The sequence below is a fragment of the Zonotrichia leucophrys genome, chromosome 3, assembly GCF_028769735.1.
Source record: "Zonotrichia leucophrys gambelii isolate GWCS_2022_RI chromosome 3, RI_Zleu_2.0, whole genome shotgun sequence".
NCBI lineage: Eukaryota > Metazoa > Chordata > Aves > Passeriformes > Passerellidae > Zonotrichia > Zonotrichia leucophrys.
This window is the reverse complement of record NC_088172.1, coordinates 34781549-34853637: the sequence shown is the minus strand read 5'-3', so window position 1 is coordinate 34853637 and position 72089 is coordinate 34781549. Positions and strand designations below refer to the sequence as shown.

General features: G+C 37.5%; 1 long non-coding RNA gene across 1 annotated transcript; it reads right to left on the bottom strand.

The window, feature by feature from the left end:
* Nucleotides 1-58038: 58038 nt before the first annotated feature.
* LOC135444808 (uncharacterized) lies at nt 58039-61905 on the bottom strand. Its single transcript, XR_010439280.1, has 3 exons — nt 61766-61905; nt 58717-58806; nt 58039-58572 (listed from the first exon to the last, which is right to left on the bottom strand). It is a non-coding gene; the product is annotated as an uncharacterized LOC135444808 (long non-coding RNA).
* Nucleotides 61906-72089: the final 10184 nt, after the last annotated feature.

Genomic DNA, 72089 nt, shown 5'->3' with positions numbered 1-72089 from the left:
TCCTCAGGGCACACCTTAGAGCATGGGATCTGGCCTTAGGCCTTTACAGGGTATTTAAAGGATAATTTTTTAGGGAGAAAAATTCCTTCAGTATTATCCTGTTTCCCCCTTCTTCTCTGCCTCCTGATATTAAAGCCATGGGTTGGCACCAAACCCACAACAATTAGCCTCAATTTGTAGACTGTGGGGCAAATGGTAAAAGGTATTGTAAATCTGGTCTTAGGACCAAGGCAGTTTAAGATTGCTTCAAATCCTCATCTTCTTCTTCCCAGGACATTGACCTATTGCTTTGTGTGCTAGGCCAGCTTCCCCACAATTAGAAGCTGGTCTCTTTAAATGTCTCCTTGCTCATTGGAGAAAGATTAAACTCCTTCAGAGATGCTCAAAAAATAAAAAGGCTCTAATGAGGTGTGTCTTGGAAGAACCAGAAGGACATAAATAAGTACATAAAATACAGAGCAAAATAAAAATATTTCTAAAGCATGATACTAAGACTACAAAAATATTTCTTTATCAGTTTGATATAAAAAAAAATCTATTCCAATTAAGTGTGAAACAGTACTGTCAGAAAAACTGAACCAAGCACTATTACTAGAAATGAAAAATGATTTCCAGTTCCTACAGTTCTGTATATCACTGGAGAGATGCTGGGACCATGCAAGTGAACTAACTGATATTTGTGGTAGGAATGGAAAGAAGCCTGGGGAGCTTCAGAAAAGCTTTATTCTTAAATGGTAACACTGAAAAGCTGCATTATGGTGGGATGGTTTTTTTCCTTAAATGAGTATGACAATATTTTGGACATCCGTTTGCTGTCCTCATTTTGTCTACAAGTTGGATATGAGTTCTTAGTGGCAAGACATATTCAGGATATTTGATTTCACACTGGATCCTGTCAGGCTGGATTGACTAAAACCAGGCATTTCATCACTCCCTTTGGAAAGCAGCAGATTAAGAGAAATCTTTTAGAGGCTTCCTGTGCAAAAGAGATACTCTACATAAAGTGGTAAGAATACTAGGAAGAGTGTTTTAATACCTGGCACTGCCAGCGAAGAGCATAACTATAACTGAATAGAGGAGTAGGAAACACAGCCTAAATCTGAATCAGTGCTAAATATAAATCACTGAAGATGGGGAGAATAAAACTGGTGACAGATATGCTTTGGATAAGTGAAAGTGCCAATGCTATATAAAGACATGGACCTGCTAGAAAGAGCTAGAAAATGCATCAGAACTGGTGAACTTTTTTTAGCTGATGACCAGAGTTGGTAGAAAGCCCATTGATTCTGTAAAAGCAACATTATAAAGAGAAAATAATGAGTGCTATGTCTAGGTGCCCTTTACCTTGAAAACTGAAGATTGGAAAACAGATCAGAAAAAAATAGTATTGAAGAAAATGAATTTTTTTATAGCTTCTTCTGAATGTCAATAGTATAGACAGTACCTAGAGGTTCCACTAACACAACCAAAAAGGGTCTAAACATTTACATGGCCCTTTGGACAAGGTTTTACTTTTGCCACATCTGCAGTGATCACTAAAATTTTCAATAATCCACTTGAAAACAGCGCTTGTTTGATTTCTTCTTCATCTGTGCAATTTTGAGAAGGACAGGATTGGCAGAAAGATTTGAAGGGAGAGAAACTTTTCCCCATACTATTTATCCATCAGTGAAGAGGAACTATGACAATTGGTGAGGAGAAAAGTAAGCTCTGACATGACTTTTTAAAAAAAAATTATAACATCAAAAAATTCTTTACAATACTGTTTTCTCTTTCATATGAGAGATTTTTGAAATGAGAAGAGTTTGCTATGAAGAGTTGACTCGTCATAAAAGAGAAGAAAACAATTTTAAAATCAAGAGTCTGAAGTCTAGAAAAATATTAATGACAACAATAATATGGAAAAGATGAGTAAGAGAAAAGTTCAAAAGAGCTGCATTTGGGAGGGAAGATCTTGTATTTATCTATTCTGGAGTTGGACGGCATCTGTGGAAAAAAATGCAAAGATGGAGCCAAGCTTGTCACATTGCAGCATGATATGAGGATGGGAGAGAACAAACATAACTCTAAGAAGCCCAAATTTGATATAAGAACTTTTTTATATTATCTGCCTTTTTTACCTCTTTTAATCACTGTCCTGTAGTGGGGCAGGTTGCCCAGAGAGGCTGTGCAGAGTTTGCCCTTGTGGGTTTTCAATACAAAACCCAAACCAATTTGTTCTGAGCTAAGAGTTGCTGTCCAGAATGCCTCTTCCAAGCCTAATTGTCCTGTGAATCCTTGATTTTGTTACTGCAGTATACCTTAATGCAGAAGAATGAATGCTGGCTTTTATATTTCTACTTCCTTTATTGAGACAAATAAAGGAGTAGTATTGGAGTAGTATTAAGTATTGGATTAATGTAAAATCGGTTCTGTATACATCCTAGCAAATATGTGCTCAGCTGAAGTACAGAAAGCAGGAAATTTTCTGAGAAGCTCTGTTAATCAAAGGCAATTCTGTGTAGGTTTCCTTTACAGGAGACAGTCCAAACTGAGGCCATGGAAGAAACTGCTCAGGTAGTTTAACTCTCCCTGACCTGCTTGAAACTAACAAAATATTGGATAGCAATGTTTTGATCCCACTGGACTTGCTGGTGTTAAATCAGGCAAATCCTCTGCCATGCTCTGCATGCCACGATAAACACAGTAAATGAGAGGAAAATGTAATGAGGGATTGTTTGGCAAAGCTTAGCAGAGATGTTACATCATCATTACACTCGCTGTGTTCTAAAATCACAGTTCTCTCTCTCCAAGAGCTGCACTATCTTCTGGATTAGATAAGGAAAATACAGACTATTTTGAAACAGTCTTCAGGTTTGTGGCCTGGAAAATTCTTACTTCTCTTTCTGTAGTTAATGGAGGTAACTGGGGTAAGAGGCATTCTGTCGCATAGTTTTTCATTATGAAAATATTTGGTGTATGTTAACTGTGCTACCAAAAACAAGGACAGGGAAGGCAACAGAAAAGCACAAAGGGAAAGCTTAGCAGTAGAGGAAAATAAACAGTGAGTAAGGAAAAAGGAGAGAGGGGGGAAGGGAGGTCCCAAGGATATTGTGCGACACAAGGAAATAGGGACAATGAGCTAAAAGGAGAGAGAAGATGCCCAGTGAACAACAGGGTTAAATGGCCCCAAATAAATAATATATTACAGAATCCCAAACAGATTCACAGACCTTCCACTGTCACACCTGTGCAGAAAGTGAGTGTGGCAGCAGATATTTCTGTATTTCTGCTAGATGTAATTACTGCTGTAAGCCTGCAGCAGTGTTATACAAAAGAGAAAAGTTAAAATTGCTCAGGCTAGCATTTTAGGCAACTTTCTTTGAGACACATTTCTAAGCAATGCCACAAACCTGAGGGCAAGCTAAGTAATACCAGACCAAAGTTTGCTTGTGATTCACTGCTGACTTAAGTCTGGTAAAGTAGCATGCCAAAGGCAGTCTAAAATATGGCCAGCCACAAACATGGGTTAAGTTAATGTAGTTCAGCTAAAATGTAGTGTGTGAAATAAGAGCCAGTCTAGCCAGTGTATGAAAATATAAACTTTTATGACTTCACGTTACTGAACCTGACTATAACTGAAGTGAGGAACCTCCGATACATTTTTAAAGCCCTGAGAAATGTGACATAAGGGTGATGCTTAGGCTTTAGCTGTATTCTTCCTGCCATCACTTTTAAAATGCAAATACTGTAACTTTTGGCTAGTACTATTTGACTGTGAAGAAAGTGGGAGAGGTATCCCTCCTCCTCCTGGGCATCATTTACATTCCCACGCTGAGCATGGCCAGCACAGTGGGAGTGCATCAGATCTCATAGAACAGGCAGATTCCTTGTTGGTTGTGCTGCAGAGTTCCACATACAGCACTGACCAACTTGTGTGAGGTGCAGCATGACCTCAGGAGTGCAAATACACCACTGGGATCTGCAAACTTGGCTGGAGCACACCACCATGGAGAGGTTTCAAGTAAGGACAGACTCCAAGTTAGCTTTGGGAAAGTGTCTCTCCTTCTGACACCCTCCTGACAAACCTTTGAGGAAGATGTCCATATGATCTCCACAAGCACAGAGTGGTGATTTTTGCTTTCCCAACAGGCTGCAAATCCTACTTCTAGGGCAGCAGGAAACCACTGCTGAAATTGCAAAGAAATTCCAACATTAAGAAACAAAGTGGGTAGAGGGCTGAAAAGTAGCTGGCGTTTATTCCTCCAGGGAGAGCAAAAGTGATCAGAGGCTTTAAATCCACAATTATTAATGGAGTGATTATGTAATGGTGCGGTGTGTTACAAAAGGCAGAGCTACAATTTCACGTAAAGATCGAACTTCAGAACCAAGGAGAAAGCAGCAGACTATGACAAAGGAAGGACTGAAATGAAAACCACTTGTTCCATGAACTCCAATTTTACAGTGCTCCAAAACTCACTGATCTGTACCAACTGGCATATCATCAAAACTGGGAATAACATAAAACTGCCCACCCTTGAAGCATGACATGAGGAAATTTTGCAATTATGGAATACTGAATATATTCCAACTAAACAAAGTGCCAGGCAGTTCATCTCCACCTACTTCCCATGCTCAGAATATAAATGGTAAAGGGAGCATCAGCAAAACCTGTGCTTGGATCCTTTGTTGCTGAAGGCTTTTTAAGCAACTGGAGATTAATCATCCTTTTAATCAGAAGAAGATTGAGAACTAAGGACTTATCATGAAACAACTTACTTGGGTAAATTACTCAAAGCACCTAATTAAATTGATGTACTCTCTTACCAGGATGTAAACTTTAAAATCTGAAACCCTGTAAACAGTACAAAGGTGCTTACCCATTATCCATGATTCATTTCTCTGTTGGTGGAATGGATAACAATAACTTTCTGAGAGCACCATAAAAATTAATTTAAAGAGTGTAGTAGCCACATAAAGACCCTTTTCCTTCTCTCTTTACATCATAAATTGCCAGATAAGGCACAGGGATTTTTATTAGATATGAAATGGTAAACTAACAGCAATATTTACAGCTTTGTACATCATCTAAAAGACATGCCTTGAGGTGTTTGAAGCTTTGTTATACAGTTATTGTGGCTGAAAAAATAATTGCATCTGCTCCAAAGTTTGCTCAGTTCTATAAAAGAATTAGAAGGTGATTAAGAACAAGATCTGAGTTCAAGTCATGTTACTTTATTCTATTCCCTGAGTTATCTTTTTAGAAAGTCTAATCATGATGGTTTTCTTTGCTGCTAATGGATAGCAACTGGTTCCAGATAAATCTTGTTCACTACAGAACAGAATTCAGAATCCTCAATCACGACTTTCAGTGAGCAAGTAAATTTGGGATAGACGTCTTGAATATGAAATCTTAGGTCAGATTGTGAAATTAATACTTTTTTCCATCTTTCTTTGAGAAGGGATCAAACATCTGTTCCTGAAACAGATGTCTGATCAGAACATAATCAATATTAGCTTCCTTTGAACAGGACCATAAATATACTAAAATATGTAATAAGCAGCCTTGTCTGGTGGAAGGTGTCTGTGCCTATGGCACAGGGGGACTGGAATTACATTATCTTTAGGGTCCCTTCCCACTTTAGGGTCCCTTCCCACTCAAAACATTCTGTGATTTTATAAGCATTTTGTAGCAGTGTGATGTCACAGACAGTCAGATACAACATGTAAACATTTTGCATAACCGTTTAAGTAGAAATAGCCAAGGCAAGTGAAGATGAATGCAGCTTCTGACAGGAATCATTCAAACAATGATAATTTGCTAGACAAAGAAGAAGGAAAGCTCAAATAATAGCAAGCTGATAATCCTACTGAATACAGGGAAGATGACTGGCAATACCAAAAACCAAGATAAGCAGTCAGGAGCAGATAAGACAGATGAGACTGCTTCTTTTGGGAGGGGGCCAATAGCAGCCATGTCACAGGGTAAAAGAAGATAAATCTGACTCAATCCTGCCTTCTCTAAGCAAGTGGCTCTGGAGTCTGATCTCAGCTGCCACACCCGTCGGTGGCTGTAGCCATGGTGTACAGCTGTGGTGGGGTGCACTCATCTCTGATTTAGGATATGGGTACCAAAGGCTAATAGCTCTGTGTGGTGTTAGTGATTAACAGTGTGTAAGGACTAACCATTAGCATCTGTGCTCTTAAGGAATAAATTAATTCAGCAAAGGTTTGATTTACACTGGATTGATATATCAGTCTTCCAAGTGCTCCCAACTTAGCCACCTCTAATTCCCTAATGGATATATACTTATATACATTCATTGCCACACTTGTTTTGCCAGAATTCCCCTATGTTATCTCTACCTCTAGCGAATAGCAGGGAATGTCCCAAGGGGAAATCTTGCTGTACTTCCTGTATGCCAGCATATAATCCAAACAAAACTGTCAGAATATCTCACTCATACTGATAGTGTTATAGAAATAATAAATATCAACAGCTATTCATAGTTCTAATTTATACTTATCCAGCCAGACATAAACAGAAGAAAGACAACTGTGACCAGACAAGCAGAGCTGAGTTGTATGAATTTCAGAAAGTGAATAAAAAGTCTTGTGTTTATAACTAGCATGTTTGATTTTGTTTTTCACTTATTTGCTTTCATATTTGAAAGGAAAAAAAAGGAAAAAAAGAAACATAATGGACTAAATTCAACATCAACAAGAACAACACAAATAGGAATATCTACTCTAGCAATGAAAACTTACTGAAGTTCATTTTTTGGAAAAATATCCCATTGAGAAAAAGAAAAAAAAATTTCCTGGCTGTGATATATCCTGGGCTAATTATAGATCCCCTAACAGAAATCACACATAGTCAATAGCTTTTTACAACTGGATTGGAAAATGTACTGGACAAAATATTACAGGAAAAGTTTGTCTTGGGAGAATGCTTTAGTAGGTTTATTCCATTCCTATCTTGTAAAATACCTGTAGTGGTTTAGTCTAGCTAAAAACTAAGAACTACATTACTGCTTGCTTAATCCTCTCCCAGCCTTGGATGGGGAGGATGACTTGAAAAAACAAAGGAAAACCTTGTGGATTGAGAGAAGAGCAGCTTATTAGTTGAAATAAAGTATTATTATTATTATTATTATTATTATTATTAGTAGTAGTAGTAGTAGTAGTAGTAGTAGTATTAATTTTATTTTATTTCTTATATTTTAATATAATAATATTTTAATTAATTTCACATTTTATAGTTAATGACTATTTTAATATTTTATATAATAATAGTTTAATATTAATAATACTATAACATGAATAGATAATAATAATAATAATAATAATAATAATAATAATAATAATAATAATAATAATAATAATAATAATAATAATAATCTTTATCATTGTAAAGAAAAGAAGAGAGATAAAACCCAAGGGAAACAAACAAGTGATGCTCAGTACAATTTCTCCCCACACATTGACCAATGCCCAGCCCATCCCTGAGCAGTGATTGGCAGCTCCCAGCCATCTCCCCACAGTTTATGCACCAGGCATGAGGTTCCTTGGTATGGAATATCCCTTTGGCCAGTTTGGGACAGCTGTCCTGGCCATGCTCCCTCACAGGCTCCTGTGAACCTCCTCACTGGCAGAGCACGGGAAACTGAAAAGTCCTCGGCATTGGGTGAGCACTATTTAGCAAAATCTACATCAATGTGTTGTCAAACTTATTCTCGTACTAAATCCCAAAATACAGCACCATAACACCTACTGAGAAGAAAATTAACTATCCCAGCTGAAACCAGGACAACACTGGATTAACACAAAACTTGGTGACTTCATTCTTATATCTTTAATTTCTTATGGTCGATTTTTGAATTTTGATGATTTTATGAGTGTGATCTTTAGCTACAGAGACAGATTCTGTTTTTTTTATCATTACACAAACTTTTGTGTATTTTAAACCATGTTAAACTAACTTGAAACAGCTGAGAGGGTGCTATGCATCCTTTATGATTTGTTGCTCTCACCTGGGGAAGGGAGAAAGCAATATTTATGAGGGAGGAAGAAGACACATGGGCCTGTTGACAAATAAGTACTTTTCTGCACAGAGGCAAATTGCTATGATTGTAAATTAACTCATGGTCATTGTCTTGATAGCTTGTAAATACAACTTATTCCATTTCTGCTTTTATTTTTGTTTGTTTTAATATATAAAATGTGATAATATTGTAGAAAATGTAGAGCCTGAAAAAGCCAATGAAAGAGTCAAGAGATCTCCCAAAGTGTGTTTACTTTGGCATAGGAAAGACAAAATTAAGTGTAAAGATTTCTGACTCTAATCATAATACACCGGTACCTGTCCAGACCACTGACTTATTCGGTTCAGAAAATGGGATCTGCAGCAAATTCATATTGTTCTGTTTGTGACCTTGCACTCTGTTAGAGCCAATCGTCATTATGAAGCTGAAAATTCAAGCTCAAAGATTCAATTCATGTCCTGACTGCAGGATAGCTGGCAAAAGAAGATGTGAGTACAGAAGACCTGGAAAAAAGAGGAACAGATTGTTTTTCTGGAGCTTTTTCAGGGTAGCCCTTCAAGAAAAGCTGCATTAATTTCAATAGACGAAAAGCAAAGACTGACCTAATTTAATTTAGGGTTAGTTTAGATAGAATGGAGAAAGATGTAAGGTGCAGAAAATGTCCAATGGAACTATGGTGAAAACTGATCTGTTTTTCAAGTCTTACACTAATGGAAGAAAATAGTTTGGTTTACATCAGATGATATTAAGAGGGAAAACCTGCTAAACCAAACAAAATCTTTGCCAGGTTAGGAGGTAGTTGCACTCTTCTAAAAAAGGCACACACCTTTTTTTCTTTTTTTTTTCAATAAATGAACACCAAAAATCAAAACTGATCTCACCTATGATTGCAATCTTCCAGGATACAAGGAAAATGCAAGGACTGTGTTACTAAGAAGGAGACAAGATTCAGCTTTCAAAAAAAAAAAAAAACTTGTGAATTACCTGCAACAAATCCAATGTAATAAGATGCTTTGAATAACTTTTCCCATTTCTGAAAATATATCACAAAATTAAAACCTTTGAGCTTTAATGACAGACTCTCCTCTTGCTTGAAAAAAGAAACAACTAAAATACCTACGTATATGCACTAACAAAAGAAAGTGTTAAAGCAATAGGCCAGTTTATCACTTGTTATTTTTTCTACATAATGAATGTAGATTCCCTGCTCACCTAAAAAAACCCAGCCTGTTTATTGTTTTAATGATGAGCTGCTACCCAAAAGAAACAGAATGGCATTCTGTTGACACCATATGGTGGCTGGAAAATGGATTCCATAGTATTCTATTTGTTAGAATGTCTTCTGAGTTTCTGTATCCATAATTTATGTTGGGGACTTCTCTGATTGCCAAAATATTCAAACGGCTTTCTCTTCACAGGGTAGCCTGCGTGGGGGGAAGAAGGTTTTCAAAACAGCAGGACCCGAACAATCTCCTACTGCTCAGAGGAGAAATCATTTCCAAGCTTCTGTCCTTCTGGCTGCTTTCATTGTAATAATAATTTACATCCTGTGTGAGGACACTGTTTGCATTCAGAAGAAACCTAAAATAATAAATAAAAAGAAGGGAAAAAGAAACCCAACATTTTATGTTCTTGCATGCTAATACAAGAATTTGTGAATATTAAGCATCAATTTAAAGTTGCATTGACTCCTAGACTCTGACGTAAGTAGATAGCTTAGGCTTTCATATCTTAATGGAAAGAGATATGCAGAGGTTATTGAACAGTGCAGTTTCCAAATGATTGCCTCTGCAGCTGGCACAGAGAGATCCAGAGTGGTTATGGATGAGCTAAAATAATTAAGACATATTTCTCCTGGTGTCTGCTTGGTTATTACTCACTTTTTAAGAGGCCATAATTTAGGCAAAGATTTAAGTATGACTGTGAATTACAAACAGATATTTCATATGGTCTTAATATGGTGTATGAGGCCACTTGCATTATGCAGTAGGATATGTGTGCTGCAAGCAGCAGGGATCCTGGAATCACATTAAAAGACTGAGCCAGTCCCTCCTTTCTCACCTTTCTCTTCTCGTCGATCTATCACAGTTTAGTGCTTTCTGCTGTTTGACCTGCTCTGTTTCCCTCTTGCCTCTGGGATGTTGGCAGGAGCACACAGGATGATGAATGGACACCTGAATGTGGGGGGAACTAAAACCAGCTGCAGCAGGATTATTAATGCCTAGCAGAACAGGATTATAGGAGAAGGAGACCACCTGTTGTAGGGATCTTCTTAAGAATTAGATTAGACCTGTTTGACCCCAAGGTACCCTGGTCTCAGAAGATTATTTATCCTCAGGAGTAAAATGGAGTTATATGGAGGTTTTATTTCATTCCTCAGACTTGGGAAGCATTCCTTCATTCTTGACCCTCTGGCTATCCTGGGCATACAGCTGAGGTACTCCAGTTGAGGTCTGAAAAAGTAATTTAGCCAGCAGCAAACTTGGATACCATGAAATTGAAGTTTTTATAAAGAAATAGGATGGAAGCTGGATATTCTTCCAGAGCATCTGGCAAAATGCTGCTGACAGCTTTGCTTATTCTGAAGGAGTGCTGGTTTAAAAAATGTCTTCACTGTAATGGAGATTTACTGATGTGAATACATATTTCTTGTATTAGTCTGTATAATGACAGTGTCTTAGAAGTTCAGTCAATATTTAAATCTGATATATTCTCTTCCAAATCAAAAGGAAGAACATATTCTCCTATAGGAAATGAAAGTAGAAAACCTGTGACCAAATTCAATTAAATTTTTAGAGAAGTATTATATGTGGAGGAAAGCTTGAAATACTAAAAGTAACAGTGTTTAATCTGGGGAGAAAAAAAGGGAAATTTCATTCAAGAATTGCTTCTACATATGTATTAGAAAAAGTTTCTGGAAAAAATAAAGGATGGGTCAAAAGTTTTAGCAACAGCAATAAGAGACCTAAATTGTAAATTCCTTTGCAACTGATTTAAGACAGCTCTCTAGAAAGAGTTATCCTGGCCTACAGAGCAATTATCCAGATAACCTGAATGTAGGATATCAGATAAATTTTCCTCACGTGAGCAGCTCAGTTCATTATTTATGCTAGGGAAAAGATTGAGTCCCCAGTTTTCACCTGGACTAGTGACCTTACTAAATGAATTTCCTTTATTTAAGGTTCTGTTTACCTTTCAGGCATATTGTCTTTTATATCATAATTACTAATCTGTATGTCTGTTTTTGTATATAACTGCAGTTGAGCTCAAGCCAAGTTGACTCTCAATTTGAAGACAGAATCATTACTGGAGAGCAAGGTGAGAAGACAGTCTGAAACTGTTTTTTTCCCAAGGTGATACTTGTAAAAATCTACCACACAAACCTCCAGAAGCATTAAGATTCAGCTTCAGAATAATTTTGCTGTTCACAGTGTTGGTGTTTAGATGTAATCTCTTTGTCTAAGGCTCCAGTGTAGTTATTGGTGTTCTCAGGTGGTTTCTGTTACCTAATATGGATCTCTGCTGCTGGTTGGGCTGTGAGCATTTGAGATTTCTATACAGGACTTACAGAAGCTAGGAGAGCTCTTTATTCTTCTGACACAACACTTGGAGGCCAGAGAAAATGTGAGCACAGGATCCCATTCCAGGAAAATAATGTCAATGGAGGATAAAGAGTTGGTTATCACCGCTTTAGAGCAGAGACACAAATTTTACCAGCTAACAGCTCTCTAGGATCCATGGACTGCACTGAGGAGCTCTCTCAATGGGAGCTGGGACATGTGACATGTGGGGGAAACTTAGGTCTTGTTCAGCTGCCTGAAAATAGTTTACTGTCATTTGAGATCCAGAAAGGTTCCTAGAGTGTGGAAGTACTGCTGGCTGTGTATAATGTCTGAAATAGCACCAGGTACCTCTGTTTACAAAATCTGTTTGAGTTCACGTAGTATAATATAAGAGTTTACATGTAAACACTTGCTGTTTGGATTTTGAAGCTGAATCCTCCATGACAGCAGATGTCAGTACAGAAGTTCTAGGAGTACACTTTTTTTCCTCCATTGGTGTGCACATTTTTTGTCTTTTCCAGTCATCAGGACTGTACCTGCTTACAGATATTTGCCCTGTCAACAAAATTTCAACAGAGCACATTTTGGTTCAGGTAATTGCAGCTGTGTTTTACTCTCAACCCATAGATAGATTAATTGCTGGAGAGAAGATTCAAGGCAAACAAAAAGAAGTGATAAGTTTTATCACTAAGTTATGTTTGTGTCTCCTCAATCGAACTTACAGAACTTTTCTCATATACAATATTGATGCTTTTGTTCCCTAGAAAAGCTGCAATAATTTGTTATGAAGGTGTCACAGCACTTCTAATTTTGTTTCTTCATTTTCTGTTCTCCTCTTTAATTCCTTTTGCATGCTGCACTGAGAATAGATGATGAGATGAGCTGTAACTCCTTGCAAAACTTTCTTCTTGTATGCAGAGCTGTTTCTTTTTTTTTTTCAGAGCAGGACTATGAGCTCAAGCTCTAGGTTTCTTCCTCCTTTCTCTTTCTTAGCTTTCAAGGTCATGTGTTTGAGTATTTCAGTTGCAAGTATCAGAAGTGCTACTTGATTGAGACAGAATTTTCCTTCCTTCTTGTCTCTTCCAAAAACACACTGTGATTTCAGGTATTAACGGATTAAGAAATGTAAGTGTTCTTGATTAGGGATTATAGAGATGACAATGGCAATACCCATGCAGCCTAACAATACATTCTGATCTTGGTATATTGATAAGAGAAGACTTGTAGGACTGAATTTACAAGCTGCATATGAGAATGCTAGTATTCTAATTTGGATTCAGTTTAAGACTGGAATGATGCAGGGAGGAGATGTCTATTCCTAAATACTGGGTTTCCTACCAAGCTGAGAACACAGAAAGGGACCAAGAAAATATTGATATAGTCCTCCTTAAAAAATTGATTCATGCTTGTAAGGGGCTTTGAAAGTGAAATGTTGTGATCAGATGAACTGATATTGGTGTGGGGAAAAGACCTGTCTCTCTGGCTATAAAGCCTTCTGTTAATTTGGCTCAGGAAATTTCATAGGACCCACCTTCTTAGGTCTGCGGGTAGGTTAAACACCAGGCCCTGATTTTCTTATCCTTTTTTCATCCATATCTGTTAGCTTGGTTGAGGTAATCACTGCCTCTCCCGTGCACCTCCACAAAAAAGCGTGGAGCAAGTCAAGGTGAGAGATGCGCATACAGACTTTGCCTCTAAATGTTATAATTTCAATAATACCTAGACCTGAATAGTTCCTGACCTGAGATACTATACAAGAAACTCCAACCCATGATATCTGTATTATTTTTTCTATCATGAAAACTTTATATCAGCCTACAAAACTTGACTTGATTATGTCTGTAGGCTATTATATCCACAACAGCACTGTGTTAGAAAATGGGAAATGCCCAGTGAAGGTTACATTTTACTCTTGGTAGAATACGACAACAAACAGGTTTTTCAGGTCAAATAGCACTGCTTAAAAGAAAAATCACTGAGAGGATTATGTGGGTATTCAACAACTAGATTCTGAGCAAAACTAAAGAGGATGTCTATTGTCAGGAGGGTCAGTGATAAAGCTGCAATATAATTAAAATTCTGGGATTTTTAAGTTTTTTTTTTTCAAAGGACTTGATTCTGCATTTCACTACATGATTTTAATGCCAAGGTACTTGTCTTTAATCCAGTGGAGATCCACTGATGTTATGAAGACTTATTTCCAATATTATTAATTTCTTTTATCTCTTCCTTTTTTGTTATCTGGGAAGATTAGGAAACAAAATTATAATTAATTTATAATGACGTTGATCCAGTACACAAAGATATGCTTTCAATATAGTTTGTAATGTATTTTGAAAATAATCAGTTTATTAACCATTATTAAGAACTCTAATTTTTATGCAAAAAGACCATTACTTGTGAAATCCTGCCCCCTGACAGCAAAATTGTCATTTGCTTGAGCAGAGGCAAAATCTGCTGTCACTATCTTAACTTCAAAATAGTTATTTTTCACTATTCAAAGAGAGGGAAAGTCTTGAGCCATAAAAGACCTTCAATAAACCATTTACCAATAGGGAATACAAGTTAAGGCCACATTCTCCTTTTCAAGGAGGATAAGAAATCATGCATGCTTCAAGGACATCTGAAACTGACCTAAAACATTGTGTTTAGACTCCACTTCAGAGAAATGCTGGGAACAGGAGGACCCAGTGTTGTCTTCTCCAGTCTGGAGTGATGCTACAGACATTGCACCAAGGACAACAGTGATGAGTGGAGCTTTCATTGGTTTCTGCTTCTTTCAAACCAGTTTGAGTGCTGCAAATGCTGCATGCAGAGCAAGAGAACTTGTTTGTGAAACATTTCTAGACAAATGTTTCCATTTTAAGAAGTTCATTTGTTGGACGAATTTCAGATATATATCCAAGCTCTTAGGTGTGTACCCAAAGCACCAAACTCATCTGTCACTCTGGCAAAGCAATGATGGTTTTAAGTATAATCACTTATAATCAAGTATAAACACTCTCAGTGTTAGCAGCAGAATACTGTACTTACAGACTTGACAGTGTGCCTAGTATGTTGTGCTTTGTGAGAAAAGGTAACTATTATTACCTGTAATTACCCAGGGACCAGAAGAGTTCCAATGATTTGTCCATAGAAACATAACTTTTCATTAGTAATCACTAACTGATCTGTTAATGAATGAAACATATGAACTGGGCTCATCTGCTTTGAAAAGAGCAAGGATTACCTCTGTAATTTGACACTTGATTTTCTTCATTTTTGTAAGAGTTACCCTATTCTTTTTCAACACCAATATCACAGCCCTTCATTTTGTGAATGCAAAATCAATGTGTTCTGAAGACAACACGCCAAAAGACAGGCTCATAAAAATTTAGGACTTTTATTCAGGTGCTTAACTGCAAAGTCTACATACGCTAAATAATTACCAGTAATCAACAGAGAGATATATGTATGGAGGCAATATTTCTGATCTGAGGTCTACTGTAAAAAAGGAGGCAGGAACTGATGCAAAACCAAAGCTGAAATGCTTCATGTTGATCTTAGCAGCTTTCTGAATTTATGAGTGAAACAGGACTGGAAGAGGAGTGTCACTCCAAAAGATCTGGGCTTATTTGGTCTCAGACTAGAGGAAATAATTCTGTTTATGATCTTAACTGTTTTAGATCAGTAATTTATGTATGATCTGCAAAACTTCTATCTTCAATGTCTCAGCCAAACAGTTGCACTTTGAGGGGGGAGAGCAGGGAGGAGAAAGAAGGGTGTTGAATATAACCTTTGTTAATGATTTAGTTTATTGCCAATAATTTTGTGTTGATGTTGCCTTTTCCTTATCTAGTTTTCACACATTTCCTTCATTGATATTCCCGCATCATTCTCAGCTGTTCTCTTTTTATTTATTTTTTAAGAAGCTCTCCAAAGTCTGATTTTCTTAATCATGGTTGCTGTGTTTACTGAAACCAAGGGGGTTAAAAGCCTTACATTTTTTCATTTATTTGAATTCTTATTTCACTAATTTTTATGTTGTACATTTGCAGGTTGCTTCTTTAGAACCTTTTCACATTAAGATTAACATTCAGATTCTTTGTAGTATTGTCAAGTACTCCATGCCTGACACTAATTATCAATGCTGTGGGAATGAGTGGCAGCATCATATAAAGAAGTTAAGGACAGAATTCTCAACAGAAAATAATAGTCTTACATTTAATAAAAAGAACAAAAAAAGATAGAAGGTATGCAGATGAACATCCTTGGCTGGTTAAAATAAAACTCTTGAAGACAATAGCATCAAATGAGTTTACACTTGCTGAATATATGGTTTGAGGTGTCTGTATGCTGTATGCCAAGGATAGAGAGTGTTGGGATGCTAAAAGCAGAGTGATTCCCCCAGTGATACCAAAAGGTCTTGAAGAGGAGGCCCATCGTGTGAGACTGCAGCATCTTTCCAAATGGGACTCCCAGATTCTGTTGCTGGGGCACTGTTAATGCCCTTGTCTAGGGAAAAAAAAAAAAAAAAAAAAGTTTTAAACTGATCATTCAGGCCTTAATCACAAATACAAGTTCCATGTTTACTAAGATTAGAACTACAGCAATGCATGCCATGGTTTTATTTTGAAACTGAATGGATTTTCGTTTTCTGACTGATTTGTTTCAAGCCAAACTGTCAGAGCTATATAACACAGGTTGTCATCTGTGTTCCACTATCCCTTAAAGTCTGTTGGTCATGATGAATTTTTTTCTTCTTCATCATTCTGGTTTGAGAGAAGCATCAAGTATTCTAAAGAAAAAAAGAATTACTTCAAAGGATGCTAACTGCTACAAAGCATGAAAATACCATGTAACTCAGGAATCTAAATTCTCCTAAAAATAATTTGCAAATGTTAACCCTAATCATCAGACTGATGATGATAGCCTGATGATAGCTATCATATCCCAATGTTGTGATCAAGCTAATCAAAATATTTCTCCTGAAAAAAAATAAAAATAGCGACTGTACTTATTAAAGTAGGTTTATGAGTTGTCAGCTATTTTGACCATGTGATAATGAACAATAAAACTGGGGAATAAACCATAACCTATTAGATGGCCAAGTCTTCATGTTAATGAGTAGCTTTAGAAGACTACTTCTTAATGATGTATTTAAGCTCTAGAATAAACAGTTTTATTCCTTTTAATCACCATGCAATGCATGGCATTGATTGTCAGTATAAAGATATGTCAGGCCTCAGGCCATCCTTGTATATCTATTGCCATGAATTCTGCTGAAAACATCAGTCATGAAACATTAACTTCCTAAAACAAAAATCAGACTTCACAGGCATCACAGCAGATGTGTGAACAAAGGAAATCAACAGCTGGATTTGTTAAGGTAAACCCATATGAATACATACAGAGCAGTGACTCATTCTCTTTTTTCTTTTATTTTCTTATCACTCACCATCCTGTCCTCAAAATTTTATTCTTTCATTCTTCTTCTCCATGTTTCTTTTGGTTGTTAACCTTAGCAGTTCTACATGCTCCAAACTTTTTCAGGTAAAAGGAGAAAAACTATTTTTTACTGAAGGAAGTTCTATAATTTCTGACTACCATAAAATGAGAGGTGCTATAAATGAATCATACCCAAAGGAGGAGACAGAGAAACCCCCCCTTCTCTTTGCTCTAGCCTCCAGAGACACTGTTGGGTACACACAGTGAATTTCTCATACCTGAAAGGTCCTTCTTTCTCAGATTATGCACTGCAAGTTACAGGATTTCCCTTCAGATCCACAGGGAAAGTAAAATCACCATTCTTTTCTAGAGGCACTCCCGTGCTCAGACAGAAGAAAAGTTGTCCCCAGTTTTCCAGGTTTCAGACACTAGCACTTGTGTTGGTATGCAGTGTATGTATGTTTGTAGTCTGTCTAAACCTTGGCCTGGATTAAGCAGGTAAGGGGCAGATTGATGACTATTCTGCTACCATATTGATTTCAGCTGAAGTTTGTTGAGCTTGCTGCACTTCAGTATCTGTCAGAAGAGTGCCTTTCAGATAAACCTTCAGTTATCTCATTCCAGGAACAGTATGATAATAATAAATCTTAGACATTCTTCAGTTTGTGTATGTGTCAGCTTTATACCTAATGGCTTGGATGTTCACCTGAAGTTTACCAGTATTAAAATTGCTTTGGGAGTGTTGTGCTGCCTGAGGGTGTTAAGGGATTCCCAGAACAACTGTTATCAATGCTGGAAGGGAGACTATTCCTGCCAGTTTTGGTGACAAGCCTCTTATAAAAAAGACAAATATTTTATAGAAAAAAAGCAGATGTCATGGATATTTTGACATGTCTAATAAACATCCACTTGAATTCTATTCTAGCACTGAACAGAAATTCCTGTTTTGTTCAATGAACCTGGAAGAAAAGACACATGGACAGTATGGAAACAAGGGCTGATAGGAGCAATATTTGGACGCCTCGAGGGGAATACTTGTCTTATTTATTTGCAGGTCAAAATGTGTGCCTTTAGCCCAGAATTTGAAAGTATTGATGTCAATTTAGTGTAGATTTCATCTCTCTGTTTTGTAAGAGGGTCATATTTACAAACAAATAGGGAAAAAAAGTAAATTTAAGGTCAGTTCTGATGGACAAATGGAACAGATGACAATCAGAAGTAGCTGGAATGATTCAATGTCCCAAACCTATATAGCTTATAGTTTTCTATACTTTCATGTTTTCATTCCACTCACTTGACTTTTCTCACATTGCTATGAAGCATGTTTGAATTGAAAGACTCCAAAGGAAATACACCTGGAACAATTTTAAGGAGGTAATGATAACAATGTGGTCTGAATTTGGGGTTTTTCTTCTTTCATTTTATATATGCAGTAGGATTACCAAAGTGAAATCAGATATGCAGCAGTTTAGAGAATTATACATTCAAGAACAGAAGCATCTTCAAAGTAGCATCTCTCTTTAGACTTCTGCAGTTGCATCACAAAAAAAATAACAGCATCTTCTCACTCCATTTGCTGGCACTACATTTCTGTTTTATAGCCTTTCCAATGGTAGATGTGTGTCCAGTCAGTGTGTCTCATGTTATTGGAATATTATAGTCACTATGTATTTTAAATCTTTTCAGTAGAATTGGATCAAGAAACAACACAACTGAGGCTATAAAGCTTTTGCAGGAACGTACTGTAATGTATTAATGCTTGTCCTAAAGAGACACAACCTGACCATTGATATTTAGCCAGTGTGTGGAGCAAACCCAGGAGGTTTCAGGGGATGGAGAGGGCAGCATAACAAACTTGTACATGGTAGGTTGCTAAATTTAACTATGCCACAAAAAAGATAAGGACAATTGACTTTTAAAGAGACTACGATATCTTTGTAAAGGAGGATCAGGACAAAGAACATTTAATTTGAACACAAATAAATATGGGAACTGCTGTGGTATCCTCACGAGTGCTGGGGAAGTTGACCAATGTAATTGTGAGGGCACTCTTGCTGATTTTCAGAAGATCATACAACCAGGAGAGATCCACAGGGATCAGGAGAAAGCAAATATCACTCCTGCCTTTGTGAATGTCAAGATGGAGGGTCCAGAAAACTACAGGCTGGTCATCATCACACCTGAGAAGCTGGTGAAGCAGTTAATTCTGAAAACAATTTTCAAACTCATGAGGGTCAGAGTGTTGGGAGCAATCAGACTGGATTTATAAAAGGAAAATTATGTTTGATCCACCTGATAGCTTTCTAAAATGAAATTGCTAGCTCAGTGGATGAGGAGAGTTCAGTGGTTTTGTTTATTTTGATCTTACTTTGAATACCATCTCCCATGATGTTCTCATCTGTGAGCTCATGGTTAGTAAATGGACAGTGAGATAGACTGAAAATTGACTGAACTTCCAGGCCTGAAGGGCTGTGGTCAGCAGTACACGATCCCACTGGAGGATGGTCACTCTTGGTCTTCTTAGGGGTTGATAATGTGGCCAGGGCTGTGTAAAGTTTTCGTTAATGCCCTGGATGGAGGCACACAGTGCAATCCCAGCAAGTCTGCAGATTATGCAAATATGAGAGGCATGGCTGGTAGGGCAGGGGGGTGTGCTGCTGTTCACAGAGATCTCCACAGGCAGGAGAAATGCATCAATATTCCTCATGAGAATGAAGGGAAATACCAAGTCCTGCAGCTAGGGAGGAAAGACTCACCACACCCATAAAGTCTGGGACTAGACTGGAAATCAGCTGTGCAGAGAAGGAGCTGGGGTGTCCTGCTGGAACCACAAGATGAACATGTGTCAGAAATGTGTCTCAGTCTTAGGGAAGACCAGAATCCTCCAGGGCTGCAGAGAGGAGAGCTCTGCCAGCAGAACAAGGAGGAGGATCCTTCCCCCCACTGAGCCCTGGCAAGAGCTATCTGAAGTCACAGGGGCAGTTCAGGGCACCACAATACAAAAGAAATAGGCACACTGGAGTGAGTCTACCAGAGGGCCAGGAAGATGATTAAGATAGTAGAGCATCTGATCTGCAAGGACAGGATGAAAAATCTGTGGCTATTCAGTCTGGAGAAAAAAAGGCTCAGGGGAGTTCTCAGCAATGCATAAATCTGATCTGGGGGTACGAAAAACACAACCAGTCTCAGAGGTGCCCAATTAAATAACCAGAGGCAATGGGCACAAATTTAAATGCAATGTGAATTAAATAAAACACTTTCTTTCTTGGGAGGTCAATACTGGAACTGGTTGCCCAGAAAGGTTGAATCTCCACCTCTGGTAATGTTCAAAACCTGACTGGACATTTGTCCTGGTTTAGGGCAAATTTGTTAAAGAATCTGCAAAGGAGGGCCCCTCCAGAAAGCAAAACCCACACAGCCCCTCCCCCCAACCGGTTCGGGAAAAAATTCCTCGGAGAGAGGTGGAAAGAACCTGTTTATTTGACTGGCCCAGCACCCCCCAGCACACAAAATGAACAATACCCAATGACACTGCTCTGAGAAAGATGGCAAAATCAGAAAGTCTCTTTCGGGGGGTGGTTCTGTTCTCAGTCCCTCCGGCACTGGGGCAGCTGCTGCAGCTGAACCTTCGGTGTTCCCGGGTCCCGGGTTCCAGTCCGGAGCAGGTTCGAGATGGTCACAGAAACAGGAGAGGAGAAACAGTCCAGGAAGCAATGTGGACTGTTTAGCTAGAACTAGCTAATAAGCAGAGGCAGAAAGCAGAGCAGAAGCAAGAGCAGAAAAAGAGAGCAAGCAAAAGCAGCAAGCTGAAGCTGGAAGTGAAAAAACAGCCTTATGCACCGTTTGTCTCTGTGTTCCTGATAAGAGAAACCCACACAAAACTTCCACTCTTCAGAGCCGGTCTTAAAGACACAGAACAGATGAATGGGGATATACAAGCATCATAACGTCACCCCAGGACAACATTGTCCTAAGTAACCTGCCCTGATTTAACTTGCTGGTAGTCCAAACGCTTCAGACTATTTGATCTACTGAGGAACCTTCCAGCATTAGCTGTTCTGGGATTTTGTGATGCAATATGTTTATACATGGCAGCTTTTTTACAGTTCAACTGCAAGTGATACTGGATTCGTTAACTAAATGGAAGATTAAATAATTATCTACTCAAAGGCTCAAGAAGTTCCCACAGAATAAAAATATTCTAAATGATATTTCAAATTCAGAAACTCTAAATAGGTGGTGATTTTTTTTAAATTGTGATTTTAATTTTCTTAGATGCTTATGAAAAATTGTCTTTGTTGATCTAAATCTGATGATTATGTTATAGTGAATAATACTTCTGAATATATTAATGCATCAGGTTTTTGTATCATGTACGCAACTGAGGAAAATTGCTATTTGCCTCTATGAGAATTTACTTCCTTTATCAAAAATATTGTTGCTCTTCTGTTTGTTTGCATGGTTTTCCTTTCTACTTCTAAATTTAACCTTGTTTACAGATACTATTCTGTAAAGTGGTCTCTAATCACTGCAGAATTAAGTAGTCACTAAGCATCTCTTGAAATTCTAAAAATAACAGAAAAGCCACAGGAATGTGAAAAGTGATAAACTTGATTGCACAGTTGAAGCTGTGGGAGAAAAATGTGGGTATTTGATATGGAACTTGCCTTTTTCTCATCTTCTATTCTCATTGTATTAATCATTAATATTTTTGTGAAGTTTCTATACAAACCGAATACGGAGTCCTCAGGAACTTTGACTTCACAAGTATCTTTGAAGAACCAAGCTGACTCAGTTAAACTGTCCCTATATATTAATGCTGTTTGAGTTTTATATACAACTCTTTAAAGAGAACCATTGAAAAGTTTCTCACTTCAAAATGTGGCTACAGTTTTTATACTGAAGAGATCCAAACAACAGCAGATTTTGTGGTGTTTAGAATTATCTAGGCAGTATAAAGCAAACTAAAATAGTAGCAACATTTGGAGTGTGGTTGAAACCTTTGTCCTTCATTTTAAGGGGAAAAAAATTAGAAAATACTCAAATTAATGACAGTCTTGTTGTGGGCGATATCATAGATATCACCCACGTCTCAGATTCATCACTCTTCAAAGCTTATGAAGGCTGTCAGCTGGAGAGTCAAATCTCGGGCCCAGTTCTCTTCATCTAGTGGAAGAGACACAAGCTTTCTGACATGCCCAGGGTTAGCCAGAATATTTATATAGTGTTGTGGGTTTTTTTTTCTTTTTCTGTGCTCTCTGTAGCAAAGTCAGTTTTTTTCCCTGCTCTCTCTAAGTCAGGCACTGCTGGTTTGTGTAGTTCTGCAGGCTGTCCTGCACTGTCCCTGGCAAATTTCTGCTGTACTTCTGTGATGGATCTATCTGCCTTCAATTTGTCCTAGCACAAATGTGCACTCTTTACTGTCTAGTGTCTCCCATGGCAGAATAGAAGCTTGAATTCTTCCACAATAGGCAGGTGGAAAATGGTGATGAGTTTAGACTAAACTCTCATCTTCTATATTGAAGGACAAACATTCAGTATTAGTATTCTGAGCAGCTCATTTTCCTTTCCATGCTAAATGATTAAAAACTGAAAAAAGGGGAAGATTATCTCCTCAGCATTGATGCTGAGGCGTTTTTCCATTACTGTTATTAGTTTAGTAATGTTTTCATCACTGCTGATCCCAAGGTTTCAACTTAAAGATCTTTAGCATGCTACACATGCTACACAAATAACTTAAGGGATTAACCAAGAATTTGTAATTGATTCTCTCTTTTTGGGAATACAATGCAGAGGAAAACTTCTAACTAAATAGCAAAATTTTAGCATGCAAAGCTTTACAGAAAGCCCTGTATCCATACTTTGTAGGGACATTTAGATTTGGAATGATTTTGGTATGGAGAATATTTTTTCGTTTACTCTCCTTGCACAGTGCTTAACAAGAGAGAAGCTACTACATGAATAATAAATAACAACAAAAAAGTGACTATTGGAAGGCTAATGTGTTATCAGTGATGGAATCTTTGTTTGTTTCTTTTAATACTTTAAATCAAATCTGATTTGAGTACTTATGGGAAGGGAGAGTTTGTTTTTGGGTTTGTTTGGTTTGATGGGATTTTTTCTTGGTTTTTTTTCCTGTTTGCTCATAATTGTGGAATTTTTTTGCCTTTTAAAATTTTTTTTTGTTTAGTTTGGTTTTTAGGTTGTTTTATGCGTGTAGGGGGTCAGGGTTTTTTTGTTTGTTGGTTAGGTTTTCTTTTTTGGGGATTCTTGGTGGGGTTTTTTGTGGTTTTTTTGTTAGTTTTTTGGGTGGTTTTGGGAAATTTTTTTGTTTGGTTTATTTTGGTTTGTGGGTTTTTTTTTAAATCTGGGATAATTGTCTACTTTCTCACCTGGAAAAGAATAGGAAAAGATAGCAATATGGAGAAATCACCTGAATTTTGTATTTAAGGAAGAAAATTATTCTTGCAAGATGGAATTACAGGTTGTACATTTTGTGTCTTGAAACAGTAGTCTGGTTTTTTCCCAGATAATCTAAGAAAAGATATCATATACTTTAAATCTAAAGATGTAAGGATCTTACTAATGATGCAACTTTAAGTTGCATAGGAAGGAAATTATACTAACTTTACAGAAAGAGTTGTGGAGTATTAGATCAATGACAGGAAAACAGAGAACTAAAATCCTTGGTTAACATCTTGACAGTGAGGCAATTAATCAAACAAGATAGGCAAAGATATGTGACAGTGCCCTTTTCAAACAAGATTGTAAATGCAAATACCATGTATAATGGTGACAAAAGGTAATTAAGGGTGGCTTTCTGTACACTGCTAGTAAATTCTAGTCTAAGTGGTTTGTGTCTCCCTCCTCAGTTAGTTTTATTATTAAAAAGTCTTGGTTTTTAAAAATAAAAATGGAATCTAAATATTTATATACTGTAAAAGGGAGGACAGCTCTTAAAACAAAGCTTTATTTTACAAAACTATTCAGAACTGGACTCATTATCTGGCCCCAAGGCCACATGAATAATCCTACAACCTCTTTCCCTCCAAAACACAGTGACTGCATCCAAACTGCCTACTGAGACAGTTCCCTGGTTGTGTTTACTTCTGAGCTACAGCCAGGCACTCTTAGAGAAGTTGTTTTGGCTGAAAAAAAACTGTAACTAGATGAATAATTTAGCAACACACATAATCAGGCTCCTGCATGCAAGACTGAAACCCAACATTTTTAGTTTTCTAACTCTTGTAAACTGAAGAGCTTGATCTGACTAGGAAGGAGTTAACTTTATTTATGTCATCCTGTATAGTGCTGTCCTGGGTGCATGACTAAAACAATGTCAATAGCACACTTTGTTTTGGCCATTCTGCAGCAGTGCTTGTACAGAGTAATGGGTTTTGTTTTTTCTCTAGAGAATAGGCTGTGAGGGAACACAGATGGGAGAGCTGACCCAAACTGACCCAACAGGATATTCTATATCATCAATAGAAGCTGAAGAAAGGATAAAAAAAAGGGAACTTTTGGGGTTGCTGTGCTTGTCTTCCTTGTGAATCATTCTGGGTGTTGACGCCCTGCTTTCCAGCAAGTGGCAGACACCTGCTTGCAGATGGGAAGAAGTCACTAAACTACTTATCTTGCTTTGCTTGCAAGCTCATCTGTGAGCTTATTAACTTTTTAAACTGTCACTTTTTAAACTAGACCATTTCACTTTTTAAATGGTCTGTCTTCACCCAGCAGTTTCCTGACATTTGCTCTTCCCATTCTCTTCCCTATGGACATTTGTGAGAAGTGGGAGACCAAGTGAAGGCTTTGCTGGTCAGTGTCAATTCACTAATATTCTCAAGAATAGGTCTAGTCTGCTTTCCTGATGCCTTTCCCTCAGATACACTCTCCCTTAAGACAGCAAAATTGTCATGCCTTTTTCTTACTTCTAGAAAACAGAGAGAAACATAAACAAAGCTGTATGACTTGGAGAACCCAGTCACAGGACTTAGTCATTCAGTTACTAAGGGAATTACAATGATATGATTGCCACCATGGTGATTGGATTAGAAGAGAATATTATGGAAGGGAGATATCAAGCAGGGAATGAGGCATCTGGAGAGATGATATAGATGGAAATCCCTCTTCTTTTCTGTCTCTGAAGGTTGCTGTAATCCCAGTTTTGGTCTATTAATTTCTTGAATATAGCTCCCAAAGCCAGATATCAGAATATGATCAGATGCAAACAGTCCAAACCCACAGAATAATTCAAATATGGGAATAAAATCAATGTAATTTTGAATAACAAACATGAAAGGAACTGTATAATCTCCAGTGTGTGTGTGTGTGTGTGTGTGTGTGTGTGTGGGAATGCCCAAATCCCACCTGAGTCAGTTTCAGAGCTTTTCCTAACTCATGAATGACCCTCTAATTGATAAATATTGTATCTTGAGCATTTTATTAATTTTTTTACTCTCTTTCCAATAGTGTTTTTGGTGAATCCTGAAAAGAGTTATTCACGTGCTAATTTGAATTTTTCACTAGATATGAATCCACTGAGTTTCCAGAGTAGTGTTAAACCAGCCTTATGATCCCCTACCAATTGACTTTGCACAAACTCTTATGAATGACCCCAAATCCAGCTGCTCTGAGCACAGATGTGCAGATCTTAAGGAGGACCTCATTGGAAATGCAGAGATGTCAATTGAAGCCTTTTGGTTGTACACAGGAAGGCTGTATTGAGACATCTGTACCAGGAGACTTACTGGAGTATCTATGCATATTATAAAAAGTAGGATATAACTGTTGGGAAAGAAAAATGGTAATAGTATTTTAAAATGTGAATTTAAATTACAAGCTATATGTGAATCGGAAATGTATTTCAGGATTTTTAGGGGCAGAAAATCTGTTAAGCTGGAAGATATTTATTTAAACTTATTTCCTTCTAACTGACTTTGTGGCCTCTGCAATGTTGCTAAATAAGAAAGTTCACAAAGTTGGCACCTGCAGCAAAGTTGCAAAGAGAAGAGATACTTCAGAATTCAATTTACTTTGTATTAACTTGCGATCTGATACTCATCATCTGCTTTAACTGCTTGTTTTATCTAAACTGCTGGAGTCACATGAACGGGAAAGAAAATTAAGAGATTTCAAATTTGTTGCTCTAAGCAAAATTGCTTCCTTATCTAATCTAATAAGAGGCCAGATGAGTTTCCCTGTTTTAATAATCACTGTGTTCTAAACTTCCGTTCCATTAAAAAAATTAACATAAGTTGTCTGGAGAATTTATCTTACTATAATCAAGAAAGTTTTCTTCAATACCTCCCCAAAATATAAACTTGGCAGTAGGCTGACAAACTCTTGTTACAGATTTTTCTTAGCATAGTAGAATTACAATGATTCATTTAAGATTTTGGAATAAGAAAATGTACCAGAAGGACGTAGACATCACAATGTCAGTAGCTGATGTGAACTTGGTGTGATTAGACTAGGAAAAGACAAAACTATATAAAGGCAGAGGTCTTTTAAAGAAAGTCTGTAAGGAGTATTGTTGATTTAGAATGCGATATTTGGCTACTAAGTAGGAACATTATGAAGTACTGAGACATAAATAAAGGTGTTTAAAGTTTTGGTGCTCCATGTTATGAACTCACATTTACCAGTTGGAGTCCAAAACAACCCTATTAGACTTTGGTGCTTATTCTGGAGACCATGAGATTTAAAAGTTGTTTGTTGCTTCTGCTGAGATTTTATCAGCTGCAGTTTTCAGCGTTAACAGCAGTCTATCACTCACAGAAGAGAGCTCATAAGTAAGATGATTAAGGGTAGAGAGGTCACATCCTTAGAAGAAAGGAAATAATGTGTCTCATAAACTTTGGAGCTGATTATTTTGATGGTACTGTATTTCTTTTGGCTTGGGTGTGTGACTGAGAATGGTAGAGAAACTACATGAAAGATTAAAAGACAGGTCATGACTTTATTTTTCCTGCATATAAATTTACTTAAATCATCATCAAGCATAAGGGGTGTTCTCTGTCAATGTAGGATTCCCTACTATGGGAAGGTGCTAAATTCTGTTGGCCTATTTCAGCAGTTTTTTTGATCAAGCAATTATGACATTTGCCTTGTGCTTCTAATACTGCTGCATGGACACCCTGCTGCAGGGAATACCAGTGAAGCTGTGAATGCAGAAATATCTCCTTTTAGCAATGTGTGTCTGTAAAGAAGGTGGAGAACCAGCTTTATTCCTAAACAACCTCTCTGAAAGGAAATTTCTCTTTTGACTTCTGGTGCTTTAGTCAATGCCTTAGAGTGATTGTTATCTTCACTTCAGCCTGATCAACCATGTATTGAATGGGTGCTACTTTAGCAATTTCTCAGCTGCCCTCAAAATCCAAGTGAATTTAAAGTATTTTTCCTGTTGCATTAGCGACTGTAGCAGTCAGTAACTCAGTGACCATCCTGCTTTAGTGTCCCTCTCAGCAGCCACTTGGGAAGAGCATACAATTCCTTCTTCCTTACCTAAGCATGATTTTAGACTGGAAGCCTTCAGAGCCATGAGATATTCCTTATTGACTGCTAAGTTCCTTTATGCCTTTCAGTATTACTGCTGAGAAATTTATCAATATTTAATAATATTTAATACAGCTTTTTTTTTTTTTCATATTGCCAGTAATTTCTAACAATGGAAATTACATTTTTTAAAGATTTCTTCTACAATTCTTATATTGAATATCTCTTCTCTCTTTGTCCTAAGAGTCGTGCAATATAGTTTAGTCCCAGACAGTGATCAGCAGAGTGATTCTTGTAATGACAGTTTTGGCTGTGATTCCTGACCACATGAAGGCTAGATTATACATCTGTGGCACTTTAAAGGGATCTGAAAATGAGAATAGAGAGAAGTTGTGTCCACCAAATGGACCATTATATTGCCATGAAATGTAAAATGGCTTCTGTGAAACTAAGAAATAGGCCTCTGTTGATTTTTAGGGATGAATAATACTTCATAATTGTAACATAATGTAATATTTTATGAAAACATTTACTGCATTTATGGTATGAAAAATCAAAAGGTTCAAAACTCATTAATCAATTTTAACATCTTAAGACCCAGATATATAATCACAGAATCATTTATGTTGGAAGAGACCTCTGAGATTATTGAGTCCAACCTCTGAAAGACCACTACCTTGTCAATAAACTGTGTCATGTTTGTGTTGTGAGTGCCATAGGGAGTCATTTCCTTAACACCTCCAGGGATGGTGACTCCACAGCCTCCCTGGAGGTCCATTCCAAGGTTTAACAACCCTTCTGTGATGAAATTTCTCCTGATGTCCATCCTGAATCTCCCCTGGGGCAGGGTGAGGCCGTTTCTTCTTGTACTGTCACTAGTTGCGTAGGAGAACAGGCCAGCTTCCACCCAATGTTAGAATATGCTAAATATATATGGACATGTTGTATATCCTTCTTATAACCTATGGAAATACAACATGGATTTTAATATGCAAACAAACACAGATATATATTTATACAGTTTCACACACATATATCCTTTCCAAACCTTTTGTAATTTACCTACTAATGACATTTTCAAGCTAAACCACAAACAATTTCACGGTCTCAAAATTCAGTCATGAAAAATATAGAAGGTTGCATCATGCAGTTGTTTGTCTCCAGAATAATATCTTTAAAGTCATTACCAACTATTATAAGACTTGAGAGAAAACTGCAATAATTAGCAGCATTGATTCATAAGGAGTATGGAATCTACTCACCAGAGTGTTTTGAATGTAGAGCAATCTTTTAAAGATGCATCTTGATATACTTTAAAGGAAAATTCCTTCATGAATTGAAGCTGTTCAGTAACTATCTGGAATAGATCCAAATTTGCTTTGAAAGCTAAATAAATGCATCAGAATTCAGAAGTGACTACAACGCAATGTGGATGTTTGCTGAAGAAACTTTCAAGTAAGAAAAAGAGTAAAACACCACTCAGGTTCAAGTGTTAAAAATGAGGCAAAATGTAAAGGATACAAGTACCCTGAACCTGTGCTATCTTTCACTCCTCCTAAGGCAATATTCAGGATAAGAAAATGGGTTTATTTTATTGTCGTGTGGTTTTTCGTTCTTTACTTTCTCCTAGAAGGCTTAATGCTTAAATTCTACCTCTTTATATGTTCAAATCCCAGCTCACTAATGCGGATTTTTGGATCCAACATTCAAGTACATGGTTTTCTATTGCATTTTGATCATGTTGTAGTTTAGATGCAAAATATCACTAGGGAAATGTTCAAACTTTCAGGCTACTGACTCACAAAATAAACATTGTCCAAAGCCAACTCCTGTAGGGATCCACACTGTATATATGTCTATATATGCCAATAAATTTTCCACTAATGGACTTTTATCCTGATCAGACAGAGACGAGAACAGCATGAGACTGTTGGTACTTTTTGTGTTTGCATGAATATTGAATATTGTTTGTGCTTCTGTCTGTGTTGATCTGTGTGGCTGGCCATGTGTATATTTATATGTGTGTTGTTTACTTCTGTCTCTGTGTCTACTGGGAGCACATGTTGAGCCTTGTTAGGCTGAATGTGGGGAGATGAAGCTCTTGGGCTCACATTTCTTGGGCTGCAAAATTCAGCCACCCCTACAAAACCACAGGATAATTCAGCATGGAAAGGACAGGAGTTGTTCTCTAGCCCAACTTCTTGCTCAAAGTAAGGTCTGCTATGGGATCAGACTAACTCATTCAGGACTTTCTGAAACCTTCATTATGTCTCTGGGCAACTTGCTCCAAAAGTTGGCTACCATTGTGGTGAAGAATTTCTTACCTATAGCAAGTCAGAGCTGTGAGCTTCTTTTCTCTCTGTGCTGCTCATTTTCTTCACATCAGCTGCCATGGGACTGTGTTTTGGATTTGTGCTGGAAAGTGTTGATAACCCAGGGATGTTCAGCTAGTGCTGAACGGTGCTCACACAGGGTCAAGGACTTCTCTGCCTCACACTGCCTGGCCAGTCAGGAGGCTGGGGGTGCACAAGAAGCTGGGAGGGTCACAGCTGGCAAAGCTGACCCCAACTGACCCAAGAGATATTCTTCCATCATTCTCAGCAATAAAGGCACTGTGAAAGAGTGAGGAAGGAGGCATTTGGGAGTTTTGCATATGCTGTCTGTCTTCCCAAGTATGCTTTACACACGATGAAGCCCTGCTTTCTCAGAGATAGCTAAACACCTAACAATGGGAAGAGATGAATGAATTCCTTATTTTGCCTTGTTTGCATATGCAAACTTCTGCTTTGATAGTTGAATTGTCTTTATCTCAACCCATGAGTTTTTCCCCCTTTTCACCTCTGATTCTCTCCCACTTCCCTCTTGGGAGGAGTGAGCAAACTGCCAGGCAGGGTTAAGTCACAACACTCTCCCATACAAAATTGACTGTTCTTCATAGAAGATGCCCTTTTAAGTTTTATTCCAATGTTAGAATAGCTTGAAGTACTTACCAACAGCTGACCCCTCTGACACATCTCCTGGCCTGCCCCTTGGACATGCTAAGAATAACTTTGTAGTAATTGATACGTCTGCCACACCGGCAGAGTTTAATATATGGCTTGAGGTTTACTAGATTAAGCCATAACATCCTGCTATTCAGGATTGCCCTGGACATTCAGAACTCTTTCATACATATGGAATATCACCTAAATAGCATCTTTTCTCCTGTTTTTATGCTTACATAGACATTCACTACACTGGCAGGTTCAATACAAATTTTTTGCTGGTAAAACAGTGGTATATGCCTTCAGGTTAAAATTGGGACTCCTTCCATTTACCTTTGCGGTTTGGGGCACATGGGTAGGAGGATCACTAACGTGTATTTGCTAGCTGGTGGAAAAAGAACACAGGAAAGAGCTCCTTTAAATATTTTCAGAGAGAGTCCTGGACAAGTCACACCTATTATTTTGCAGTAATTCACTTTAGTAAGCAAAAATAATAGAGGCCATTAATACTGTTTGAAAATAAACTCTCCATCAGCAGTTCCTGAAATTCATGGTCTAAAGAAATTATGTGATGAATGATGCACTATTACTAGAAATTGTTATTTCAGGTTTCCAAGCTAGCAGACAACCTATCTGTATTAAAACAAAAAAAAAAAAAAAACAACCAAAACCCCAAAAACCTGAAGTTAATATCCAAGCCATTTTTCCCAGAGCTTTCTTTCAGTGACCCAAATACTTACTTCAATGTTGATCTCATTATATGTATCTATCTATATCTATATGACTCTGTCTGTTCTTCAATATCTAGAAATGGAATTTTAAAAATACATATATCATGTGAAAGGGTGAGGTTTTTCTCAATCCTTACTGCAGGGAGATTTCCTTAGTGTTTGACTTGTCTGTCAGCTCCCAGGAAAGTCAAGACCCTCGTGCTTGTTCAGTCTGACAGCATTCCATTGTAGGGATCCTTCACTGGGCAGTCCTACTGTTTTGGAGGGCAATTTGAATTTTTCAGGGACCCTAACAGCATAAGGGGGACCCCTCAGTGGGTCCCACCACCTTGAACTTCCAGAGGGCAGACTTTGGTCTCTTTAGGAGACAGTGGAGGGAGTCCCTTGGGAGGCAGTGCTGAAGGACAAAGGATCCAGGAAGGCTGGAGGGGTTTACAGAAGGAAATTTTAGAGGTACAGGAGCAGGCTGTGCCCACAGGCCAAGAGATGAGCTAACAGGGAATAAGACCAGGCTGGTTGAACAGAGGGCTTTGGCTGGAACTCAGGGAAAAAACGTGAGTTTGTGATCTTTGAAAGAAAGGGCAGGAAACTCAGGACTACAGGGATATCATGAGATTATGGGACGAGACAGTTAGAAGGGCCAAACCCCAGCAAGACTTTAATCTGGTTAGTGCTCTAAAAGACAGTAAAATGTATTTCTTTAAATACATTTGCAAGAAAAAGAAGGCCAAGGAAAATCCCCATCCTATATTGGATGTGGAGGGAAATGTAGTAACCAAGGCTGAGGAAAAGACTGAGGTGCTTAATTTCATCTTTGTCTCAGTATTTAATAGTAGGACTGTTTGCTGTGGTTATTTGGAAAAATTTCTTTACTGAGAAGGTTGTCAGGCACTGGAACTAGCTTTCCAGGGAAATGGTTGAATCATCATCCCTGGAAGAGTATAAAAGATGTGTAGATGTGCTGCTTAGGGACATGGTTTTGTGGTGGACTTGGTGGTGCTGTGCTATTCTCAAACTCTATCTTAAATGTCTTTTCCAACCTAAACAAATCTATGACTACATGATGAATTTTTGTGATTTACAAAAATAATGTGATTTACAAAAATGTAGGCCTACATTTTAAAGGACTTCAGAGCCTTTTTCAAGGAAGAGCAGAAGAAACACAAAAGCAAGTGCTTGAAAGTTTGATATTGTAAGGTTATTTTGGCATTCTCTCCCTGTACTTTATTTTGTGAGCTTTTTGATCATTGTCTGAGTGTGAAGCCTTTGTTTTCCTGAAAAAAAATGTCACATAAATATAGGTATTACAGATGAAATAAGCTTATTAGATCATTTCATCCCCTTGCTGGTGTATTGGGTCTGGCTGAGATAGAGTTTATTTCCTCACAGCAGCCCTCAAGTGCTGTGCTTTGCGTTGTTAGCTGGAAAGGTGTTTGTAACACACCAGCGGTTTTTGGTTGCTGATGAGCAGAGCTGGCACAGCATCAGTTCTGTCTCTCAGCTAGAGAGCTGGGGGTAGACAAGATTCTGGTAAGGGGACACAACCAGCCCAGCTGACCTAAACTTAGCAGAGGACTATTCCGTATCATGTGATGTCAGCCCAGATATAAAAACTAAGAAAAGGAGGAGGAAGTGAGGCATTTCTTATGTGTTCGCCTTCTGGAGCAACAACTGTACATGTTGAAGCCCTGCTACCTGAGAAGTGGCTGAACATCTCGCTGACTGAAAGTAGAAAATAAATCTTTTTTCATTCTCTTTGCTCATGCACTTACAAACTTTCTCTTTTTCTTTAGTAAACTGCCTTATCTCAGCCTAAAAGTTGTTTTCCATCTTATTTTCTCTCCCCTATCTACCTGGGAAGCAGAATGGTGGAGTGGCTTGGTGGAAATCTGGTGTCCACCGAGGCCAACCCACTACAGTCCTTTTAAAAGGCCATAGTGGGTTCACCCTGACTAGATGTCAGGCACCCACAAAGTTCCTCTCTCAATCTACTCCTCAGCTGGACAGGGCAGAGAAAATATAACAGTGGGTTCATGAGTTAAGGACAGAGAGATCACTCAGCAAATCACAGGAAAAACAAACTCAAATTAAAGATATTAATTGAATTCATTAACAGAATCAGAGCAGGATAATGAGAAGTAAAATAAGACCTTAAAAACACTTTCCCCTCACCCCTCCCTCCTTCCCGGCTCTGTCTCCTCCCCCAGCACCTCAGGGAGACAGGGAATGGGGGCTACCAGTTCGTCACACATTGCCACAGAGCAGGGAGAGCAGTCCTTCCCCTGCTCCAGCACAGGGTCCTTCCAGGGCAAGACAATTTTCCATGAATTTCTCTAATGTGATTTCATCCCTCAGGCAACAGTTCTCCACAAATATCTCCACTGTGGGTCACTCTTCCACAGTGTGCAGTCCTTCAAGAACAGGCTGCTCTAGTGTAGGACCCCACAGCATCACAAGTCTAAAAATGCAGGGGATGTTCATGGGATGCTACACAAGTCCTACCAGGAAACCTGCTCCAGTGAGGGCTCCTCTCTCCATGAATCTGTAGATCTCTGTCCCTCTCCAGCACAAGCCTACCAGAGGTTCACAAACTCCTCTCAGGCATCTACCTGCTCTGGGGTGGGATCTTGCACAAGCTGAGGCAGATCTCTTCAGTTCTGTGGACCTCCATGGACTGTAGGGGGACAGCTGCTTCACCATGGTCTTCACCATGGGCTGTAGGGAAATCTTTGCCCCAGTGCCTGGAACACTCCCCTGCTCCTTCTTCACTGTGTCTGCATAGTTGTTCCTTTCACATATTTTCACCCCACTCTTCCCTGGGTGCAGTTTCATTTGCACAATACTTTTTTCCTTCTTATATATTATCACAGAGGCATTGCCATCATTTTTACTTGGCCCAGCCTTGGTCAGTGGCATATCTGTCTTGATGTCTCCTGGGATTGGTTCTGTTGGAAAAGGGGAATGCTTCTGCCATCTTCTTGAGCCACTCCCTTAGCTCACCCTTACAGTCAGCTCACACTTACAAGGTGTATTGGATTTTCATGGGCAGGTACCAAAACCTGCCCATGAAAGTCCAAAACATCTTGTAAGTGCAAGTATATTTCCTATGGTAAATTATCTAGTGCAGGCCTAGACAGAAAACAAATTAATTTTGTAAAAAGAGCAAAACAAAACAACACAGCAACATTCCCTCTCTACAAATATTTCAAAATTTACTTTTGTTCTGATTCAGAAGAACATTCAAAATTCATGAGACAACTAAGAGGATAGAGAGAGACCAGTACAAATCTAGTACCACCTGTGTAAAAACTCACTGGGAATTTGGAAAACTTGAATTTCTGTTTCTGGAAAAATAGGGATTTGAATGCCTTTGTCTCATACTCTGGCCAATAGGAAGGTTGCTAACACTTCTGAACAAATACATCTCTCTTAGAATTCTTCTACTTTATAACAGAGTATATTGTTTCAGATGTTTTTCCGGTTTAATTTTACCAACATTAATTTCTAGTTGGTCTGATTTAAACTTGGCTATACACTAAGACCTCCTTAAATAATTTCTTTCTGTCCTTGGTGTTTATAGCCTTTAAATGTACGTAGACAGTTAACATCTCCCTTCCCCCTTTCCCCCTCCAGTCATTGCTTAGCAAGTTATACATATTTATTTCTTTTAATCTTTCACCGTAAGTCAATCCTTTCAGCCCCTCAATAATTTATGTTGCTTTTCCTTGAATTTCCTCCAATGTGTCAAGATTTTTTCTAATACTGTGAGGCCCTGCATACTTTATTCTAGACATACACTCAACTGTTACATGGGGAGAGATAGAATATCAGTAGTTTACGTTGGCTGCTTTCTTTAATTTGCATGCTTGGTGTCTGGGCTTTTTTAGGATACCATAAACAATTTTTGTTATTTTTCTACTTAGAGTGAGTCTCCATACCGCATATATTTTCCTACATATATATTGGTCATATGCAAATTATTTCACGCCATGTCCTCCTGAAAGATCACCTGACTTCAAAAATCTGGTACACAAATCAAAGCCACAAACACAACTCAGTCAGATATCTGTCAGCTGTATCTCCAAACACAGAACTCACCTCTCCATTTCGGGGATCTTGCCAGCATTGAAATAGGTGCTCAAGTGAATATGGCTTAACAGTTTCCAGTCTTGGAAGGTGGTATGCACACAAAGGAATCTGGGATCTGACAAACATAACACAATAGTTTTTACAGAAAAATGAGTTATGTAAAGGATTGAAGGCACTGCTTGATTTCACAAGGCAGTTTTGCAAGTTGGTGTTGGTGCTGGTTCTGATGGAATGGGATTCCTTCACATAGAGAAGAGTCTCCAGACCCTGGGGATGCTTAACAAGTGAGTTTAGGATCAACACAAGATCCTTCTTTTCAGCAAGAAGAGTTGATGCTGCTGAAGCAGTGTGGGGTTTGGTCCTTGTGAGTAACCATCAGCTGGGAAGATCTCTGGAGAGCCTTAATCCATTCTCAGGTGACAAGACACATAAGAAATATTGCAGTTCCCCAGTCAAAGAGATAATTATTGGGGTCTATCTGAGTGTGCTGGTTGTGTTCAGAATGGCAGTGAAAACATTACCTCTGTGATAAATGCTAGTTAGAAATCAAAGTTGTGCAGGGTAAAGGAGGTACCAGAATGAAGAGCAGGTGATGAAAATTTGTTCCCACTTTCAGCAGCTTCATAGATGCCATTGCACCTAAGAGTAATTTAGTGGTATTCATGATTATATTAAGTAAATTGTATGATTAAAAAGAGATTCAACATTATAAATATAACATCTAATCAGCTACTCAGCATCTCTGTTATCTCTTAAACAGTATTATCATTCCCAGATGCATGAATCTCTTAACAACAAAATGCTTACTGTTTCTTTGTTAAACTGACATAATACATTGAATATTATAATTGAAAATACATATATCTTGGGTTCTTTGGGAAAAGCATAATATAATCCACCATAAAGCTTTATTTCAGTAATTTAAAAAAGGAGTTTTTTGAGTTTCACTCTTCAGTTTTCAACTGTTTATGGGTATAAGTCATCTGACATCAATGAATATTTACAATTTTTGATTTGTAAATTATTGAAAGTAAATTATTTATTTGGAGGGGAAAAAAAGGAACATTTTTACAATCATTATTTCCACTCATAATATTCCAATTACAAATTTTTTCCCAATTAATTTAAAAATTTTTTTGTTCATGATATTGGGCAATAACAAATGGATATTCAGTAAAAATATGGTTTGCACCCTTGAATGCAGAAAGAAAATAATCCACTGTCATTAGAGAGCCTCTTTTTTTTGCAATAATCTGTAAATCTTCTGTATTTGTTTTTTTTACCACATTAAATTGTCTATGTGCTTTAAATAGACAAATAGTTGCCTTTGGTGAAATGTTTATTTTTTCAGTCTTAAGATTTCTCTTCTTTCCTGTTTGATTTGTGTTTGTTTATTTACCCAATGATTAGATTTTAGTGGATTATTTTGCAGCAATTAATGATTCTTTTATTTTTCTGCAGTATGTAACATATGACCATAGAATAGTTTGGGTATGAGGCAACCTGTAAAGGTAGTTTAGTCCAAAATTGCCATGGACAGGGACACTTGCAATTGGATCAAGCTGTTCAGTGGCCCATCTGACCTGACCATGAGTGTTTCCAGGGATGGGACATTTTTCACATTTATCTGGGCAGCTTATTCCAGTGTTTCATTCTCCTTATTGTAATTTTTTTCTTTATTTTTAGTCTAATTCTACCCTCTTTTAGTTTAAAACCATTACCTGTGTCCTAGTGCTACAGACCCTACTGAAAAAATCTAGCTTCCATAGCTTTTTAAATATCATGGTGAGGGGTTTGGCATGAAGGTATATTTTCTTAATTTGCTCTCTGACCCTGTATTCATTATGTTTTCAGTATAGTAAGATGCTGAATTCCAGTACTTTATTTTTCTGATTTTTAGGAGATTCAAAATAGGCTTCCATAATGCTACTGTCCTTCTTTTTGTATAGTGATATCACTCCTAATTTAGTCCAATCTCATTTTATTGTTTTACTGCCACATCATTCTCCTAATGCAGTTTAATAGATCTGCAGCATGCACATAAAAATGCCTGATATTGAATGTTGTGATGCTCTGCCACCCATTCCATTTATACTCCAGTTTCTTCCTTGAAGTTATATCTAGCCTTGCTTTTTCACTTTCTGAATATGTTCATTTCTGCCTTTAATCTATTCCTCTAGCAAGTTTACTGACTGGAGAAATTTTTCATTTATTCATGAAAATACCTTTTTAAACAAGCTATCATACTTACAGGACACTTTACATTGTAAAGGATTTTACAGATAGTAACTAATTAATCAAAGATGACTCCATGAAATAGAAAATAGGTTTTGAATACCCCAACTTTAGAAAGAGAAAACTGAACAGAGAGATTTAGGAGAGCTGCTCAAGGCAACATTGAAATTGAGTCGAAGATTCAGAATGATGGCCCAGTATTTCACAGGCAACATTTCTTTGTTCAAACATTTGAACACATTGTTCAACATTTCCTTACTGTGCTTTGATTTCAGCCTATGAGAACTTTCTTACAATTCATTACATTGCTGAAACATGGCTCATATACAATGATTTTTATCTTTGTCAAATAATTTTAGCATTGTCAATCTACAGAAATCTGAGCTTTATGCTGCTGGAAAACAATAATTTGCTGGTCTCCTTGTGAGAATCATAAAATTTATGCACAGGTGTCACAGACCTCATTTTAATGGATTTAAAATATTTGGCATATGCAATATGAGCTGTATATATTTTCTCTTTTGGAATTCATGTTTTTTTGCACATAAATTTTGAAGGATGCAAAAATTTAACTAATGTCTTTCACAAAAAAACATTCTTCAAACAAATATGATAAATGTGATGTTGCTCAGAACACACATATGAGTTCAAGATCTGCAAGGGAGGAAAATTTATCACTATGTCCATTATATCAACACATAATTTTAAAAGCAGTACGTCCCTTCTCTCAGGAACTTTAGCCCTCTTGCCACAGTTAGCTGAACAGTAACTCTTCCTGCCAGTTAGTGAAAAGTAAGAGCATAGGAATAACTTGCCTAATCAAATATTCACTCTCTAGAAATGGTCAGCTGAGAAACAGGAAAATGCATTAGAGTCTGTCCCCAGAAAGACTTCATTCTGTTAAAATTTCATTGATCTCTCAAGAGTGAGGATTATAACTGCTCTGAAAGCATTTTTTTTAGCATAAAACATAATAGTTCTAGCTCCTCTTCTTATCAATAAACCCAAGCATTTTTTTCTCTAAGACTAAGTTTACACTTAAAACTGTTTTCAGGGAGGACTGTGACCATCTTAAATCAAGGTTCTAAGGGGAGAAAAAACCCCATATCCTGAGAGAAATAAATCCCATTTGAATGTGTTTAACTGAGTGAGGAAACACTTGGATTTTCCTGCTAGTGCTCATTGCTTATCTATTACTGGGTTCAAATACTGAATTTAAATTGAAGTGCAGTAGTGTAATGGTAGACTGAACAGGTATCATGGATGTCTTCTTTCAGGGCAGAACAGTGTTCCTGAAGGGCTACACTGCAATAAACTTCAGCCCCTCTTTTGTTGATTTCCTTCCTAAAGAAAGGAGAACACGAAGTGGAACAGTGCACAAATTTCTTGTTCTTATTGAATATTTGCAAAAGGCCAAACTCTACATCCTTGTACATGAGACACAAAGCATTCACCCTCCCTGCCAGTACAAACATAGGATTTGGAATTCTGTGGCAAAGCTGTCCCCAAACTAAATAGAACGCACATGGAAAATATTGTGTTTAAAACTGTTTGTTTCAATAAATAACCTTTTGTTTTACTTATGTGAGAAGATCAGACCTTTGTCTTAATTCTGTGAAAATACATACATTTCAGATGGTTTCTCTGTAGAGTTTGAATTTGTCCATGGCTCATGGAATAAATTTCCAGGTATATGAAAGGCATAAGTGTGGCTGGGAACAGTCAGCACAACTTTTGTCACAGTATGCCATAACAAATGTATGATGACTTACGGTTAATATAAGAAGACCACAAGAGGGCTGGAAAACTGACCAGATAATTTAGCTCAGTGTTTTGTGATGAGAAGCAACCCAAAGTTCTGAGCCTTGCACCTCTGTGGGACACATCAGCCGGTCTCGTCTGCTCACAGTGGTTTATGGAGGCTGCCCATTCCACACTCTAGACTACTGACCTCACAATCTCATTTGCTGAACATTTACAGCTGAGTTATTTATGAAATTTGGGCATACAGGGCATAAGGTGAGAATATAATTCCTCCTGTGATCTGCATGTTCCCTCCTGTACCAGATATTTCTTTATGCTTCAAAACCTGATGGGAAATTAACCAAGAGTTAACATCTGGTCTCTACCAAAAGAGAATTACAGCCATTGCTGTATTTAGGTGCTGAGGCAGGCAACAAGCAACAAATATATTCCGTAGAAAAGCCATGAAGCAATGTCTTGGTTAGAAATGCAAGATGTGATGGTATGTATTCTATTGCCATCTGTTGGAAGTGGGGCACTTATCCTCTCTTAATTGGGCCACCTGTTAAAGCCAAGTGGTGCAGTTTTCTTTATCTCTTCCAAGACCAATCCTCCCTCCAGGAAATACCTTCTGTTCATGGGCCATTGAGTGTCACTGCATGACTGATAAAATTACATCATCCCATTGGCAGGTGCTCTGCCCAGGGAGAGGAGCCAAGCATTCATACCTGGATATAATCTGAGATTTGGAACACCAGAGCAGCCTTTTCCCGCTGGATTCTCAGACCCATCTACACCACTGCACCTTCAGAGGAAAACTCCATCCTTCTACAGGATCACTGTTTCAGCAGAACCACCCCTGTCACTGCAGGATGGCTGCAGCCACCACTTAATGGGACTGCTGCCACCACCCTGACCCACAGGGTGTCAGGTTGTATTCTGACTCTGTCAGTGTTGTTTTGTATTACTGCATTTTTTGATTTGTTTTATTTTTTCCCTAACAAAGAATTACTTCTCCTATTCCCATATCTTTACCTGAGAGCCCCTTAATTTCAAAATTATAATAATTTGGAGGGAGGGGTGTTACCCTTTCCATATCAAGGGGGGCTCCTGCCTTCCTTAGCAGACACCTGTCTTTTCAAACCAAGACAAGCAACAAAGCATGATTCAGTCTCAGAATTGCCTCTGAAGCACAGTGTCCTTTGGGGCACCCTAATCAGACCTGTGGGGGAAAATACATATATAAATACATATACAAAGTATGGCTTTATAGATGTGAAGAAATCACTATGTGATCTGATAGCTCATAATCTCATTGTAGAGAGATGGCTTTATTAATGAATGCATTGTATTTTAGTCACACACTGAATTTTTTAAGCAATTAACCACTGGGGGGAAAAAAGGAAATTAAAAGCAATTGCCTTATTTTTGTTTGAATGTGATTAACTGAAAAGATGATATAGTATACAGTATATTAACAAAAATATCCTATGAATATTTACCAGGCATCCTTAATCAACTGAGAATACATGCAGTCAATGAATCAGTCGTTTTCTGAGACCTTAGGTACTCCTAGAATAATGTACTGAAACAGACTGAACTATTGAGATGTTCTCTTGGGTCAATTATCAATTTATCATAAAATGCTAGAGTCTTCATGTGCACAATAGACAGCAAACTTGAAACCAAATTTTACAGTCTGTTGAGTATAAAAACAAATTTAGAAATGTCCTGAACATGATAGCTTTATAGATACCATGAGCAATAAAGATTTTCTTACAACCTGGAATACAAAACACACACACACACATTCACACACAGAATCATAAAGCCATAGAGCAACCTGAGCTGGAAGGGAGATCCTGAAGGATCATTGACTCAGCTCCTGGCCCTGAACATGACCAACTCTATAAGTAAATCCTATGCTGATCCATGTACTAGACTGTCATGTGTTCCAAAAATCTTGTGTGATCTCCTGGATGTTTACCACTACCCAATTACCTATTTATGTCTTCCAGAGGAAATGCTGGTAGATGTTATGTTACCTGCAAACTCTAAATCTTTCCACTGTGTTAAATTCATGATCCTCATCAAGTTACTTGAACTTAAGAGTGCAATAGCTGGTAAAGGCACAACTGAGTACAGTTTGGTAAAAAGAAGGTAAATATAAGACCAGAGAATTTGTCACTTCACAACAGGATGTTGCCCTGCAGATGAGGCCCTACAGAAGCTAAAGCAATGCCCAGATGTTAAAATATATTTTAGTTTTAATAGCAGTTATGGGTCATTATGTGATAACAACATGATGGATATTCATATTACAATTACTTAATCTTTGACTTTGCATTCACCATCAGCTGGGTTTAAGTGGTGAGTAAAGTCAGTGAAGACCCAGCCCTGACAACTTTGGATGAGTGATGGTTCTTTCATTCTAAAAAATTTTTGACTCAACCCATCAAGACAGCTTCCATATCCCTTCCCACTGCTGAATCCTTTATTAACATATGAGAAGTTTTGGTCAGAACTTTTTCTTTTGTGCCTTAGTTTCCTCATGCTGTCAGCAATACCTATGCCTTTGTAATACAGCTACATAATGTGGCCAATGGGTTAAGGACTACATTTATTAAACTGAGAGACAAAGGACTTGTCCCAGTGAGTACTTGCCTGGAGTAACAATGAAAATTGATGCCTTTCAGTCATAATGTTGATATATCCATATGCACGCTTTAAGCTTTGAATCATAAATACCCTTTGGTCCTGCTTTATGACAATGAATTTCAAAATTGTATGTTTTCCTCTAGAGCTAGCATTCTAAACTGGACTGGAAGTAAAAAGCTGAAGAAGAGAATGACAAAAAAAAAGAAAAAAGAATTATCCTCTTTTGATGAACTAACTAAGAAGCAAAAACTGCTTCTATTTTTTCATCGGATCATATAATCACAGGTGCATAGTAATTTCCATTGCCTTCAGCTTCAAGCATTAAGAAGGCATTTAGTTCATACATGAGCTCAAAAGTGTATATTTTACAAGTTTGCAGTAGTATTCTCCCATGCTGATGGACACAACAAAACATACAGTCAATGAAAAACCACAAAAAAAATTAAATAAGACTCTACTTAGAAACACATTATCATTTTTACTACCTGCAGTCAGGTGCACTTTTTACAATTATTACAGATAATGAAATCAGTACAGGATCAGCTTCTGAATTCTGACTTCCAGAAAGACCTTTCCTAATTCGCATTTGCCTCAGAATATTTTGTTTCTACAATATTACCAGTTACAGATATCTCATGAGAAAATTGGATGTATTGGTAGGAATCCTTTGATAAAAGGGTATTTGCAGAAAAAAAAAAAGATTAGGAGATAGCAAAATTCCCATGGGAACTTCAGAATTTGCTTTATGAATTCAGAAAGAGAATTAAATTTAATGAGACTTAGCTGCTGAAAAGCTAGGTAGCAATAAAATTCCATTATCTTTGTTAAAGCTTTCTCAAGTTATAGAATCACTAAAAAACAGGGCTAAAAAGGAATTCAAGGGATCATCCTGGGAAAAGAGACCCAAGTCAAGATAAATCTTTGCTGCATCTTTTGGATAAGTGCTCTTAAGCTTCCTGTGAAAGGTGTCTAATGTTGGAAACAGAACAAAACTTTAAGGTAATTAATATTATTATTAAAATATTTTTCCTCATTTCCAGTCAAGATTTTTTTCCCAATTCCTTGTCTTAACCTCCATAAATTTTAAGCACAGGTTAGTTCTCCCTTTGTTTCAATCCCTTGCTACCATATATCTCAGCTGAATTTTTTGTAGATGCAACAGAAATAGCTGTTTGGGTTTTTTTTTCTGTTTTATTGTTCATGTCTTTTCTAGATCTTTCTTGCTTTTCTTTTCGATTAGGTCAACTTACTGAAGTGCTTGACATCAGCTCGTGCTCAGGCTGAAGCGTTCTCAGAGCTTTAGTGGGGTGGAGGCACAGAGTTTAAGCTTCCTGACTCTTGCTGTATATCACAGCTATGCAGCAGTATATAAATGCTAATAAAGAGTTTATTGTCTGCTGTCATATGATGACTGCTTCCTTCTTACAGCCTTCAGATGTCCCTTGAAGAACTGCTGACTAATTAGCCATTCACCTTCCTCTATTTGCCCTTGTTTTCTGCCTGAAAATAGAGCGTCATATTTTCACCTGCCATTTTTTCCCCAAGGGTTGTTTGTTCAGTTTGGAAAGGTAATTTTTGATTATAGTTTTACCTTAAGCATACTTAGAGTCTCTCTCAACTTTTATATCTCCATAATCAGTAAGTAGGCTGACATTATGATTCAAATTGTTAAGGCTGATGCTGAACACCACAACATTCGAATAGACTCTTGAGAAACCCAATCAAGACTGATATTAAGTCTCATATTGCCTGATTCATTCCATTTGTCCTACATGGTGTCCAAGAGGGAGCAAGACCCTGGAATCAGGCTTGCTTGCTCAGGATTGTGCTCCTCTTGGAGCTGACTTTACAAACTTCTTTCACAGCACGGCGATGTGGATGGACGCACTCACCAGCTGCCTTCATTTGCTGATCAAAGTTCTCCATTCTGCCACAGACCTCTCCTGTTTAATCAGCTCCACATTTCCCAGGGGTAATGAACGTGAAGCATGTGTATCTTCTTTAAAAAATAAATAGACCATCATCACATATTTTCACGTGGACGATTTTTCCACCAAGGTGCTGGATGATCTGTGGAGATCTCAGATTCTCCCTTTGGACTTTTTTTTTTTTCTGAAGAAACTTTTTCTTTTTTTTTTTTTTTTTTTTGTAAAGACACACGATATATTTAGTTGGTAACTGCATATAATTTGTTTAAACAGAGGACACAAGTGTCTTTCAGATTAATCCCTTTAACAGCATAACTTTATAAAAAAAATAATCTGCCTACCTCTGAGCACTGTTCTGTACTTCTAATCACCACTTCTGCCATGATCTGGCGAAAGTAAGACAAAATCAATTAGTAATTACAGTCACATCATTGTAAAATACATATGTGGGGTGACAGAAGAAAAAAAGCCTGCTAAATTTAATTCTGGTGTAAATGCTTATTTTCAGGAGATGAAAATGTTCTTTGGACTTGTTTTTTTTTCATTCTACATTCTAGCTATTTTGAAAACATTTTTTTTAGGCAAAGATAGAAACAGGTATGTCTGGTCAAAAGTGTTCCTAAATTTTAGGTTTGATGTGTTTTATTTGGTTATTTATTCAGTATAAGGACCTGTTTACCCAGCAGAAGTGGAAACATTAACCCCTGTGTCAATATGGAAGAAGGCATTTATTAATTATCAAATATACAAGGTATTTTTCCATATATTTTCTTCATAAAGGCAGATCATCCTTTCTAAGTAGAAACAATTTTTAGCTTAATACTGTAAATTTTTCAAGGTCAAAAAGTTCAAAAACTAGGCAAACTCAATACCAATTTAAAAATTCTGTTTCAATTACTTGAAACGCAAGCATAGTAATAGTTTTTATTTTAGATTGAATTTGAATATTTAGGCATATTTTTTTAACTTCAAGAAAGAGTTTTCAAAATTGATTTTAGATGACATGCACCAAAGAGTAAAATAACTCTATGAACCTATTTCAAACTTGTACATAGAAATTTCCTCAGGAAATATCCTTCAAACCAATCCAGTTATTAACCCTTTCGTGAACTTATAGTGGTCATGAATGTGGTGGTAAATATTTAAAGCAGCAAGCTGAATAGAGAAAACAGTATTATAGTTAATTCTTGCAGTCTACATGATACAAAATAAATATTTGGGAAAAGCAAAAAAAACCTGCTGTGAGTATTGTGGGCTGATATTCATATCCAGGAGGCTGATGGGAGTTACATTGTCTATGTTTGTATTCCTTAATCTACAGTTTCATGTTATGAAAACAGACAAGTTAGAGATGGGGCTGTAATAGGTCTTTTAAGTGACCCGTTTTAAAATAATATAATGATTCTTTGGATAATACGTAGCATAGTAATTCTCTTGAGTGGCAGTTGATTATTACCTGAAAAAAAAATTAAAAATGGGGGTTTTGTTTGAATCTGGTTGTCCTTGAATGGAGCATAACTCTTAAGCATATAACCTCTTCTGTCTGTGGGGAAGGTAACCAGCAGTGGATAAGCTGAAACAAATTTTGATTATGCTGAAGCTGATAAGGAGGTACCTCTTTAAAGGGGCCTCAAAATTAAAAGGGGAGGTGATTCATTTCAGAGGCTTAGAAAGAAAACAGGAGGCAAGGAGAGCTGGAGGAACAGTAATTAAAGTGAAGAGCAGGAAGAGGCAGAACATATCCATGATGCATGGAATATGATGCATGGAAAAGGTGCTACAAGCTGAGATCCTGGTCTTCTAAGTGATCTTTCACACATGTTAAATGAACTGGAGGACCACTGTGCGTGGGGGCGTGAACAGCCCTGGAATCCGGCTATCTGGTGAGGGGCGAAGGCCAGGGCCCCTGCGCATCAGAAGCCAGCCCCCCTCGGCGTCTTTGGCCTCGGGCTGAGCTGGGGGGATAGCTCGGAGCAGTGCGGTGAGAGACGAATTAGGAGGCGACCACTTGCTGGGGGCAAACTGTCGGTTTATTACAGAAGAACCAACAAAGGAGGGGAAAACACCCAGCAAATGGCCCCGAACAAGGGGCAGGAGAGGGTTTTAAGGGAAAAGGGGGAAGAAGGCAGGGAAACCCGGCTACCAATAGAAATACATATTTGAGGGTACGAAACATAACTGATATATCAAAGTAACTAACTGTTATAAATCATAGGAGGGGCTCCAGGGCTACAGCCAACCATAACTCCCAGAGAAAAGAAAATTCTCGAAACCTGGGAGGAGAAAAAGGGGTGATTGACAGAACCCAAGGAGGAAACACTTTCACTTTATAAGAGAAACCAGGGGAGGAGCAGTTTCATTTCCATAGTAACCTAACTGACAGGGTAACAGCAGGAAGTCCTGGGACCTTCCTGAACCATTTGATACAGAAAATGGGGGAGCAACTAACAGACTTAAGAACACACCACAGCACCACTGGATAAATCAGGGCAGAAGAGAACACAATTCTGTGACACCTGAAGTTATCCATCTCCTTGTGATTTATCATGTTTTTACATTGTATACTTCAAACTCTGTCAGTTTTCTGGGACTTAAAATGCCGTTGGGTACTGAGCCCAAGTAGACCCTGACTAGCTCAAATTACTAACACAGATGCAGCTAGAGAATCTCTAAATTGTGCCTCTACAGCACTCAGTCAATATATGCTTTTCCTTCATCTTCACACCTTAATATTAGGGGGATAGCTACAGGACAATTTGTTTACATTAATTATATAAGTCTCCAGTAGCTGAGGAGATAACCTTCAATATTCAGCTATGCTGTAGATGTTTAATAAGTGAAAAGTGAACAGAACATTCTTTTCAGAAACTCAGTGAGAGATTTTTTTTTTTTTTTGAGAGTTTATGAAGACTTCAGCATTTTCCAGATTGGCAGGACAATCAGAGATTTTAAGTACTTTGAGCATCTTTATATGTATTCCCTTGGAGTCAACATTTTTTAGCCAAGAAACAGAGGAAAAATGCTGAGTAAATATAAGATGATATGTTCTCTTCGAATATTTTTGTGGAAGATACCTGCTTTTGTTCCTTTTAATCATAAAAGGAAAAGTAAGGAGAATAAACCAAACCTCACAGCTTGAGAAGAATTTCAAGGCTGGGAATAGACATCATTATAAAACTTATCCATTATCCCAAAACTAGAAGCTCCTTTGCAAGCCTGTTGTTGAATTAATTTCCCCCTCTGTTACTGTTAGTAGGACAGAGTGATTTTTGGCATTTTTTTGGCTCCACCATCTGTATCAAGTACACTGCTCCTTCATGCACCCAGCTTCTTGGCTCTAATTCCCAAGTCAGAAGCACAAGCTTTGGTCACTGCAGATGGATTGTAATCATGGAATCATAACATTGCAGAATGGTTTGGGTCGGAAGGGACCTCAAAGATCATCTAAGTTTCAACACTCCTGCTCAGAAGAAAATCTTCATAATATTGCCTTCTGGGACAGTTACAGCTACTGAGTTTTATAACTCATATTTTACAATTTTGGAATAGTGATACCTGCTAGTAGCACTGTTCAACCTCTCCAAGAGTATGTGTGGGTTTTTTTCTTTTAAATGACTACAATCTTTTGCTAGAAAAGAGTGAAGAATGACACTCTTCTGTATGGTTTCCCTGAGCAGTTTGGGCATTTTTTTTCATTGCAATCTTATTAAGCTTTTAAAAATATTATTTTATGAAAAAAAAATCTCAAATAAACCAAACCAAAACAGGAAACCTACCGAAAACCCTTAGAATTATCAAAATATTCTTACAGAATAGGCAAGATCAACTTATATGGTGAGTCCTATTTTGAATGACTGATAAAGACAAAACTCTAGTTTAATCTTGTCTGGTCAAGGGCTCTAAGGAAGTGTTAGTAAGAAGGAATGTTTAACTTTTTTGTTTTGACACATTTCCAGTCGCTTACATTCATCTGACCAAAACAATCCTGGAGGGTACAGTTTTGTATGACACAGTCACATATTTGTATATTTAAAACATTTGTAGAACACTTTTTGTTTCAGGTTAATAGGTCAAAAGGCAAATATGCAATTTTTATTGCTGTGCAGCTAATGGCATAATTTCATTAAGGATTTCATTTACAGTTGGTACTGAAACCAATCTACCTCAAATACAAAAGGTGATTCTCCTTTCTTCCTAGTGAAGTCATTAGCAAGTCAACAGAATATAGTGTTTTGTAGAAAAATGTTTTCTTTTTTACTTTACAATTTTTCCTCCCTAGGGTCAAGAATCCTGATGATAGCAACCGATGATATACCTAAAAACAGTATAAATAGCTTAAAATTTGATGTTTTAAAGAAAATAGAGTAGGCTCTCCCTGCCTTTTTCAAAAAATCATGAACATTTTGAGGGATGAGGGGGTGGGAATGAGTGGCGTTATTGTTGTCTGTTACTTTGAATAAGAGCTGCAGTTTTTACCATAAAAAAAAAAATCCAACTTTCATTAAATAATTTTTGTTCTCCTTTAAAGAGGTATTGGTAAATCAGCTGCTTTACTGCCTATTAAGACTGGTGATCTGTATGGCATTTTTTATGAAACAATTCACAACTTTAGACCAGATAACCACTGAAAATTAATCATCCACAGAGTGCTGAACTGAACAACCCTCTGAATCTCTAAAGAAGATCACCAGTCTATTAGACTTATATATTGTAATTACATTATATTTAACTGTATAATTTAGAAGCTTTAAATTAGATCAACCATCTATCAGGCTTTATAAAAATGAAAAGTTATTCATCAGATTAAAAAGTAATAAAAAAGAAATTAACCATATTTGGAATTTACCTCCCTACTAAATAGAGCAATTAGGATTTTAGACTTTTAAGAATGATGGGTTTAGCTGGTGTCGTCTCATTGGATTTTTACAGTAAGTTGGATGGGGATGTCCTATTTTCATTCTTACAAATTCTGATGTAATTCACTGTGATATTTAACTCCTGTATAACTTTGGTTAATTTGACTTGTTCCTGTTTTGCACACATAAAAGTGGCAGATGAACCTAATCCAATAATCTTTTTTCACCAAATCATAATAAGAATTCCAACATGTACCTTACACCATCAGGTACAAGGTATTGACAACAGGTACTGACAACATAAAAGTTTTCAATCCAATTTTTGACTCTTAGGAAGAAAAAAAATTCAGTCTCGTTAAAATCCAAGCCTTCTGATAGATTTTAGGTTTTTGAAACAAAAAGTTGAGATACCAAATACTCAAACAAAAAAGTAGATCTAAAGTAAGTGAAAAGAAGGAACTATCCCTCTCAAAAAAAATTGACTAATTTTTTGGGATAATTTTATTTCAATGTTTCTATTACTATTTTTTAAAAATCATCTTGTGGCTAGGTACTTACTACTTCCAGGTGAATTACTGGGTTTATGTATAGATTGGTAGAATTTCCAAGCCCCTAGTTATTGGTCTGGGGAATTTTAATCTTTTCCACAAGGACAACAGAACTCCATTTTCTCATTATTTTTAAATTCCACTCTATGAGAAGAGCTTCTTTTTAAACCTCTGCCACCCAAAATGGAAAGGACAGGAGAAAGTGAAGCTCTCAATACAATGTCTCTGACGGAGCCTAGACACCTCAAGCTATGACATGAGAAAGGGCATTCCCTGGTGTCCCATCCAATCTTGAGGAGGCTTTATCAACACTGATATTAACAAAAAAATCCATGAGCGTTAAATATCTAATATTTGACAGCTGTACAAAACTAAACGTTCCTAAGCCAGGTAACTCACCCCTTAAAAACAAAAGTCAGTGAAACAGAGTGTAATCTTACTAATAATCCCTTGTCATAACAACCATATTGGTGAATATTGCTTCCCCTCTTAACAGGATAACCACTCAAGCAACATTCTAGCCTTAATGCAACAAGTTATTGGTAATAGGAGTATGCGTGGGAATTTTTATTTCTTATGGAATTTATCTGAAAACAGTGCTGACAGGATAGTCCCTCAAATACTTAAAACAGCCCCTGGGTAAACAACTTTGCTGTCTAAAAGATCACACTTGCATATTTTTTCATGGGTTGGAAGCTGTATGCTTAATCTTGAGAGCTCATGTTGTTTTCACCTAAATTTGTCATGTGGATTTGAAGTGTAGCAATCTGTGTCACCTTGGGATGTTTGTATTTGGATGTTTTATTGAAACTCTCATCTGACAAGGAAAGTCTGAAGCTTTATCTTAGATTTGTAGAATTTCAAGTCAGGAAGAATTCTACAATCAGCTAAAATGTCTTCCTGTGTATAACACAGAACCTGCACAACATGAGGAGTTATAATTTGGGCAGGGTGCCTAATCTGGCATTGGTTTAAACTTGGCAGTGATATGACCCTCATGCAGCCAGACATTTTGCTGGAAATGCTATAAATATGTTTTGTTCAGAATTGAGACTGACAACATTCAATCACTTCTATGGCTGATAGTGAAATAAGGTTGCTGTCTTCTCAATGATAATGCAACACTTGAATGACCTAATAATTTTAATATGTTGGAATAATTCTGATATTTAGGTTACTTTATTAATTTGATATTAACCACCATTATTTTGATTTTTTAGACATGATTTATTATTTTTCTATTAACATAGATTAGTTAAAATAAGCCGATTAATAAAATCTATATTTTCTATTAATTTCTGCGCAGAATCTGGTTTGGAACCTGACACACCCCTGAAGCAGAACACTGAGGTAAGAGAGAACTCTGTGACTCAATTGGGTCATATAGAATTGTCCTAATAGGTATTTCCAGTGATAGCTATGATGATATTTTGAGGGCAAATGTTGCATATTGATTACTTTTCCAAACAACAAATAGAAACTGCAGACTACTCTGCTTATTTGTTCTCAATTTCAAGTTTTCACAATGGGATGCTCAAGCACTGCATTTTTATCACTCTACATTATGATTATCTGTTTAAAACTGATTTTAATTTTCTCTTTTTTTTTCCTTTCTGTATAATGTCTCATATTCCCAGTTAGAAGAGGTCATGCTCCTTATTAAAGACTAAACTCTTGATTAGTTCTTAAACACCACACAGCTTCTTGTTCCCTCCCACAGAGTGTAATGGAGGAGAAGATTTGGAAAAAATTAAACTCATGGGTTTAAATCAATTCAGGCAGAATAGACCCCTGCAATCCAGGAGGAAGTTGTTAGTGGTCTGCTGAGCTCAGTATTGGGGCCAGTTGTACTTAATGTCTTTATCAGAGAGCTGGATGAGGAGAGTGAGGGCAGTTACAGGTGGTTCACAGATGACACCAGTCTGGGCTGGAGTGTTGATCTGCTGGAGAGTGGGAAGGCTCTGCAGAGGGATCTGGACAGGCTGGATCCATGGGCTGAGGTCAATGGTTTGAGGCTCAACAAAGCCAAGTGCTAGGTCCTGCATTTGGGTCACAACAACCCCTTCACTACCACAGGCTGGAAAGGTGTCCAGTGAAAAAGGACCTGGGGGTACTGGGGACAGCGGCTGAACGTGACCCAGGTCTGTCCAGGTGGGCAAGAAGGCCAAAGGCAGCTGGGCTGTACCAAAACCAGTGTGACCAGCAGACCAGAGGAGTGAACCCTGAGCTGGTAAGGCCACACCTTAAGTGCTGTGTCCGACTCTGGCCCCTCACAACGAGAAACACATTGAGGTGGTGGAGCTGGTGAGGGATTTTACAAGGAGCAGCTGAGGGAGCTGGAGGCGCTCAGCCTGGAGAAAAGGAGGCTTAAGGGAAGATGTTGCTCTCTACAGTTACTTGAAAGGAGGTTTTAGCAAGATGAGTGTTGATCTCTCCTTCCAGACAACTAGTGACAGGGCAAGAGAAAGTGTTTTTAACATGGGTCAGAGGAGGTTTAGGTTAGATTTCAGAAAAATAATTCCTTACCTGCCAGGGCTGTCAAACACTGAACAGGTGGTCCTGGGAAGTTGTGTCAAAATCTCTGGAGACATTTAAAACCTGTGCACTTAAGGGAATGGTTTAAGGGTATATTTGCTAGTGTTAAGTTAATGACTGGACTCGATGGTGTTAAAGATCTTTTCCTTTCCAAACTCAATGATTCTATGATTGTATAACTTATTTCAAATAAATTACTAATTATTGTAATCTGCAATGCAGTAAATTATTTTACAGGTAACTCAAACCCATTTGTTTCCTTTTTGTTGCTCTCATCTTTATTTTTCTCCTCTGCTTTTATTTTCCTATCTGATACCAGTTGTGAATCAGGTGTCATTTATTACCATGCTTTTTCAAGCCTTTTCTGTCTTTTTAGTCATTCTGTATTATAGATTATGATGGGATTATTATGATAATGTTTTAGTACTTACACTTCATCTTTGTCCTTCTATTTGTTCCCTGTTTGCATATATTTTGCCTTGATGTGTATTTTCTCTGTATGGTCTTCAAATATTGTTCCACAACACACTTATTTGGCATTATTAAAGAAGACTTTTTAAAGTTATATTTGTATTATGACCCTGATGTATCAAACATACCAATATAATACATATTTTTGTAAGTATTAGCTTTGTGTATGTTTAAACATCATGGTTAGAACTAGCACCTCACTAGCACCTCAGTGAATTCAGAGATTTCCTTTTAGAGACTTTATTGTCTTAGCTTTTAATGTTCCATTCTAACTCAAGCTCTTACTTTGTATTTGCTTTTGATAGGTCAATCCACATAGACCAAAAATGCTCATTAACATACTTTATGGCTTTCCCACGCAGTTTGTGATCCCACTCTTTTTTCTCTGTTACCAAGATTTTGGTAGTTTGCATATTACTTGTAGATTCTGAATCCACTTACCACACAGTTTCTGTTCACTGCTCATTATCCCAATAGGTCTATAAAGATAACAGTAGCAAATGTGGTAAGAAAAATAAAAGCTCATTATCTTCACAGATTGCTAATACTCAGAAAACTGTAGTAAAGCTATGTCAGATCCTTCAAATCCTTGTCACTCTCTTCTTCACTTAACAAGTCATTCATTGAATAGAACACACATGATTGCAGTGTAGACATCTATGTTTCAGCCAACCAGGCCAGACTCATTTTATAATCAATGCAGAAAAATGGGCTTTTCTAGCTATTAATGTGTCTTGACCTAGTTTAGATATATGAAGGAGGAGGATACAAATGACCATCTAGCAGTGCCCATTTCTTTCAGATCACAAGGACAGTGTGCAGAACTAATTGAGTGTATGGAGGTTTGCACTAGAGATATAACATTGAGGTGAGATGAATTCCCACTTCCAGCAGTAAATGGCAAACCCCCAAAACCCCTTAGAAACATATGCATATCCAAGAGATTTGAGAGAAATGTCTTGGTTATGCACAACTTCATACTTTGACAAATTATAGTTTTCAAGAATAAAGAATGTCTCTCTTGCTTTATGCAATCTTCATGAGATTTTGTTCCAGTTAGGTGCATGCTTTTATCTCACAAGTTTTGCAGGTAGAATGTAGTAATCAGGGAGATGACGAATTGAAATTTAGGCAACAAATGTATGTACTTTTACACTGTTTTTCACATATATTGCACTGATGTGTATATCACATATTTGTGATGCATTTGCTTCTGCTTCTTGTAAACTAGAATATCGGGCTCATTTTTCAATATATATAAATATATATATATATTTTTAATATATACTCATATGTTTCAGGATTTATTAATTTTAGTGCTAGAAAGGATAATTCTGTTCATTTAGTCTGATCTACTGCTTAATCTATGAGTTTTAATATTTTGTAAGTAAACAACACCAATTACAATACCCAAAAATAAGTTTGATGAGGAGCTGACTAGCAGATACATAATTTTTGTAGATCTTTATGCTAATCCAGGTATCCCAAAACAAAACATAACAAACATACAGTTGGATTGCTCATTTGTGTTAACTCCTTAAACAGTCTTTCCCTCACTCTAAATTTTTCCTAAAATTCTCACCCTATTTACAGCTTGCTCTGCTACAAAAGCATTTTCCAATCACATGGATGAAGTCTTGCTACAGCTTTCCCTCTAACCCTTTGCCAACTCCCCATTCTCAGATACATTAAAAACAAGCTAGTGATGTTTGCTTCCAAGACTCTTGTATTTTCAGGCTATCTATCACTTCTGTCAAACAATCCCCAGAATTTGTCCTTAGACTGGTTCTAGCCTGTTTGAAAGACCTCCAGAGTGCAAGAACTAAGAGCATGCCTGAAAATATTCTTCATCTTTTGATATCTTCATATCAGAAAACTGATATTTATTTCCTGTAATTTAAGCCAACTATTTGTCTCTCCTATCATGGTTATGGATTGGGAAGAACGCTCTGGATTTTTGGATGTTTAGAGACTATTACTGTGTAATTTTAACAGTTGCTTCTTTAAAGACAACATCTGGGCCATATATTACACACCAAACTCCAGACTTTCTTCAAACAATTAAATCCTTTCTTTCTTATTGCCTTTTGAGGCTGGAAGAACTCCACAAACCACTAGTCTCATTAAGACCTTCTTTTAGCCAGGCTATCAAAAAGCTACCAAAAAACAACAACAACAGCAACAACAACAAGAAAATAAAATTTGGCTGCTACAACCCTGTCAGCTGCTGTACATCAGAGTAAAGAACATTTCTTTCCACTCATCTTGGTACCTAAAATATATTTATCTGTTCTTCATTGTTTCCCATGTAGAAAAGGAGTTCTCTGTAGCAAGGATCAGTTTGGGTTTACCAACTAAAGGATCATAGTGCAATTCCTACAATTTTTCCAAAGTTCTTCTTTATGACTTGTGTTTTTCTAGGAGGCAAATAATCCAAAATATAATCAGTAATATCTATGCCTCTGAGCAAGTTTGATGAAGTTATTAAGATACTCCTAATGGAATGACATTAATACCACAAGAAAATTCACTGCTAGATTTATAAATGGTCATATATATATATATATATATAAAATTTATGCATTTGTGAAAAAGAGCCTGAATTTTTTCAGCATGTGTTAAATTTTGGTCCATTAACAGCTCTGCTAGTATAAATAAATGATAGTGATAATCAATTACTTTTTGCTGTCTGTCTTGAACTACTGCACAATAAGAACAAGAAAAAATAATTTGATTGAATTTGCACTTAGGTACTAATAAATGTACTAAAAAGGGGATTTTTTGATATTTTTAAAGATGTAATAAAGATTATCCCTGTCCCCTGACAACAGCTCATACTATAGCCTGATTCATTTAGTTGTACGAATAGAAAAATAATCCTGACTACTAGTTTTTCATGCAAAAAATAAATGAATTTAAAATGCTTCTAAAAAAATACGAGAAGAAGGTGTCAGCACTTTGTGAAATGTGAAAGCTTCCTTGGAATAATAGGCATGTCAAACTGCTGTTTCCAGTAAAAGAAGTCATAGATAAAAAGCCATCCTGTAATATGTCACTGAAAGTTTTGGCACACTGTGCTAGAGCCCAGATTCATTTGTGTATGTGTGTGTATGTGTGTGTATATATATATATATATATATATATATATATATATATATATATATCACATACATATACCTATGTGTGTATATATGCATGTTAATACATGTATGTAATACATGCATATATTAAAAACTAAGGGCTTAATTCTGACTTTAATTATCTGCTTTCTGTGTTATCACCTTGAATTTTCACTGCCTGAAAGGAAAACTGATTGTCCCTCATAGTATTGCTAAGAGTGTTTGGAGTAGCTTCATGTTTGAATCATGAGATGGGAAGAATTTGCCACAGCTTTTGCCTACACACACTATTAGGTTTTGTTCCCTGCATTTTGGTTGTCTATACCAGGTTTTCTATCCAGGTTGTCCAGATGCTGATTTTCTCAACTATATGTATTATTTAAAATTATTTGACAAATTCTGCAAAACATCTTGATCTGGAAAAAAAAAATTGCTACAGGTGTTTTTTTTTTTTTACAAACATCCTGTCTATAAAGTATGATTGTAATTACATTGGCTTGGGTTTCATCTACAAATCATATGACTTTTATTTTTATCTTCTGATGCCTTACTGTATGGCACATAATTTAATTTCTGATTAGAAGCCTTTAATATGCCAGGAAATAGCTTTAACTCAATATTCTTCTTTGCAAGGTCTTTCTATCAGCATTACTTTTGGTAGATACCTCTACGAAATTATTCAACCTTTACCAACTTTGGATAGCCCTTTCTTCTCCACCAGCTTTATTCACTGTGTGAACACAAGTGGAATGAGAAGTTAACCAGAACAAGCAAGTGTATTCCAGCTCTTAACAGGTGAAATCTGTAATTCTGACATTTTCTGGTCTGAATAGAAAACCTTGGAGCTCAGTGTTCTGACGTCATATAATAAGAGAGCTGGAAAGAGAGGATGTGTGTGATGATGTGGTCAGCACCCAAGTGATGTTTATTGTGGATTCTGTGGTAGGATGCTGAGAATACATCCCTTGAAAAATCTGTTATTCAAAATAAGCCACATGCAAACTTCCTAAACGTTTTAAAAATTACTTGTCTTTTGGATGCATATATTCATATACACTTGCATAATCACACCCACATATGAACCTGGAAGTATGGTTATAATAATAAATTTTTGGCCCCCTAATTCTGCTTATTAAGGGTCCTTAGTAGTTGAAATGAGATTTAAGGTTCAAATCAGATTCACAATAGCTTTATTTTATCTTTACTGATCTGTAATAGAAAGGCAGAAGGGACAAATATCATAACATGTAAAAATGTTTCTGGACTCAGTAGTAACCCTGTTGATTTAATTAATCTCATTTAGGTACTACTATAATGACACAGAAAGTGGTGGAAAGTTCAGAAACATTAATCTTCTTATCTGTGCACTGGAACTCACTCTGAAAAAGTACATGAAGGAGGACTGATGAATGCTGCTTCATTAGAAGAATTTTGAAATGCAATTTGTCTTCATGAAAACGAGGGATTGCACATTTCCAGCTCTCCCCTGTGCCTCTTAGAAATATTTTTTAAGCAATAACCTTTGATGCAGAATAGTCATTGTGGTAGGACAGTAATAATAATAGAAGAGAGGTATGTCCTGGTCAATCTTTGTGAATCACTGCAGTGGAAAATCTTAGACCTGCAGATTCAAATTTCCTAAATATGATTATGTGGTATCAGAAACCAAAATTCCTTTTAACTAACTTGGCTCTATACTCAGTAGATTACACAGAAGATTTTCATAGTGCTTAAGGCAAATGGTGCAGGTGATGAGCTAAAACTTGATTAATCCTTGAAATTTGCAGGAATTAAAGAGTTTTTTACCTAATAGAATATTGGCTGCTAAAATAACTTTGTAATAGAATAATGGATACTTTTGCTGTTACTCATACCTAGTTAATTCCAGACTTCCTAAGAGCTTTATTATAGGACTGTGCAAAATGTGGAAGAAAAAATGAACTGAAAAGGTGCAGGTAGGACATCTGGAAATAGAGATCAAAACCTGTCTGGGCAAATGCATCTTGCTGGGATAATGAGATTTCAAAAAATTGCATTGACTGATTGCTCATTTCCTGCCTTAGCACGTATAACCCTTGGACATAACAGGGATTTGAAACCAAAGCCACTGAAGCCAATGGATAGATTCTCATTAATGAAAATATGTAATAGACTAGAACTTATATCAGAGTTTAAGAGGAGGAGTGGTGGACTTGGCAGTGCTGGGTTAATGATTGGATTCAGTGATCTTAGAGGTCTTTTCTAACCAAAGTGGTTTTATGATTCTGAGCATGCCCTTGTCTGGCATGATCAAAGTTCACTGTTTTCCACCTTACCTGCACTTGCTTGGATTGTCAGCCTTCTGCTCAGAGGTATCTTTCCACATTAATCTGCCTGATTCCACTTACAGTGCTCTCTAATAGAGTTGCAGAGGAAGAAAAGGCTAAGAGAGGAGACACTAATCCAACTCCTCTACTGGAGTGGGCTTTTATGTCCCTTTTCTGCTGTGTATTCTTCTTTTCTCTTGCTTTTTTTTTATTCCATCTTTTGTATGCTTCCTTTCAGTGTACCAGTTCACCAAAAAACCAAAAACCCAAAAAAAAGCCAAAAAAAAAATAAAACAAAAAAAACACACACACATGCAAAAATCTTCTGGTAAAATTCACAGTTTTTCTGCATAACAGAAATGTTTATTCTTAAATAACCACACCATCTCGGCTTGGTATCTTCCTACTCATGGTGCCTTTTAAGTGAATTTGTCTTAAGAATTCCCTACACAGGCTGAAGCCTTCTCTACCAAAGACCAAAGCCCCAGTGCTGCTGACCAGCCTCCACCTCTCCCTTGATTTCAACTCAGTTGGAAGCTCTTGTCCATGACTGCTGTCACCATGGCTGTCCCCAGGTATGTGAGCAGTGGGTCAGCATTATCCCTGACTGGCCCCTCAGGAATTCATGTGAGGAAAGTCTCACTGGTGTGATCTAGGAGCCTCCTCAGCCGTCTACCCAGTTCTAGGTAGACAGAGACGTACTCACAGATGTTCAGATGGTTCAAAATCCTTTGCAATGTGAGGGCCTGGGAGTTGGACACGGCTGTTCGTTGTTCAAGTCCCCTGTGTCCTCCTTGTGAGGTGTTTACAATACATCACCATCTTAACATTCACTTTATGATATTTCATTGCTCTTCAGTTCTGGAAATATAAAATGGTAACCTGCATTCTTCAGATTATTTCAGGGGGGCTTTGTGTCAGGCTGCTCCAGACATCATTAACTGTACTGGAGAAATGAACCTGCCACACACTATATTTTTAATATGACTGCATTATTTATCTTACCTTTACTAAATTCTTCCTCTCCATCTCACTCCTAGTACTGTTCCCCCATTGTTAAAGCCTTAGCAGTATTGGAAAGTAGGTGGGAAGATACTGCAAAAATGAATTCAAAATTTTAAATATAGGAAATGGAGTGTAGTATTGAATAGACAAAAATTATTCCAGGCCTAGGCAGAAAGAATCTGAAAACAAGATGTAAGCAGCCATGCATAAAATGTCTGAAACCACAGAGGAAATAGCCGACAAGATGAGTGGTAACAAGGTGAGCAAGGTATCAAAGTGAAAAAAAAACCCCTCTAGAGAAGACAAGATGGATGAAGGAAGAAAGTTACTGTATTTGTGAGAGTGTGTTTAATGTACTCAGCTGTGTAAGAGCTTCGGGGAAAAGATCATTGACGTTATCAGAAAATTAACTGTTATTATGGACTAATGCTTCTATCAGACAAAGGACACTGTGAAATTACAGGTGTATCCTTTCCCTTTCCACACATTCCATAAAATCTCCCCATGATAAAATTTAGCTGAGTTGTTCAGATCTGGAATCATCCAGGGAGTTTGAGAAAATATAGCATGTACAGGAACTGTCAGCCCACCTATAGAAATGCTATAAATACACACTGGAGATGGTGGGGGCCATCTTTGTGTCTGTTTTCGAGGAGAAAGGCAGCAAACAGATCAGGATACTAAGACTAAGTAAAAACAGGAAGCCAGGTGAAGGACATCTCTCTTTTCTTTGCCCCATATCCTGCATTTTTATCTAAAATCATCTAATGCTGATTGTCTAAAGATTAAGATGTTTTTTGTACAGTTATGCTCAACATTACACTACATAATATAATGTCTTCCACTAGTGCACTGATCTTGCTGTGTGGATTTCAGCTTCAGAAACTGTGAGAATTATGGCAGGAGCTCTAAGAATGTGTCAGCCCTTTGATTACATCACACTGTGCATGTATCATTTACTTTGATTAGAGGCTTTTTCAAAGCTCCCAAGGTTTGACTCTTTGTAATGCTACATCTCTAGAATGAGTCAACATTTGTGAGAATTGTGACTCCTTGGCAATTATAAAATTAAATTTGGAGCCACATTCATTACACACTTCTTTTTCTCGTAATTTAGAAGGACTGATTTAGAAGTAAAGCAGGGTGGGAAACAGCTGACCTTAATCTTAGCTACTATGAAGACTTCTCTGTTCCTAAGCTATTCAGGAAATATTCTGTGGAGGCATTCCACTCTTAAAATAGGCTGCTATAAGTATTGGGTCTGGCTGTGATGGAGTTAATTTTCCCCATGGCAGCCCTCATAGTGCTGTGGTTTGTATTGGTAGCTAGAAAGGTGTTGATAGTACACCAGTGTTCTGGCTGCTGCTCTGCTGAGGAGTCCTGGCAGACCATCAAGGCACAACATCAAGGCTGTTCCCCCTCATCAGCGGCTTGGGAGTGGGCAAGATCTTGGAAGAGGTCACAGGCAGGACAGCTGACCCAAACTGACCAAAGGGATATTCCATACCATAGGATGTCTGCTCACAGTCAGATCTAAGAGAGAAGGAAGGGAAGGAGGGAGGACATTTGCCAGTATGATGCTTTTTCTTCCAGAGCAACCACTGCATGTACTGAAGCCCAGCTACCCCAGAAGTGGTTGGACATCACCTGTTGATGGGAGACAGAGAATAAATCTTTTGTTTTCCTCTGCTTTCACATTGTGCCTTTGTATATGCTTTATGAAGCTGCTTTTATCTTGTCCTACAAGTTTTTTCCTTCTTATTTCCTCCCCTACAGTGTTATGATGAGGAGAGAATGATGGAGCAGCTTGGTGGGCACCTGGCACCCAACCAAGGCAAATCCACTATGCAAAGTTAGTGAGTTACCCTCTAGAAATTATTTTTCTCTGCTTCAAATATGGATCTAGATCATTAAGTCCCAACATAAGGATCTCATATTAAAGTCACTGTGAATTCTTGGAGCAGGATTTTATCTGACATTGAAATATCTACATTTGAGTGTCCACCACAATTCAGCATCTAAAAGTGCTAGAAGTTTGAACTCTAGTAAATCACAGCATTGTAGAATATCTTGAGTTTGGAAGGGACCCACAAGTATCCACACTCCCCACAAGTCCAGCTCGTGGCCCTGCACATGTCACCCTTAAGAGTCACATCGCATCCTCCCACGTGACTTTACACCATGAAATCTGTGAAGCCAGAAGAAAGATATGTCTTAGACTGAGGAGATAAGTAAGAGGTAATTTATTGGTTGAGATGCCCCGAGGTCACTGAGCTGGCAGCTCTGACACACGAGTTACAAAACTGCCCCAACATTGTCTTGACAGCTAGAGACCAGATAATATATTCCATGATGGTGTATAAAAATGGACACTTACTTGGGTTCAAGAAGCTGAATCCTGCCCCTAGCAACCCCCTAGAAATCTATATACAGACATTTTAAAGTAAGCATTTTAATATCTGAGTAAATCCTCCCTCCCTTAAACTAAGGACATAAATCTTGCTTTAAACCACCAAAATTAAATTTAAGAACACAACCTTGATTCTAAACTCTGGCATATATTTTGCTTACATAGCAGCATATTCCCCATAATTTTAGCTTATGATATAAACTGAAAGCCAAAATAACACCTATATACTTAAAATTAAATTTATATGTAAATTGGGTAGCTAAATCTAAAGGGATGATGTCAAAAATCTCCTCAAAATGCTTAGACTTCTGAAATCTGAGTCCACATACACCCCTTAAATATACTGCTAATGACCATCATACTCTGAGACACAAATGTCCTGATATCACAAGACAAAGGAGCAGATCAAGCTTCATTTGAAATTAAAATGACAGTGGTGTGCTCCCAGTCTTCAGTGTGGCAACCTACCTCTACAAAGCACATTGTCATCAGAATATCCTCTTAAGGAAACATTGCCAGAAGGACAGTGAGCAAGCTGGAAATCCATCTGCCTAGAAAAGCTTTGGGATTTTGTCAATGGGTTTTTCTTACTCTGCTGCAGATTGGCTGCAGGCACTCCATAATCTACATATTGTTTACCTTCTGCCCATATGTCTGCCCTGTGGACAGCCTGAAGATCGACTGTAGACAACTTTTCCAAATAGTTCTGCTGGCACACTAGTGAGCAGTGGGCTCTACAGCATGTCTGGCCCTGTGCTCTGGATTGGCTTCAGGCTTGCTTCAGGCTTGTTCCACAGGGACAGGAGTCTACTGGCGAAAGGTAGCCCCAGGATATTGATAAGGGGCAGCATAGGCAAATTGGCTAACCAGTGTCATTTGGGATGCCCTGGAAGATCCCAGGCACTCACACATGTCTGCAATTTACAGCACAAGATTGTATCCTTCTTGACCAGCCTCTGGGGGCAGCTGGAAAACTATATCACACCTGAATATTAGACACCTCTCCTCAGGCAACTGTATCTCAAATGACCACAGTTCTTATAAGAGGTGGCATGTACAAAATTAGCACACATATTTGAAGTCATTATAGGAAGAAGTCAAAAACATGCTGTGACTAAAATCCTCTGTCTCTCTTGCCTCATACTTAAAGATGGATCTTAGCTTATTTGCTGCTGTCACCCCTGAGAGAACACAATAAGGTCTACAAAGTGTTTTGGGGAGAGAGTGATAAAATAAAACAGAAACTTTAAAGCCTATGTCATCACTGGCCTTAAATATGCCACAAAACTCCTACACTTGCTTATAAGGCAAAATGAGAAAGGTGGGCAGATCCCAGTATATTTGAAATGTGTAGATATAAATACAATTTAATATAGAAAATATAAGAACATTGGAATAATTTAATTGAAAAGTAATGTAGCTATCATAAACTAAGAAATAGCACAGCTGGAGGATTTTAAAAGTGATTTGGAAGCAAAATCCTCTCATTGAATTAGAGAATAAAAATTCAGTTAGGGACCTTGTAGAATAGCAAAGCTGGTAGAGCTTCTATAGCTAAGGGCCTGTCAGCATTTCTATTACATACCAGTAGTTTCTGGGGATTATACTTCATCCAGAAGGGTTTGATGTGGAATGAACTTGGGATGAAATGCCTCAGCATTTGAGTAATGTAATGGTAACTCTATTATAAAAAAAATCTGTATTCACTTTGTTACAGTTGAATCTACTGCATTGCTGCACTACGCATTTTGATTTAAAGATACCTGAGCTAATGCTGACCTAAGGAAATATGTCCACATAATGTAGCTCAGGCAAAGATTTTGAGACAAAATAGCTCTACTGGTATGATGCTATGCACAAGTTACTCAGCCAAAATTCTCAGCCTGGTTCATTTTCTCAGGTGAGGAGTTTTTTTCACCAGGGATATTTCCATTCAACTTGCTCCTAACTCATCTCTGCAGCTCATCTGTGTTCCTCCTCTATGTGCTCAGATAAGTGGGATAAAAAGAAGGTTACCAGTTAAACAGTTTAAGGTTAAAAATCAAAAAGAAAGTCCTGGTCTGTTATAGATCTCTCTAGGGAATTAAAATGGAAACACAAAGAGAAAATGACCACAGTGGGTATTTCCAATCCCATATTAACATTATTTAGTCTTATAAGGAATTAAGAGATGTAAAACCTAGTGCGTTATTCTCTTTCAATTTATAAAATCATAGAATCATGGAATGGTTTGGATTAGCAGGGGGCCTTGAAGATCATCTCACTATTTCCTGCAAATTTTTCTTATCTCAAACCTTTGCCTTTTGTGCCTTCAATTCTTTTCTCCAAACTGCTGCAGGGTGGGGGGAATAAGGGAAAGTGGAGTGAGCAGTCTGTGGTTTTCATATGAGCACTACATTGGAGTGCACTACATTCCTAAAACAAAATAGGTCTGAATTTATAAACTGTTTTTCAGAGGTTCTTCATGACCAAGCAAATATCTTGGTTGTCTTGGGAAGAAGCTTCCAGTCTCACTGGATTTGGGACAGCTCTGTCATGGAACTTCATCACAGGGGGGGCAGATTTGCAGAAATCATGATCAATGACATTATACAAGGCTTTTAAATGTATATTTGTCTTTGAAAAGCAGAGATGGGATGTGGGAGCAGAGTAGGCGCAAAAGATTCCATTTTTTCACCTTCTTCATGATCCCTTTGTATTATAAAGTTTTAAATTTTAAACTTTTGGGAGCTATTTAGAAATTTACTGAGGATGACAGGTGAAAGGAGGAAAGTATGGATGGACCAAAAAGAGAAGGAAGACTTAGGAGAAAACAAATAATTCCTACTGATGAGGAAAGTAATTGCATGGAAAGATGAATGTGATAACTTTAGTACATTCCCCTTTGGGAGCAAAGTAGTTTGCTGTGGATTCACAACACAATGGTCAGAGAATAAAAAGTCCATTATTTTAAGCTTTTTCTTACTAGTATTTTAAGCTTTTTCTTACTAGTAACTCAGAAGTAAACTGCTTTAGCTATGAATTCAGTTTATTTACCAGAGATGGAATACCAAATATAATCTTACAGTGACTTATTCTCTTTTACTTTATCCATATGAATTTTTCACATATTTTCTTTTTCAGTAGGTATTTTCACCTCCTAAACACATATGAAATATCCTAGGCTAATTGTTACCAGTTTTCCCAGGAAGGAAAAGAATTTCCAATCAAGGTTGTCACAACTGTTAGAGAAAGCAACATTTAAAAGTAATAAACATAATCTGACTTCAGACAAAATATCTAAGAACTAAAATTCTCTGGGGACCTTAAAATCTTTCTGAGGTTGCCAAAATAGCCATGACCTGGGCTATATTATCAGGGAAGTAGTCTCATCTCTGCCTTTCATTCCTACCAGCCTCACATCTCTGAATCCCATGTCTTGTTGAATATGTAACATGTATAGTCTTCCCTGGAAACAAATGTACTTTTTTTTTGCCAGACTGATAAAACAGCACTGTAAGTAAGGTGGTTTTATTTTGGGTAGGGGATACTTTGGTGGTGGGGTTTTCTTTGGATTTTGGGGTTTTTTTTGGTTTTTTTTGGTTTTTTTTGGCATGGCTTTTTCTCTTTAAGAAGGGCTTGCAAAAGTTTTCCCCGTTAGAGTGCTCATTAAAGGCCTACATGTAGTTTTAGAGAATGGCATGACTAAAAAAAAAGAAAAAAAAGAAAAAAAAATCAATGTTTTGTTCCCGCTGTAAGGAAGAACTAACCTTTTCTTGCTAACCTTTCTCTATTTTGAAGGTTAGTGACTAGCTGAAGTAGCTTGAGAGGGAGTGAAGTTGGATTCCTAAATGACCCCTTGGTAAGAACATGCACTGTGAATATAGAATAATTACTTAGGTTTAAAGGTAGATTTCAGAGCAGCCAAGATTCCAATCACGAATTAGTGTTGGAATCTGACCCTTTCTAGCCTTCTCATTTAATTTTTAATATGTAAAATAAGAATGTAATTTATTATCAGATTTAGCAAAACAATTATATTCCTCTGTGTACTGGCTGTTCAGCTAAGATGGGACAGAGGCTCTCTTTGAGCCTACTATGCAACAAGAAATGCCACTATAAAATGGTTCTTTTTCAACTGTTGTATTTATACCCAAAATGTGGAGCAATTTCCACAGGAGAAAGGAAGTGTACTGTTTACTTACACACATTCTCATTGCTGCGCAGTCTGCCCTGCCAGAAAAGATGTAAAATGAGAATACTCAAGCACCTTTATGAGTAAAATTACTTAAAGACCATATTTAGCATATTCTGAATGACCACTGTAAATCTTCAAGTATTTTGCAAAAAGATGATTGGAAACTCCTCATGTTTGATTCACTTCAGTTAGCCCCAGAAAGTCACTTGCTTAGGACTCTCTCTTTAGAAACACAGAATTCCTTCAGTTCACTGTGAAAAGAGTGGAAATACTTAATGGGCTGCCCAGACTGTCCCTCTGAGATAAGGTGCCCTGGCTCAGTACACAATGAACACATAGACCAAGTTACAGTGCCTAGAAGACCAAACACAATTTCAGATTAGAAATAAAGCCTCTATATATAACAAACAGAACAATTGAGCATGAGAAGAACTTCCCAAGGACTACTGTAGATTTTCCATCACTAGAAATTTTAAAATCACTGATGTTTGTGTTCCTAAGACATATGCTCTACTTCAAAACAACACTAATTGGCAGTCTTTATAATGACCTGCATCATGCAGAATGGCATGCATCATGCACTGTTAAATCTCTTTTAGTTTTATGCTTTGAATCTTTGAAGGCAGATGTTTCCATTAACTGGAAAAGTAGAAAAGAAGCTTTTGTCAATAACAGCAGCAGAACATAAAAGCAGAGGTTTAAATAAGCATAAATGGAACTGTTCGTCTGCTGCTTCTTCTGTACTAAACATAGCAGAGAAGATGCCCATGTCCACTCTCTGGACCCTCTGTCCTTTACTCATCATGTTATATTCCTGATAAACTGAAGAACATTCATCACCTCTGCCTGGGGGCAGAAGACTGCTTGTAACTTGTCCCCAAAACCAAGAAAGCAAGCCCTTTTCCTTCTATCTCTCTCCTAAATAAATTCATAGGAAACATATAATGAATGACAGAAAATAAAATTGTTAAAATGTGGAAGTTAAAAGTGACAAAAGTTTCTTCAAGATAGTATATTGAATATTAAAAAATATGCCAGTTCATAGGAAAAATAATATTGTAAAGCTGCCATAGAATAGGGATGGGAGAGAGAAAATAAAGGAGGGAAAGAAGAGAGATACAATGAAGGAAAACAATCTTGAATTCACAAACTAAGATGAGGTTTTGCTAATTTGCAGAGGCCCTCAAAAGGCTGCCCATTGATGAAATAAATAAGTAATTTACATACAACCATCAACAACTCTTATGAACACAGTGATGGGATCACCAGACTTTTAGCCTCCAAATTATAGAAGCGACAAGAATCCAGAAAACTATTTAGATTAAAACACCCCTTGACACAACAGATACTTGATCTTGCAGGTTTTGCAGAGGTATTTGCTTTCTTTTATCAATGTCTATATGGTGATATACCACATTACAATTACCTGGAGAGATATTAAAAATTTTATAGATGATAAAGTCAATATACTTTTATTCATTGCATAGCAGAAACATATGTGTAAAGAATCTATTTCCAGAAAAAAAGCAGAAGATACGATTATAACTTCTAAAATGTAATAAAGTGCCAAGCCTGGTTCAGCACTGCAAGTACATGAAGGCATTAGTGAAGGAGTATTAGTCCCTGTGGAAAGTGGGTTTGGGTATATATGAAGCTCAAGATTCTGTCTAAAGAAAAGTTCTTTTGTTCTAATTTAAAATCTGTGCACTATAATCCTAAACAGGTCTGGGAAGAAATTTTCCCATGAAATTATTTTTGATGGAAAAGCCAAGCTTAGGAAGAAACAAGATACTACAGAATTTGCACTGAGTTCAGTTTAAATAGTCATGAATTCAAACAATTTAATTTTATATGATTGAATGAGGCCAATGGCAAGACAGTAGTCAATTGTAGATAAAATCTATATTGATAATTTGTGCCTTCGCTAAAGGGGGTTATTCATTTTATACTCAGCAAATTACTCCTTTAGACCTGTACTATTTCAGACAAAATTAGTAATAATTGTATATCAAAACAAAGTACTTTGGTTTCTTGACAAAATTCTTAAAAATCATCCCCAAAAATTTTTTTTCTCCTCCTGCCCATTACTCTTCAAAAGTAGAGCTCCTCATACTCTATTTGAGAGGAAGTTGCTTTCTTGCATGCTTTCCCTTGCATTTCCCTACACTAAAAGAAAATACCTAGTTCTAGTGCATGGTTTGAATACTTCTGTAGTCCAGACTTTGAAAACTTCTCTATTTCCACTTTATCCTGCTGTGTGTATACACAAAGCAGAAGCTGTACTAGTGCTTGATTTATGTTAAGGAAAAGAACGAAAAATCCGGGTTAGCTGAAATAAGAGAAGCAGAATGTTACTTGGATTGTCTGAACAACACAATAGGTGCACTCTCCCACTCTGGGTGTGTGTCTGTGGCTCTTCAGCTCCTCAAAGAACACATTTCTTCTTCACAGAGAAAACAACTATTTTCTTCTCTGCAAAAAGAAAAAGTGGGGCAGAGAGGAGGTTACACTTCAGGGAAGAAAAGTCTCTTCTCACACTTGAATTAGTTTTGCAAAACCAGGTGAGAGTAGATCATAATACTTCAGTGTTAAAAGAGTCAGAGAACTGCTGAGCTGCTTGGATGTTGATAAATCTATGGGACCAGATGGGATCCATCCCTGGGTGTTGAGGGAGCTGGCAGATGAGCTTGTGAAGCCGCTCTCCATCATTTACCAGCAGTCCTGGCTCACTGGTGAGGTTCCAGATAACTGGAAACTGCCCAATGTGATACCTGCTCACAGAAAGGGTGGGAAGGAGGATCCAGGTAATTATAGGCCAGTTAGCCTGACCTCAGTGCCTGGTAAGGTGATGGAACAGTTTATATTGAGTGTCATCACGCAGCACTTACAGGATAGACGGGGTACCAGACCCAGCCAGCAGGGGTTTAGGAGGGACAGGTTGTGTTTGACCAACCTGGTCTCCTTTTATGACCATGAGACCTGCCTGGTGGATATGGGAAGGGCTGTTGGTGTTGTGTGCCTGGACTTTAGCAAGGCCTTTGACACTGTCACCCACAGCAAACTCCTGGAAAAGCTGCAGCCCACTGCTTGGACAGGAGCTCTCTGTGCTGGGTTAGGAACTGGCTGGATGGCTGGCCCAGAGGGCGGTGGTGAATGGTGCTGCATCCAGCTGGGCCAGCCACCAGGGGTGTCCCTCAGGGGTCTGTGCTGGGACCAGCTCTGTTTAATATATTCATTGATGACATGGATGAGAGTATTGAGTCTTTTATTAGTAAATTTGCAGAAGACACTAAGCTGGGAAACATGTATCCCTCTGTTGGAAGGTAGGAGGGCTCTGCAGAGAGACCTGGAAGGTTGGATGGATGTGCAGGGTCCAATAGGATCAAGTTTAATAAATCCAAGTGCCAAGTCCTGCATTTTGGCCATGATAACCCAAAGTTATAGTCTGGGGATGGTGTGGCTGGACAGTGCTCAGGTGGAAAGGGACCTGGGGGTGCTGGTGACAGCCGGCTGAACGTGAGCCAGCAGCGTGCCCTGAGCCAAGAAGGCCAATGGCTCCTGGCCTGTGTCAGGAACAGTGTGGCCAGCAGGAGCAGGGAGCTCATCCTTCCCTTTACCCAGCACTGGTGAGACCACACCTTGAGTGCTGTGTCCAGTTCTGTGCCCTCAATTTGGGAAGGACATTGAGACACTTGAGTGTGTCCAGAGGAGGCAACGAGGCTGGAGAGGGGCTGGGAACACAAACCCTGTGAGGAATGACTGAGGGAGCTGGGGGTGCTCAGCCTGGGGAAAAGGAGACTCAGGGGTGACCTTATCACTCTCTACAGCTTCCTGAAAGGTGGCTGTAGCCAGGTGGGGTTGGTCTCTTTCTCCAGAGAGTTACTGACAGAACCAGAGGACACAGTCTCAAGTTGTGTCAGGGGAAATATAGGTTGGATATTAGGAAAAATAGTGCCATAGTTTAGTTGAGGTGTTAGGACATTCATTGGACTTGATGATCTTGAAGGTTTCTTCCAACCTAGTGATTCTGTGATTCTGTGAGTTCATTTCTGAATGCAGCTACTGGAGATGGAGGAGAGTAGCTATTGTAATTACAAAAAAGGACCCTCTTTCTGTGGGGCACACCAAGCATTATCTTTATTAAATATTGATTTTAAAATCTTTAAGTCACTAAGAGCTTGGAGACACTTATTAAATTACTTGCTAATCTAGAACAAACTGGTTTGTTGTAAACAGAATCAACTGAAATAATATCAGGAGGTCTCTTTATGTTATGGATAAATAAAAGAAACAACTACATTTAGGCTTAAACACTAAATTAAGTTTTGGAACTGGTGAACACACAACATTTTGATAAATTCTCTCCTCACATGAATAGTCATCTGAATTTAACTCATAAATTTATGTCAGTCTGGCTTTACCTCTCTGTGTAAAGTAGATAAATTTGATTAATAATTAATTATATCACTGAAAAGTAAACACACATGCCACTATCTTCAACACAACATTAAACTAAGGCAAGTTCTAGCTTCTTTTTATTGCTCATGGTATGTTTTGGAGCAAGCTTTGGCTTACACTGTTCACAATTTTTCTTCTGCAGAGGCTTGCAAACTGGGAGACAGGCTCAGCACTGACAGGTATTATTTTTGAGATCTACCAGAAATATTTTTCTAGTACTTTAATTAAAAAAAAAAAAAAAAAAAGGCATGATCCAGTATTTCAGACGCAGCCCTCTCAAAAATTTCTTTTCTGGGCTTATGTACTCCATTCTTCACCTGGCTAACTTGTTAGGTGATTCACCCTTATGGTAGCTGCTCTAATCAGCACTTTCCCTCAGATGCATTTTTACAATGGCTTAATGAACTTCTTAATTTATTCTTCATCTTTGTAAGACAATAATATGCAAGTGCAGTTTCCAATATTGAGTATACGCATAAAAATAATATTAAGCAAAGATAAGTTAGAGTTGGGATTCTGAATGTTTATTTAGGCTCCTTTACAGTAGAAAAAATCCTCAGTATCTGTAGGTCCAACTTATGTCAGAAGCTCGGGTTTCTCAAGGTTGGTGAATTTAAGAATATATAAGACCTCTACACAAGGTCAACCAAAAAAAACCCCAAAACCTAAACTAAAACAAAGCAAACAAAAATAAAAAGAGTAGATGATTTGGGAATTAAATGCATTTGTACATGCATTAGTGTAAGAAAGTAGTCTATAAGAAATACTGTATTTCTTATAGAGGACATTTTCATCATAATGTATCTGACTGAAAATAAAGGCTTTAATCTACTGGTTTTATTGCAGATACTGAATATTTCTAGGTAATTATTGGTCAATTTTTCTTTTTCCTTTTTTTCTAAATTTAATCAGCAGTACTAATTAATTATTTGATCTAGTCAGGAAAGAATATGTAAATGAACATTTGGTGCTATTCTAAAGAATATAATCTAGTTCAGTGAAAGGTCTTAAGCCAAATACATGGATTACTTATGAAAAACATATATTATCTAGAAGGTGAGATTTACCTCTATTGAGTTATCTATGAAGACATTGACTTCAAATTTTAATACATATTCACTGCTTAGCTCTTGTGAAGTCAAAGGCATTTGGATCATCCCACATAAAAACTATATATTATTGTTATTTCTTCCCATTAGCTGAGATCTCAGTGGGAACATAACTACTAATGTATCTCTAACTTAGACTGTTGTAAGTGAATTCAGAATTTTATCACCTTTTTCAGTACTGAAAAGCTCCCATCAGTGTTGCTTTCTGTCATGTCTGTATTCAGTGTGACTGTTTTCAGTGTGCACAGTACTGCTGTGATAATGTGTCATGAGATTCTGGTGCGCTGCAAATAATTGGCTTTATGCTTATTTTTCTCATGCCCTACAGTTTCTTTCGTTCCTGTCAGATACTATTTGCCATTTTTTAATTTAATTTTTAATTAAACAAATGATAAAACAGCAAAGTCTTTTCCCTTCCTTTATAAAAGCCCCATATTAGTTGTTCTTCAATCTGCTTCATGAAAATTAACGATTTCCAGTAGTCTAGTAGCATTTTTGTATCTTTCTTATCTACCATCTTTTTTCATTTCTGACAGCATGGTGTCTCTTCTATTTTGAGTCCATAATTCCTACAAAGCTCCTAGTACTTAAGGCTCCCAGTTCTGCATTTTATATTCCTCTCTACTGAGTCTGGTTCATCCTCTTACATATGATTAGTAGGTTCTGGCCACATAAGATTCATTATAGATTTACATTTTTTCTATAATGTCTCTTTCCCTTATTTTTTGTGAGTGAGCTTATGTACATCCATAATTGAACGTTCTGAGTAAAAACTAGTTCCAGCTTGAGATACAAGTGTTTATGAATTTCTGCGTATATACCTATAGGACCCTTCGGGGATTAATTTAAGTGCATACAAAAAACCATTTATGATCTGTAGGTGCGCCTTAGGTTAGGCTACACAAGGCAGCTAATCATGCTGCAGTACCATGGGACTCTCCTGGAGCAGCAGCTGAAGATCACATAAGTTCCTTAGAGCACCATAAATGTTGTTGGATGTTCACATTCGGCCAGTGGTGGCCAGGTGCAGCTATGGCCTCTCACAGAGCCCTTGAAATGGCAGGACACTCACACCTGGAGGTACATCCCTTCTCACTGGACACAGGGAAGCTTGAGCTTTTCTTGAAGGAAACATCCCTGTTTTTGTCTGCTGTCTGAATTGTATACTTTCCATTGAGTATAAAGGGATGTTAGACATCTTATGAACTGGTTCACACCT